This window comes from Miscanthus floridulus, chromosome 6 (assembly GCF_019320115.1).
Source record: "Miscanthus floridulus cultivar M001 chromosome 6, ASM1932011v1, whole genome shotgun sequence".
Lineage (NCBI taxonomy): Eukaryota > Viridiplantae > Streptophyta > Magnoliopsida > Poales > Poaceae > Miscanthus > Miscanthus floridulus.
This window is the reverse complement of record NC_089585.1, coordinates 109493550-109565638: the sequence shown is the minus strand read 5'-3', so window position 1 is coordinate 109565638 and position 72089 is coordinate 109493550. Positions and strand designations below refer to the sequence as shown.

Sequence of the window (72089 nt, the reverse complement as noted above, 5' to 3'; positions counted from 1 at the left end):
CAGAGCCACCAATGGTAGCTTGAAAGAGCACACCAACAGAGTTAGTGGAGAGGCAGAACTTGGAGCGACCAAAAGCGGCAACAAGGAAGAATGCCGAGGGGTTAAAACTAGGCCGAGTAACCAGCAAACCCAGCTTGACCTTAATGTCGTCCTAGACCTTCAATCTAGGTGAGAACAAAAGGCCAGGGAACTCCATGGGAGGAGGGGAGGACAAAGACACACCTTGGAAGAGGATGGGGGTGGAGGCGCATGCAGGGAGCACTCCACGAGGCTGGTGGGAAGAAGCAGCTTGTCAACTCAGAACACCGGAGCAGACTGGCGAAGGGCACTGAGCAGGTGCTCAGGTCGACAACTCTAACTAATTATAATAGACAAGAAGAGCATTTACTAGCAAAAAAACTGAAAGTAGACAATAGAAAATTCAAGTAAGTCCAAGCTAGGTGCTAGAAGATGTTGTGTGATTTAGAAAAAAAAAATTAGACTATTTTTTTTATATTTTTCAGAGCTAAACCAAATTTTCTAAGATTTAGGTTTTAGGATTTTAAAATGTATAACTTTTCAAACAAGAATATTGGATTTTTTTGGAAAATGTCTATATAAATTTCTTGATCTCTCAGGGTTGATGTGCCACATATGACTACTGATGCAGCATCATGTAGGCTAAAAACACCGTAAAAGTAACTAGGGATGTGATTTATCATGTATTAGACCCTTCAAGATGTAGGTAGGATGCCTAATTTTGTACTTTGAAAGGAAAAATCAAACAACATTCATAGTTAAGAGTGGTAAAATGGAAGAAAATAAGACACATGGATTGTTAAAGGAGGTACACAAGATGTTGAAATAAGGAAAAAGTCCACATTACCTCCCTCAACTTTTGCGAAAGTCTACTTTTCCTCCTAGAACTCTAAAACTGGGTAAACCACTATTGATGGTCGTTAACATCAATCATAAACCATCAATATATCCTGCATATGTACTTATTTTCATCACCAAACATAGGAATAGGGGTTTAAACTAATGAATTTCATGAACTTTGGTGAATATATGAATGAAGGAGGATTTATCTAGAAAATAGCCCCAGGGACCACCGTGATACTCTCCAAACAAGCAAACCAACATTAGAAAGAGATTCGGCTCACGAAACCTATGGAAAACAACTCAAGACGGAGTCTAGAAGCTTCCACCGGAGGGAGGGTGGGGCCCACCTATCATAGAGACAGACCGTCCGGCCCCACCTATAGGCTGGCCGGTCTATGGGTCCCACCGATCAGCGTCTCCTTTCTACATCAGATTTCCACCGCCTTTGAGAGTCCATCTCCACCGTTGATCAATGTCGGCTCATTCAACGATGATCGAGGGAGTTGACGCGGATCGATGATGTGGCAATTCCTTGTTCCCTACTCCACCTCGATTCCTTGCCCCCTACTCCACCTTGGCCTATATATAGCAGCCCCTACTCTCCTCCCTGGAGACATCTTGAAAACTCTGGACATGTCGAAAGCAACCACGAGGGAGAGGCTACCCCAATGAATGACTTCGATAACGAGGTCGAGAGGGATGCAAGGGCCCCACCTCACCTGTGTGTAGAGTAGCTAAAGGCCCAGCACTAAGAGCTCAAGGAAGCACGACTCTAGCTCGAGCAGGAACACACGGAGCTCGAGCGAGAGATCGATCACCATGGAGACCGTGGGCGTGCACGCACCGTGGCTCGTGATGTGAACCGAAGGATCATCGAGGATGATGAAGCCCTCCCACAATTCGCTCAGGCAAGCCAGAACATCGCCGCTGCAGCGGCCTTGCTCTGAGGGCTTCCAAGGCCCACGACGCCCGAGGATCATCGGGTCCATCACGAGATTCGCACACTACTCGAGCATGCGGTGGCGCAACAGGCCGAGAGCTCGCTGTCCTGACGACGCAAGCTCGACGCCAGCCAACGCATGCCCTCAAAGCAACCCAACATGGACATATCAGTCCACCAAGCGTAGCAAGATGGCACGCCGCGCATCGCGATCCTAGTGCATGAGCGTCTCAGCCTTCACCATGACACGCGCGACACCCTCGACGCCCGCAGACATACCCACGGTGATGCGAGGGAGGGGGCAAGCCGTAGCTACCACCCATATCATGGCAGATGCTATGATAGCAGCGAGGACCGAAGCCCGAGCCCTGACTTGCTAGGGCCTCAGGCTTTTGGCCAACACATCCTCAACGCCGTCTTTCCACCACGGTACTGACCGCTGATTAACATCCCAAAATACTCTAGGGAAATGAACCCCAGACCATGGCTCGAGGATTATCGGCTTGTTTGCCAAGCCGATGGAGCTGATAATGATGATTTCATTATCCACAACCTTCCATTATTCCTAACCGATTCGGCACGAACGTGGTTGGAACACCTTCCGCCCAACTGAATCCAAAGTTGGGCGGACTGAAAGAGATCTTCATGGGAAACTTTTAGGGCACATATGCATGTCCTAGGAACCCGTGGGATCTCAAAAACTGCTGATGGAAGGCCAGGGAAACTTTTTGTGGGTACATCTAGCGCTTCTCCTGGTAGTGCAATGAGCTGCCCAACGTCGCCGACGCCGACGTCATAGGAGCCTTCCTGTCTAGGACCACCTGTGAGTCCCTAGTTTATAAGTTGGGACATAAGGACCCACGAACCACCAACGACCTCCTCGACATCACCACCAGCCACACGTCAGGTGAGGAGGTGGTTAGGGTGATTTTTGACCACCTCAAAGGCAAGGCAAAGTGGTACGAGGATGCCAGCGAATGCGCCTTGAACTGTCCCAGCAAGAAGAAGAACAAGCAGCGGTGCGAGGGCTCCCTCATGGCCATTGCCGACCGCAAGGGGGGTCGGAAGCACGTCGAGGGCACCCCAGACCACTTCGAGAAGCTACTAGAAAGATCATGTCTGAACCATGTTTTCCCCATCAAGCACCTATACAAGGACTACATCCTCATGAAGTGGTTCTTGACCGAAGGTTCCAATAAGGGGGAGCATAGGGGGGACCCCAAACCAGCCACAGATGATGCCGAGGGGAAGGATGGCAGGTTTCCGATGCTAGATGTCTACCTCATGATCTTCAAAGGGTTAGTGGCCTATGACTCCAAGCGCCGCCAGAAGCTTGCGTGTCGCGAAGTCTATACGACCGAGCTGGCCGCACCTACCTTCCTCCGATGGTTGGAGTACGCCATAACCTTTGATCAGACTGACAACCCGGAAAGTGTCCCACAGCTAGGAAGATATCTGCTTGTGGTTTACCCAATAATCGGCATGAAGCGGCTCACCAAGGTGCTGATGGATGGAGGCACCAGCCTCAACATCATGTACGCTGAAACACTCAATGCCATGGGCATCAGCCGAGCGCACATCTGATTGACCGTGGCACCTTTCCATGATGTCATGCTAGGAAAGTAGGCCATGCCACTTGGATAGATCAACCTACCCATCACCTTCGGGGATCTGACCAATTACAGGATGGAGACCCTTACATTCGAGGTGGTCGGGTTCCACGGAACCTACCACACCATCCTAGGATGTCCATGCTACGCAAAGTTCACAGCCATCCCTAACTACACCTATCTAAAGCTGAAGATGCTAGGTCCATGTGGGGTCATCACCATCGGCACCTCCTTCTAGTGCGCCTACGAGTGTGGGGTCGAGTACTGTGAACACGCCGCGGCAATTGTCACCTCCAAAGAGCTTGCAGCCATTAGGGAGGAGGTCATCGAAGAAGCACCTGACCCCAAGCAGTCAATTGGGTCTTTTGAGCCTATAGAGGGCACCAAGGAGGTCCTTATAGACCCCAGCGGCTCCAAGGGCAAAGTGGTGCGCATTGGCACCACGCTTTCCTCCAAATAGGAAAGCGCGCTCATCGACTTCCTCCACGCAAATAGAGACATCTTTGCATGGAGACCCTTAGATATGCTAGGCATTCTAAGAGAAGTAGCTAAGCATACCTTGAAGATCAGGCCAGGCTCCAAGCTGGTGAAGCAGGGCCTGCGTCGCTTTGATGAGGAGAAACATAGGGTCATCGGTGAGGAGATTGCGAAGCTTTTGGCAGCCAGGTTCATCAAGGAAGTATACCACCCCAAGTGGTTAGCCAATCCCATTCTTGTACAAAAAAAGAGTGGGAAGTGGAGAATCTATGTTAACTACATGGGTCTCAACAAAGCGTGTTTGAAGGATCTGTTTCCTTTGCCATGCATAGACCAAATAGTCGACTCGACCTCAGGGTGTGAAACCCTTTGCTTCCTTGATGCGTACTCTGGGTACCATCAAATCATGATGAAAGAGTCCGACCAGCTCGCGACATCTTTCATCACCCCATTCGGGTCATTCTGCTATGTCACAATGCCGTTTAGTCTGAAAAATGTGGGGGCTATGTACCAACGCTGCATGCTCAAGTGTTTTGGGGATCTCATCGGGCGGACCGTTGAGGCCTATGTGGATGACATCATGGTCAAATCCAAATGAGCTGACTAGGTCATAGCCAACCTAGAGCAGACCTTCATGAAACTCTGAGCAAACGACATCAAGCTCAACCCTGATAAGTGTGTTTTTGGGGTCCCAAGGGGTATGCTGCTGGGTTTTATCATCTCCGAGCGTGGCATCGAAGCCAACTCGAAGAAGATCTTAGCCATCACGAGGATGGGTCCGATTCAGAACATAAAGGGGGTACAGCGAGTTATGAGGTGCCTCGCTGTGCTTAGCCACTTTATCTCACGCCTCGGTGAAAGAAGTCTCCCCGTCTATCGGCTTCTGAAGAAGGCCGACCATTTTAAATGGATGTCCGAGGCCCAAGAGGCACTTGATAAGGTCAAGCAGCTCCTGACAAAGGCCCCAATCCTAGTCCACCCGTACAACAGAGAACCGCTTCTACTCTACATTGTGGCCACCACGTAAATGGTCAGCACCGCCCTAGTGGTAGAGCGAGAAGAAGAGGGACACGCCCTTAAAGTGCAGCATCCCATGTACTTCATTAGTGAGGTCTTGTCTGATTCCAAGACCCACTACTCCCAAATCTAGAAGCTCCTGTATGCCATGCTCATTGCCAAGAGGAAGTTGCATCACTACTTTGAGTCACATCCAGTGATAGGCGTGACGTCCTTCCCTCTTGGTGAGGTCATCCAAAACAGGGATGCCATGGGAAGAATCGCCAAGTGGGCACTCGAGCTAATGGGTCAAGGCATTTCATATGCCCCCTGGACGGCCATCAAGTCCCAAGTGCTGGCTAATTTCATTGCAGAATGGATCGAGATCCAAATGTCGCCAGCAGCCGTCGACCAAGAGTACTGGACGATGTACATCGATGGATCGCTGATGAAGAAAGGTGCCAGCACGGGGCTAGTCTTCATTTCGCCCCTTGAGGTATGCATAAGGTACATGGTTTGCATCCATTTCCCCTCCTCCAACAATGTGTCTGAATATGAGGCACTCATCAACGACCTATGCATCACCATCGAGTTGGATATCCAATGGCTTGACGTTTAGGGTGACTCCTAGCTGGTCATCGAGGAATCAAGCTGCCACAATGCCAAGATGGCTACGTATTGCCGAGAAGTCCACCAGCTAGAGGACAAGTTTGATGGTCTCGAGCTCAATCACATTCCAAGGCATCTCAATGAGGAGTCCAACGCGCTGACAAAAATGGCATCCGACCAAGTGCCGGTGCCAACAGGCGTCTTCGCTAGTGATTAGTACAAGCCCTCGATCTATATGAGGAGCCAGAATAAGCTGGTGATGGGCCACCTACCCTAGGCTTGGAGGCTAACCTGTCGTCGGCTCCATCTGACCCCAAAGTCATGGAGCTTGATAAGGATCCAACGATAGACCCTGACCCTCTGGCCTACTGGAGGATGCCTTACATCGACTACCTCCTTGTGAGGTGTTGCCGATGGAAAAAATAGAGGCTCAGAGGCTCGTGTGTTGTGCCAAGTCCTTTGTCCTTATTGAGCGTGAGCTCTATAGGTGAAGCCACGATGTGATCCTACAGCGCTGCATCCCCATCGAACAAGGGAAGCGGTTGTTGAGCGATATCCATGATGGGGTATGTGGTCATCATGCCGTGCCTAGAACCCTAGTCAGAAATTCGTTCTGACAAGGCTTCTACTGGCCGACTGCAGTAGCCGACGCTAGATAGATTGTGCGCACATATGAAGGGTGTCAATACTATGCTCGACAGACCCATCTGCCGGCCCAAGCACTCCAAATGATCCCCATCAAGTGGCCATTCATGGTCTAGGGCCTTGATCTAGTTGGACCTCTCAAGAGAGCGCTCGAGGGCTATACGCACTTGCTTGTCACCATAGACAAGTTTACAAAGTGGATAGAGGCTCGACCGATCTCCGTGATCAAGTCTGAGCAAGCCATGCTGTTCTTCCTTGACATCATCCATCGCTTTGGAGTCCCGAACTCCATTGTCATGGACAACGGCATGCAGTTCACTAGAAAGAAGTTCCTTCGATTCTACAATGAATACCACATCCGTGTCGATTGGGCCACCGTGGCGCACCCCCGTATGAACGGGCAGGTCGAGCACACGAACGACATGGTCCTTCAAGGCCTCAAGCCTAGGATCTTCAACCAATTGAACAAGTTTGGCGAACGATGGGTCGTGGACCTTTCTGCGGTGCTCTAGAGTCTTAGGATGACCCCTAGTCGGGCCACTGGCTACACGCCATTCTTCATGGTCTATGGTTTAAAGGCTATCCTCCCGACCGACCTCAGCTATGGAGCGCCAAGGGTCAGGGCATATGATGAATAGGGAGCCAAGGCATCCCTTGAGGATGCCATGGATAGCTAGATGAAGCGCACGATGTTGCCCTCCTCCGCTCAGCCAAGTACCAGCAAGCATTAAGACGGTACCATAGCCGTCGAGTACGGGGTCAAGCATTTAACATCGAGGACCTGGTGCTCCACCACGTCTAGAGCAACAAGAACCCCCACAAGCTCTCTCCACCATGGGAGGGACCATACGTCATTGCAGAGGTGCTCCGACCAGGCACCTACAAGCTCAGGACCATCGACGGCGAAGTCTTCATCAACGCTTGGAACATCGAACAACTATGTCACTTTTACCCTTAATTTACGCATGCTTTCTCTTATTAGTTTCGCTATTAACTCTTTGATCTTTAGTGACACCCGATCCCAGCAACAGCAAGGGGTCGGGCCTCACTCGAGGGTTGATAAGAGCATATCTATTCGATAGACATTCTCTATGCCCGACTCTTTCTCATGCTAAGACCTAGAAGCGAGGGTCACGGAAACAAATGCTCAGTAAAACTGGTTAGACTGCAAGAAACCTATGCTCCAGTGGCTATAGTGTTTTTCGCTCACCAGCATGATCAGAGTTTTTTCCCGCACCCGAGCTCCTTAAGCCTTGACTATGGAAAGAGTCAGAACACATTTAATAGTATATCCACTTGACGAACATTTCTCTGTGCCCGACCCTCTCTCACGTTAAGACCTAGAAGTGAGGGTTGCAGAAACGAATGCTGAGTAAAACTAGTCAGACTGCAAGGAGCCTACGCCCTAGCGGCTATGACATTTTTGCTCACCAGCGTGATCAGAGTTTGTTCACCCACACCCTGAGCTTTATAGCTTTAACAATAGAAAGGCTCAGAATGCATTACCCTTTTATACAAAAGGGAGAGAAGGGCTAAAAATCTATTTGGCCATAACCAAATTTAAGAGCTTGTTCACTTGTTATGAGTTCGCCACCTGGCTTATCTGCCTAACTAAATTCTTGGGGGGATGATCTCATCCTCTATCTCCACAAGAAAGTCCTGTGCCAGCGGGTCACCCAAGTCGATCGAATGGCTCGGGCCGCTACCAAGAGACGGGTAAGGAGCAATAGGATACCCCATGTGGGTTATGATGACTCCATCACGAATGACGGACCCCGAGTCCACTCAGACATATTCGGTAAGAGCTCCCCAAACCCGTCACTCGAGCCGTCAAGGTAAGTCCTATGCTAGCGGGTCGCCCAAGTCAATCGGATGGCTCAAGCCACTACCAAGAAATAGGCCACCCTTAATTTATGCATGTTTTCTCTTATTAGTTTTGCTATCGACTCCATAATCTTTAAGTGACACCCTAAAAGCTCTAGTTTAGTTTTGGTGAATTGATGAAACCCTAAGTGTTAACCTAGTTTATCAAGTGATCATGAGATAGGTAGCACATTCCAAGTGGTGAAGCAAATAAAGATCATAACATGATGATGGTGATGCCATGATGATGATCAAGTGCTTAGACTTGAAAAGAAGAAAGAGAAAAACAAAAGGCTCAAGGCAAAGGTATAAATGGTAGGAGCCATTTTGTTTTGGTGATCGAGACACTTAGTGAGTGTGATCACATTTAGGATCGATAGCCGTACTATTAAGAGGGGTGAAACTCGTATTGAAATGCGGTTATCAAAGTGCCACTAGATGATCTAACTCATTGCATATGCATTTAGGATCTAGTGGAGTGCTAACACCCTTGAAAATGTTTGTGAAAATATGCTAACATGCATGTGCAGAAGGTGATACACTTGGTGGTTGGTACATTTGAGCAAGGGTTAGGAACTTCACCAGCAGAGTGTCTACCCATAGAGTGCGGACAGTCCAATGGTGCCATCGGCGCTCTATACAGAAAAGACGGAGGTCACTGGAAGTGACCGGATGCTGGCCTCGGTTGGACCGGCACGTCCAGTCAGTAGAAGCTGCAAATACACTGGCGTCGGTCTCTGACTGGACGTTGGGTCACTTAGTGACTAGACACTAGAGGGTTGCGTCTGGTCCTATAGATGTGGCAGCGCATAGGGGAGATGCTGAGTGACCGGACGCTGGGTGAGTCCGATCAAGCATGACCGGACGCATCCGGTCGTGATTTCTCGCTTCTGGATGCTTACTGGAAACGACCGGACGCTGTGGTCCAACGTCCGGTCACTTCACAGCAGCGCGTCCGGTCATCACTTGACCGTTGGGATCGAGCACTCAATATTTGAAGAAAAGGGACACGTGGTGTGCATTGCGCGATCGGACACTGAGGTCCAGTGTCTGGTCAGCCCGTGTTCAGTGCAGTGAGGAGCCCAATGGCTCTATTTGTAGAGGCTTTCTATTTAAGCCCCATGGCCAGCTCTAGCTCACACTCTTAGCCATTTGCATTGACATAGCAACCTTGTGAGCTTAGCCAAAGCCCTCCCACTCATCTCCATCATTGATTCATCATCTTTGTGAGATTGGGAGAGATTCCAAGTGCATTGCTTGAGTGTTTGCATCTAGAGGCACTTGGTGTTCGTGTTTTGCTACGGGTTTTGCTTGTTACTCTTGATGGTTGCCACCACCTAGATGGCTTAGAGCAGCAAGGATCATCGAGCGGAGGTTGGTGATTGTCTCCGGCTCTGATCGTGGTGATTATGAGGGGTTCTTGACCTTTCCCCGGCAGAGAGCAAAAAGGTACTCTAGTGGATTGCTCGTGGCTTCTGTGATCCTCATCTTGTGTTGGTTGTGCGGCACCCTATTGAGGGTTTGGCGTGTGATGCCAATTAGCGCGTGAACCTCTAAGTGAGTGAATCGCCACAACGAGGACTAGCTTGCCGGCAAGCAAGTGAACCTCGGTAAAAAATCATTGTGTCATCATTTGATTTCGAGGTGATTGGTCTTTATTGTTATTCATTCTTATGATTGATTGGCTCCTTCCTCGACATGGCGGTATAACCTTCTTGCTCACTCTCTTTACATTACCACAAACTAGTTGTCAAGCTCTTTAGTGTAGTTAGTTGTGAGAGCTTGTTAGTTTGGTTAGTGTGGCTCTTTAGTTAGCTTTTGAGAGCACACTATCTTAGTGTAGTGTCATAGTTATTGTGTGAATAGAAACTATATAAACTAGAATTATGGTAAGTGGCTTGCTTTTTAGTAGGCTAGCGCAACACTTGCTTCGCCTCATAATTGTCTAACCGGTTTGTTAAGTGTTGTTGTAAAAAAATTTAATAGGCTATTCACCCCCCTCTAGCCATTAGGACCTTTCATGCCCGACCCCAGCAACGACAAGGGGTGGGTCTCACTCGGGGGCTAGTAAGAGTATGTCTAATCGGTATACATTCTCTGAGCTCGATCCTTTCTCATGTTAAAAACCTAGAGGCAAAGTTTGTGGAAACAAATATTGAGTAAAGCTGGTCGGACCACAAGAAACCTACACCCAAGCGGCTATGGCATTTTTGCCCGCACCTCGAGCTTTAGCCTTCGCTTTCCTAGAAAGGGTTTGGAGGGGCCCACCGATGGAATCTCCATCAAGGAGAGGCCAGCAAGTCACCAAATTTGATCGGATAGCTTGGGCTGCTACCGAGAGATGGGTATGGAGCAGCAGGATGCCCCATGCAGGTTAGGCCGACTCCACTCAAACATATCCGATAAGAGCTCCCCGAACCCGTCACTCGAGCCATCGAGGTAACTTTACCAACCCCCACTTTACTTTTTCAGTGCATGAGCATTCATTCATCCATTCTCATACATCCAAACATTGCATATGTAATTATTGCATCACAATGCTTTGCGTCACGTCATGAAGTGGTAGTCATCTCATTCGATATGAGTGATGACCAGCCAAGGTTCGAAGGCCGGCCCACGAAGGGCTTGAGGCCACCTCGCGTCAAGCAGAGCAAGGGGAGAAAACACAAATGAGCCCCAACGGCCTTTGACCGACTATAACTCCCCTGGTGTTACAAGCTTGATTAGCACTGTGATTTAGGTCTAAGTAAAACTTTTGAAATGAGTTTCTTAGGTTTTAATTTAAAACATACTTGAGGCGATGAGCGAATCCTGTGTGACCCAGTTTTGTGGACTTAAGTAAACTCTTAAGTTAAATTACTCAGTGTATAAAGATATTTAGGAATGTCGAACGATGATTCTAGCAAATAGTTTGTTCTATTAGATTAAGCATGAAAAGCAATGTTTATAAATAAAATAAAATCCATTAATAAATAGAATGGGTATATTTTGATAAGCATGAACTGACGAGAGAGAGCGTAGCGGTTTCATTTATTTTTCTGACGTGCAGCGTACTCGACTGGCATTGCAACTATGCACCGTCTCATCCCTACCACTGTTGTCCTATGGCCTTCGCCTTGTGCGAGCGTCCTTGCTGCTGCTTCACGGCCACTGTCTTTTGCCTTTAAGAAAGATGGTTGGCCGGGTGCTCACCTCATTCCGTCGACCTACTGCTACCATGTACTGCCTTACTCGCTCCTCTGCCGACATGTCCGTGCCAACCGACACGCCCTGCCGACCACGTTGGGCCAGGCCGTCCTGTCGTCGTCTTTGAGAAGTAACCGAGCCCGCACATGTCTCCTTGCTTGTTCATCTTGAGCTAGTCTGTCTCTGCTTGTCCTTGTTGCCTGCCTTGCTTGACTTGCTGTCGAGCCTTGCATTGCTTCCCTCCCTCTATTTTTCTACGGTCTTAGGTCTTGTCCTTGCCTACCTTGTTTGTTGCAGTCTCAGTCTTGTCCATGCCAAAAGACATATCATGCCGACCACGCTGGGTCACGTTAGGCCGAGTGAGTCCTGCCTCCCCCTCCCTTTTTCTTCTCGGTTGCCATGGCGAGCCGTCCTAGCTCGCCTCTCTTTGCTGTCCCCTCCCACTCCCAGTCCTAGCTCCTAGGCCAGAGCATTCAGTTCAGTAGCTGCTACGAGCTACCGCACCGAATACCCACACGATACGATATGATTCCAGTCGTAGAGGTAGAGCAAGCATAAAGCGGCCACACCGTGCAGCAGTACATTATCCGACCGGCCAGGCCAGCTACACCATTGCTCTGGGAGTAGTGGAGCACTCGTCCCTCTGCTTCTGTTCTGGGCAAAGGACCAAGACGACATGGCATGGAAGAGCTACGGTGCCGCTCTGCTCTGGCGCCGGTGACATTGTCCTCAGCTTCTCAAGCACCCCGCATCGCATCTCTAGGTCCATGTCTGACGCCTTTGCCTTCCGGGTCCTATGCACCACCAAAGGGCCTTGCGCTGACTACCTCATAACCTGCTAGTTGGATGGTGAGCCGGCGTCGCCTTGTGGTGGATCTGGCAGGAGCAACGGGACGACGGTGGCGGCAAGCTACGCGGGGCTCAAGGATGGGAACCACAGCTTCATGTCGAGCGCGAGAACCACATCACCTTTGAATTCATTGTCCATGTCAGTGGGCCAATGTTCATGAGCGTGGCGTGCACCTTGTCGGCGCTCATCTCCTTCTTTGAGCCATGCCTCGGCCGTGGTGGATTTGTCTACAACGCCACCTACTGCAATCTCATCATGTATGGCTCTGGTAGCGTGGACCCATCGACGCTCTAGGTGCTCAGCCCTGCCCTACGCTACTTCACCACCCCGGACCGCTATCGCTCGAGCCTATGGCTGAGACGGTCGTAGCTACCTTGTCAACCATGCTGAGCCGCTCAGCTCTGCAGCCGCCCACTCGCTCTTCTCCTTCCTCCTCTGTTCGTGCATAGAGAGAAGAGTGCCCCATTGATCTCCTTCCTCAAGCTGCAATAGACCAACGTAGATAGTCCCCATACATCCCCTACCTCCCTTCTACCTCCCCATGCCCTTGGATTTGGAAGTCATGGCCATAATCGCCATTAGGCAAAGGTCCAGCAGCTGTCCATGGTGGACGAGCTGAGGAGCACAAACGCTCGTTGCTCTCTGTGTCTCTCTTGAAGAGTCCTAGCTGTATACCCGCTCTGCTCTTTGTTTAGTCCACAGCAACAGCTTGTCCTATGCCATGTGCTAGTAGCAAAGCCGAGAACCAACTCAGCTCCTATACACATAAAGTCAAGAGTCATGAGCCATTAATCCACTCCACCCATTTCTTTATTCCTTTTCCCTTTCTAATAAACCAGCGACAGCACGTGGCCACTAATCACATTTCATTTTCTCTCCTCGTGATTAATTAGCGGCCACCCTGCATAATTAATATCTCCACTATGCCAACTCCGATTCCATCACTTCTTCCTAAATTCATCTAAAATCGAACCCTACCTATCCATAAAGTTTCATAATTTTTGGGATGCATTTGAATTTATGTGAATATTTATTTGTGTCTGTTTGCCGAGTACAACGAGTTCAACGCTGATGGAGGGACGTCGATGGATCATGGAGTCATCGAGAGTTGCTAGAGAAATGGTACTTTTGGAAGCGTGATTGGATTTCTAAGAATTTTGGCTGTCGTTGATTATTTACATCTATGCATTTGCATCAATACATATCATAATAGGAACGATAGTGGATCGATGGTATCAACTGGAGTAGCTAAAAAGATGGTGCCAGGGATCATATCACGAAGATAGAATGCTAACTTTTGGTTATACCTTACCCAGGCAAGCCCCGGTGCATAACCCCTACTTTTCTGTAGTTTAAATTATATTTGTGCATTAAGTTTTAAGGAGTTGAATGAAACCCACTTGCATATATATCTTTATCCTATGAGTCTTACTAGTACTATAGGATCGTGTAGATTGCTATGCTACAAGACTCCGGTAGAAGTCGAGTGATTGCCTGTCACTCATGAGAGATTAGAAATACATTACTGTATTATCATCACTTGAAAAAAATATAAATGGTGGAAAGGAAAATGGTGATTGGGCAGAGGGATATGGTTTGGGTATTTGTGGGTGTAAGAGGTTGTGTCGCCGTGGACGCAGGGCACGACTTTGTTACACTGCTTTCCTTGTCTGTGTCGATTAAGGACTGGCCATTGCATAAGACTCTAGGCAAATCATAGACTTATTATCCAGAGCACATACTTGGGTATGGGCGCTTGAAAGACTTGTTGCTCTCTTGTCATGGGTTCTGGCTCTTTCCGGACTGACTGTCAGGGTTTCTTTTTGGTGGAGGAGGTCCTTGCACCGCACTAAGTCCGGGACTCAGGGGCGGGGGCTTGGAGTCCTAGTTTGGATGGGGACCTAGGACCCTAGGATAGGAGGGTGATGGGTTGGTCCTGCTTGTGTCTTGGGTACAAGCGGGACATGTGTTTTCGGGGTACCCAGCTGGGGGCATTGATTCGCAAATCGCTGGGAAATCCAGTACGGCTTGTCTATGGCCTAGCACCGTAGTAAGAACTAAAAGATGAAATGGAAAAAGGAAATCTGATTGCTTACCACCTGCTTGAAAGTAGCACAGGTGCTTACATAGAATGGTTAGTTAATGAACCAATGTGGCTATTAATAAAAATCGAATATAAGGACACACACTTAGTAATGCTTCCTGCAAATGTAATAAACCCACAAGCCAGATAGCCTTGCATATCCTTGGAGTCTTTTCTTTCCTCCTATCGAGTAAGTCTTGCTGAGTACAATTGAGTACTCAGGGTTTTATTTCCCCTGTTGTAGGTGACAAGTGGATGCTAGAGCTGACCCTTGTGTGTGGATACCTCCTGGTGGGCTCAGCGAGGATTCCTTTACGCTGTGATTGTAGTTGTTATTTATAAACTCTCACCAAATGCTTTTATAAATGAAAGTTTCATAATCTATTGTCATAGTTTATATATCACTACTTCATCATGTCATGATTAGATATTCATTTCCGCTATAATTCTGATCACATGTTTATATTCCACTGTTCAGTTAAATTGTTCAAAACTCTGATAATATGATTTCATTCCGCTGTTATATTAATAAATATTATACTCTGATGTTGTATTAAAAGTGATGTAAGAAATGGTTAAGAATGATGTAAGCTTTATTCTCTCATTTGTGATCCTGATGGCAAAAATGTGAATTTTTAGGTTCTCCCCGAGGGTGTGCCCTATGAAACCGAGTAATTTGGTGTTCTCACTGGAGTGCTTGGTGTCTAATGGAAGACGAGCACTTCCAGGCGACATTAGATTAGGCGGTTCTACCACACCGACCCACTTAGAAGTGGACAGTGTCATCTCGACTTCTCATTCGATCCTAACCTTGAGCCAAGCCCATAGAATCTCCTTCGAGGGGAGGCCAGCGGGCCACCTGAGTCGGTCTCTAAAATGACTAGGGCATCTACTGGGATGTGGGTTAAGGAGTAGTAGAATGCCACATGAGGGCTATGCTGACCCCATCACGAACAATGGACCCATATTCCACTCGGACAAGCCCATTAGCGAGCTCACCGAGCGTGACACTCAAGCCATCGAGTCGTTAGCTCAACCCCTCCAGTTGTGGAAACCATGGACGGGGTGACGCATAAAACTCAGCCAACCCCTACCAAGCCCAACGGGGCTTGGGGGCTCAAGCCGCCCGACCCTGACTCGGGAATTCAACTGACTGAGGTTCAAAGTCCGGCCCATGAAGGGCTCGAGGCTGCCTCGTGTCGAATAGAGCTAGGGGAGAAAACGTAGATGAGCCCTAGTGGCCTTTGCCTGACTCACTTAGAAGAAAATAGGGTCATCTCGACCTTCTCGTTCGATCCTAACCTTGAGCCAAGACCACAGAATCTCCATCAAGGGGAGGCTAGTGGGCCACCTGAGTTGGTCTCCGAAGTGACTCAGGCATCTTTCGAGAGGCGGGTTAAGGAGCAGTGGAATGCCACCTGAGGGCTATGCCGACACCGTTACGAACGATGGAACCAAATTCCACTTAGACATGCCCATTAGCGAGCTCACCGAGTGCGACACTCGAGCCATCGAGGCAAGTGACGTTAGCCCAACCCCTCCGGTTGTAGAAACCACAGATGGGGTGACGATCACAAAGATGAGCCAACCCTCGACCGGACCCCCGCTACACGCAGGGGCTCGAGGAAAGTTGGACTTGCAAGGAGACCAAATGCGCAGTCGTAGAACAATGGCTCGGATCCTAGGGAGGGGGTACGTACAAAAATTAAGAATAATGTTTCTAAAACAAGAGATGCTTTCTCCTACTAGTTTTTGCTATCATCTCCTCGATCTTTAGTGAAACCAGACCCTAGCAACGGCAAGGGGTTGAGTCTCACTCAAGGGCTGATAAGGGTATATACATACCCTTTCTAAAATAGTCATCGTGCCTGACCCCTTTCTCACGTTAAAAAACTAGAGGCAAGGCTTGCGGAAATGAACGCCAAGTAAAACTGGTCGGACTGTGAGAAACCTACACCCTAGCGGTTACGGCATTCTTGCTTACCAGCATGACCAGAGTTTCCTGCCCATACCTCGAACTCTATGGTCTTAACAATAGGAAGGGTCAGAACGCATTAACCCCTTTTTACACATAAAAAGGAAGAAAGAACAATTTTGTTCAAACGAAACAAAATAACAAGCTTGTTTAAACAAAAGGGTCAGAACTTATCCACTTATTACAAAAATGACCGCCCAGCCTATTTAACAAACTAGCCCCTTAGGGGGAGAACTATGTGATGAGGACATGACACCCATGCATATGACCATGTTTGGTGCATGGTATGGAGGGGTAGGAGGCCATCAATGGTGTCCAAGTCAAGAAGGAGGCCCGAGGCTAATTCGGTTCGAGTCTCCGAGGTGGAGGCCCAAAGCAACTCAAGTTTGAGTCTGCCTCGGCTTCCACGACCAGTCTGCCTTAAACTGGTCACCTAGGATGCATCCGGACTCCGTTTTTGATGATCCACATATGGTTGGAAAGATAATTGGATAAGGAAGCCAACCCAATTGGTTTCACGTCAAAAGTCCATCGGAATCAACAAGAATCATCGAAACAAGTTAGCATCCAGAATCTATCAGGGTGCTGCGACACCGTCTTTTGGTCCGTTGGACCGTGTATCGTGTTTGGGCCCATTAGGGGGCGTGTCCAGGGGGGTGACACCCAAGACTCTATAAATACCAGCTGTCGCTCTCCTTAGGGTTTGGGTTTTATTTAGTTCTTGATTTCCTCGTGAAACATATATCGTTTTGCTGCAACTGTGCCGCCAAGGCTGCTTGCTGTGAACCAGGGCCCCAGTTCTTGATCTTGTTCGCCTATGGCGATTAGTCCTTTCGAATAAAGACTTGAACTCCTTCTTGTTATCTTGAGCCTCATATTTATTTGCAATTTCAGATTGTGTTCATCCCGTTCTTGCTTGTGTTCTCGATTCGCTTGCAGGAAAGCCTTCTCGGCGAGGTCAATCGCGTTTGTGTGGTTGATAACCAATGGAGCAGTGGTGTAATGGTTGCGGGGGTCTGAATCAATCTTGGTTCGAAGCCTAGATCGTGAACGTCGAGTCTCCACCAATCGATGCTATCATACCTTTTGAAAGATCGGGCCTAGTCTACATCAAGTGGTATCAGAGACCTTGTTGCCTGTTAGGTATAACTTTGTTTCTCCCTTTAGATTGTTACTGTTTTTGCATTACCTATAGTCCACAAAAAGCCAAAAAAATATACATCATCACATATTCCCTATCCTATAGCCTTATTGTGCCATGCAAGTTAGTCTCTGATTTGCGTTGTTGATTTTGTGTCCTAGGTCAAGTTCTTGTTGCTGGTTTTAGATCGTTTTTAGTCCAATTTGTGTTTTCCCCTTTGTTTTTCATCATAATCCATGAACACCTTCAAGTATTGCTGTGATTGCTTTGTATTCATCAAACCCTAGTCCATACCATCTTATTTGTTACACTTGTCTTCACTGTTTTCATCAAATCCATGCTGCCGTGACCAATTTTGCGCATATTATTCCCGTTTTGTCCTCTAATTCGGAGTTTGTTCTTAAAACTGGTCTAGTTTTCGCATACGAACTCGGATTTCGACGTTCCATATATCAAAATCGATCAGAATTTTTTTTTGGATCCGTCCATCCCTCGCTTTGTCGGGGTCGGAGATTTTTATTTTGGTCAAAAAGTGGTCACAAGATCCTTTTTTCGTGGTCACAAGGTTTTTGTCGATTTTGAGCACATCTTCTAAAAATTTCATAGGCCACATCTTTCACTTGTTTAAGCTCATATTTTCTGTGGTTACTTCTTTTGTGCTCCTAAGTGAAGAAAAAATATCAAAAAAATAAAAAGAAAAAGTCAAAGAATCCCAAAAAACAACGATAGCCCAAAAATAGAGAAAAAAGAGAGGGGCAAAGGTGGAACAATATCTAGAGGAGCACATAGAGAGTGCCATTTGAGCTGTGTTTGCGTGTGCTGATTTCTACCTTGTTCCTAATCATATTCTTGTTGTTCACGTCACTTGATACATCTGGTACTTGGAACGTGAGTAGGCCAGCAACTAAGACAAGTACTTGGGATACTTATTCAACTTTGCTATTCAGTTATGAATTTTGCTATTCCTTGCTACTGTATTGTGCCTGTCCAAGCTCCACTTTCTTCTAACCAAGTACAGGTTCGCCTTGCAACTGTTACACTCTAGCTACAATGGTATCATAGTCACCGACCGATTGCACCGCCTGTTGTTTTGGTAAGAACACTTATAAGACCATGGTAAGACGCTTAAGAGTTGAGTGCCTTGTTTTTCCTTGTCCACAACCTAAGTAGTTGATAGGGATAATACTCTTGTATTGTCTTTTGCTGTCTTCTAACAATGACAGGTCATTCGTATCCACCGACTTATGATGTTATAGGTGCTGATGAGTACATGGAGTGGGAAATTGCCATAGATAACATATTTGCTACTCGCTTTATGTGTCCAAGGAGGAAGGTAAAAAATGCAGCTAGTGTTTTGCGACATTCTGCCTTATCTTGGTGGGAGTCTTTAGATTCTTCTAATAAACCTCAAACTTGGAATGATATGAAACTTCTTATGCGAGAAACCTTTGTTAATCCACCTCCTGTTTTGACTTCATATGATGAGGTGCACCATTTAGAGGAAGAGTCTGTTGTTATTCCTCTTGCTATGACTAACCTTCTGCAGGATAATGTACATAAGCGAGAGGATGACATGGAAGAAAATGAGGAGCTCATAACCTTATATGCAAATTTAGAACCATCACTTCACAATACACCTATTACTACTGCTGATGACATAGGTAATGCCCATGGTGCTACACTCATGGAAGGTGAGAATAGTTTTAATGTACTAAATTCTTCCACAAACCATGCTATCATAGAGCAATTGTTAGTGGAACCCTCTCTTGATTTATCTCTGTCCCATGATAATTTGCTTGAAGTTCCTTGTGATAAAGATAAATTGGTTGATGATGCTTTAGTTTTACATGTTTTGGAACCACTCACTTGTGCTAAAAATAAACATGTTATTCATATTGCTACTAAAACTGATGAGTTCAAACTGTTGTCTTCTTTACATACTTTGGATTACATTGAATTTGATGTTTTGTGTAACCTACATTGTTTGGAGGAGAGCCTATTTAAATATGTTGATTTGCCTTGGTTTTCTAAACATACATATCATGTTATTGGCAAATATAACAACAAGGGATAATATATGATACATCGAGTATACATTCGTAGTAACATGAATTCTCCTTTTGTTGTACAAGATTATGATTGTTTAGAGGACAGCCATAATAATACAAACATTTTCTCATGTTCCTCAAAGAAACAAGTTCACTTCCAAGAAGGGGAGCATTGTTGGTTGCTACCTATGTCTGCTAGATCATCTATTCCTGCATTGTCTTTGGTTAGTTCTAATCTTTTGCAGGATAGTGTTGACATACATCGTGTGCATTTGGATCATGGAGTCTACATGCTTGCTGAAATTTTTATGCGAGATGACATGCTACAAACTTGGAAACATGGTCACGTTCCTTCTCACAATTATTTCAGTTCCCTTTGTTTTCGCAACCCCGTTCTCCTTTATGTTGTGCAAGATCAGTTTCAAGCACAATCGACGCCGAGGATGGCTTTTCGTCAAGAAGGGGAGGATGATAAGGACATGACACCCATGCATATGACCATGTTTGGTGCATGGTATGGAGGGGTATGAGGCTAGCAAGGGTGTCCAAGTCAAGAAGGAGGCCCAAGTCTAATTCGGTTCGAGTCCCCAAGGTGGAGGCCCAAAGCAACTCAAGTTCGAGTCTGCCTCGGCTTCCAGGACCAGTTTACCTTAAACTGGTCACCCAGGACGCATCTGGACTTCGTTTTTGACGATCAACATATGGTTGGAAAGATAATTGGATAAGGAAGCCAACCCAATTGGTTTCACATCAAAAGCCCTTCAGAATCAATAGGAATCATCGAAATAAGTTAGCATCTAGAATCTATCAGGGTGCTGCGACACCGTCTTTTGGTCCGTTGGACCGTGTATCATGTTTGGGCCCATTAGGGGCGTGTCTAGGGGGGTGATACCCAAGACTCTATAAATAACAGTCGTCGCTCTCCTTAGGGTTTGGGTTTTGTTTAGTTCTTGATTTGCTCATGAAACAGATATCGTTTTGCTGCAAATGTGCCGCTAAGACTGCTTGCTGTGAACCAGGGCCCCAGTTCTTGATCTTGTTCGCCTATGGCGATTAGTCCTTTTGAATAAAGACTTGAACTCCTTCTCATTATCTTGAGTCATATTTATTTGCAATTTTAGATTGCGTTCATCCCATTCTTGCTTGTGTTCTCGATTCGCTTGCAGGAAAGCCTTCTCGGTGAGGTCAATCGCGTTCGCGTGGTTGATAACCAACAGAGCAGTGGTGTAACAGTTGTGGGGGTCCAAATCATTTTTGGTTCGAAGCCTAGATTGTGAACATCGAGTCTCCACCAATCGATGCTATCATACCTTTCAGAAGATCGGGCCTAGTCTACATCACTATGCCTTCTATCCTGTCCTCCAGGTCCTGCGAAAGGGGAGCCACCATCGTTTCCATCTCCTCCAGCTCATGGACTTCATAATCGGGTGCATAGCCATGGCTCATCACCTTAGATCCATGATGTCCCCATAATGAGAATGAGCAATCGTGAAGGACTGATTGACCCTGGTGCGAAGGACATTCCTCTCGAGCTGGTGCACTCGAGCCGTGATCTCAACGGCACGAGCCGCGAGCGAGCTGGTCCCCTCTGATTGCACCACCTCAAAGTTGTCATAGACCACTCCAAGGGCAGTGCTCAGGGTATCGAGCTCATCACTCTCCATCTGAAGATTTCTCCTCACCTTGGCGAGATCCACATCTAGCCTGACAGAAATGCTCTTGGCCTCCAGCTTTCGGGTCGTCTCCCTTTAGAGCTCGGCCTAGAGGGAGCCACTGTTCTACTGCATGTCATCATGCTCTTGGTAGGCCTAGTCACACTCTCAGAAAGCTTGGTCGTGCTCCTCATGAGCTATGACGCGTTCCAAGTGGAGCCTCTCTGCGGTTTGGATCAGCTCATCCTACTCCTTGCGCAGTCGAGCAACCACCGCGGCATCCAGGCATGCCTTTTTCTCAAGGGTCATGAGCTTCTCCTCAGCCTCCAGCCTCAGATCCCTTTCTTTCTCAACCTCGCCTAGAAGGTCAAGGATCCACTGGCGGGTTTCGGCGTCCTTCTAGAGCAACTCATCCTAACCCTTGTGGCTTCTTTGTCATCCTTCCGTGACCTCACCGACAAGGCCTCGAACGCCTTCTCGGCCTCGTCAGCATCCCAATAGGCCTCAGCCACCCACGACCAAAGATTGGCCGCCTCCTCAATGAGGGGAGTCAGCTAGACCACCCTCTACTAGGTGGCAACAAGCTGAGCTCTCACCTCCCTGTGTAGCCACACCTCCTTGATGAGGTGGTCCAACGCTTCCTTCTGTTGATGAAGGAACCGAGATTTCCCTCAGTTGTGACCTATAAGGCACTGCTGGGAGACAATGGTCAGGATACAAAAAGTATGTAGAGGAAGAAAAGGGTAAGAAGCAGGACCAAACAATACCCGGTCGGAGGGAACAACAGTGTTGCGCAATGCGCCCATGGTGTGGTCTAGGGCCTTAAGCATGGACGTGATCCCTATGTCGAGGCTCTCCCCCTCCATGCTCTCTGTGGCATCGTCAAGGGTAAAAAGCATTAACGCCGGATCATGAGGATCCGCTCACTAGGGCAAGGGCTCGGCCTGCGTGGGTGAGCCACTGCCCACCGACATTAGGGTCAGGGATGACTCCCCACCAGCCCCAAGCGTCGCCGACCCCTCTTTCTGTGATGTGCCCGCCAGGACGCCCCCTCTAGCGATGGAAGGGGTCAGCGGTTCGGACACGAACCTCTCCCCTAGCACCACGCCAGGCGCCGTCGCTTGGGCTGCCGATGGCATGGGTCACGCCGATGGCCCAGGCAACGCTATGGTTGTGCTTAGATGTGACCCATTTGTCATGGTCACCGCTGCCTCCACCTATGTCGGCAAGGTCATGACCGCTATGTCGTGCCCACCACGATCGGTGCCACGAGCATGGTCGGCAGCCCTGTTCGCCTACCGTCATCAGTGGTATTACGGCCATCGCCAGCTACTCCACGACCTCCGAAGGCACCCCTTGAAGGCCCACGTCCACCCGTCCCACCGAGGGCATAGACGGCACCATGGGCGGTGCCTAACCGGCCAATGACACGGTTACACTAGTGCCGCTCCCGCCTAAAATAGGCACGACACTAGCCGACGGCCGCCACCCTGATTGGAGGGCAATGCTCTTCATCAGCGCCAGCACCAAAGGATTCTGCTGCCTACCGACGCTGCAAGGGATAAAAAACATAAGTCATGCTAAAATCTGACTAAAATAGGGAAAAAAATAGAGGAACTGATAACTCACCTCAGCGTTGTTGGGCGACAGATGCGTTTGGGGGATGAACCCCCCGACCTTTGCTCCACCTCATCAGAATGAGGCAATTTTGAGCCCACCCCCTGCTTATGGGCAGAGAGGCTCACCCCTGGCAGCTCCTAGGGCACATTGGCGGAACACCCTGCTCCCCTTGGCTCTTAGGGCGCGACGGCGGAGCCGTCCGCCTCCACTGGCACCTTGGGCATGACGGTAGAGCCACCCGCCTCTGTTGGCTCCTAGAGTAGGACGACAGTACATCCCACCTCCATTGGTTCCTAGGGGCCATCGTCGGAATGGCCTACCTTCGCTGGCTACCCAGACATACCCTTGCCTCCATGGAATGGGAAGGGTCCCAACGGTTGCAAGGATGAACCGATGCCTGTCAGCGCATCCTCATTCTCTAGGTTGTCCCACTCGATATCATCGGCTACCATTTCTTCTTCCTCCATCACCTCATCATTGTCACCATCGTCATCATCATCATCGTTGTTAGTGTCCTCCCCTCATTCCTATGCCTATAGCTTCCGCTGCTTCTTTCTCTTGTCCTCCTTCGCCTTCCTCAGCCGCTCACCCTCGGCACGATTCGTTGCCCTCATGGCCGAAACCCTCGGCAGCGGCACCGGGTGATCCATGAGGATGAGGTCCCTCGGCTAGTACCGTCCCTCTCAAAATTAGTCTCACGGGGTTGGGAAGTCCATTGAAGAGAAGGCAAGAGAAAGGAAAACTTATGAAGACAACGTAGCCTGACTCCAGCCACATTGGAGGATGCCCCAGCACCGGGTAGATGGAGTCGAGGGTGGCACCCATGTCATCCCGCAAAGGCTCCATCGCCTCCTTGATGCATTGCGCGATCTTGGAGTTGGAGAGCGTTCCCTCGATGAGCGTCGTTCCATCGAATGACGCCTTGGGCACCGTCGCGTATAGCGGGAGCGCGCACGTCATCTACGGCGCCATGCTCCTCACATGGTAAGCCCCAATGATGCTCGACCCTTTTAAGCCGTTCTCCTTGAGGATGTGGGTGGCGGCAATGTGGTCTCAGATCTTCTTTTTGACCTTCTCTAGGATGCCCCACTTCCTCCACTGCTCTGGGGCCTCTTCGATCGGGCGCCCAATGAACTCTGGCAGAGGGGCGGCGGCATTATTCTTGAGGTAGAACCACTATGAGTGCCACCGCTTGTTGGACGTCGAGAGTTGCATGGATGGGTACTCACTAAAGATGTCAACGGGGCCTCGTTCCCCGATTCCCTGTAGGGAATTCACCCATTAGGGGACGGGGATGATACAAATCTTCTCCCATGGGGAACTAAATGGGGAAAAATCATCCCCATTGGGTATGACAGGGGCGGGGATGGTATACTTGCCCCCATCCCCATTCCCCATGGGGACCCAAAATGTTTAAGGCCCATCTGAGAAGGCCCAATTCCTGTGTACATATATAAGGCAATTTGTAACCCTAACCTTATCCTTTCCATTCGTTCCCAAATTCCCAATTCCCTCCCCCGTCCCCCCTAGCCACCGCTATCACCTCCCACTCCTGCACTCGCCCCTGCTTTCCTTCGTCATAGCCGTTGGTGTAGCCCTCCCTAGCCCATGCCTGCGCATGCCGCGGTGGCGATGGATATGGAGATGGAGGACGCGACGGTGCTGGCACTGGAGGTGGGGGATGCGTGGTTCTGCGCGGCTGACGCGGCTACACTGGCCATGGCCAAGGTGCTAAGCATGTTCGGCAGCGACTTCACCGTCATGGATGCAGCCACGGGCTCCCTCATGCTGCGCATCAATGGCGTGCTCTTTAGCCTGCGCTAGCGCTGCATCATCGTCGACGCCGACTTCTGCCCTGTCCTCACCGGTAGGTATGGGGATGGGGCAGTAACCCCCAATGGGGAATTCCCCGTTGACATTTCGAGTACTCGCCGACCCAATTTTTTCAAAGTTGGATGCCGATGCACCCCATAGGCATGTGTAGCTCCTGCCTGCCACCCTTCTCCCTCTTCTTCTAGAGGTTGACGGTGAAGAAATGCCTCTGCAAGTCAAAGTGGGGGCTGATCCCTAGGAATCCTTCGCATAGCACGATGAACACCACCATGTGCTAGATCCTGTTGGGATTGAGATGTCGTAGCTCAATCTTGTAGAAGTGCAGCAACCCCCGAAGGAATTTGTGAGCAGGGGTCATGAGCCCACGCTCGTGGAAGTGGGCAAACAACACCACATAGTCATCGGGCAGCGATGGTGAATCTTCGTCATCGAGCAGCAACCACTCCTCGACCAAGGTCCACGCGTGGAGAAGACCGTGATGGATGAGGCCCTCCATGCGCTGGAGGGTGATGTCAGAATAGCACCACGGATCCATTAGAGGTGGAGGCAGATGGATGTGAGCTCAACGGTAGCGGAGATGCGGAGGTAGGAAACCTAAGCATTGGCGGCGGTGGTGTGCTTGCGGAGGTAAGGATGTAGGCATGCGTATGAAATATGGAGGGCTAACCCTTTAGTTTTATAGGGGCGATGGGTGCGAGGAAACCAACCGCTTGCCTAGATCTCTATGCCTACCATGACCTATCACCATGTCTCGTCATGGGGCGTATGCACGCAACCTATGGCCGCCCCCTAGGAAAATGCACTGGACGTTTCGCCTCCCCGAAAGGGCCATGACCCATCATAGGTAAGAGGGATACGGAGCTAAAAACGCTCCTATAGCCCATCTAGGCCTAGGAGTTCGAAGATTGGCCCACCATCGGGTTCGACAACCGCTCTGGGCACCTTTAGAGTGAGGGATGGGAAGGGATGGGCCCGCTAGCGGCCAGTACCTGGGCACACAAGCACCATGGGCATCCTAGCCCATGTTGGAGTCTCGCTTGGATATGATCCATAGTTTTTCCTTGAAGAAAGACAGAGAGCCCTTAGGACCAGTCAAACGGACCCAAGAACTATATGGATTGATCACTGAGAATCTAGAGTCGGTCATCAGTGGACCCAAGCTAGACCCCCACGAACAAGATGCCAGGGCCCCACTCGGACTAGCCCATTAACGGCTCACTAAGCACCATGATTCATCCATAGAGGAAAATCATGGCACAACTCAGCCCCTCCATTTTTATCGAAAAAAACGCTTGAGGGAAGACAATCACAAAGAAGAGTCAACCCCTGACCGGACCCCTGCTACGGGTGGGGGCTTGAGGAAAATTGGACTCACAAGGAGACCGAACGCGTGATCGCAGAACGACATAGCCCGTAGGGGTCGGAATCAGGAAAGACCTTTTCTGACCCACCAAATCTCATGGCTATACCTCCGAGGGGTCCAATCATGACGAAAGGGAATCGTCGTCCCTTTGACACATTGTGGGCGACAAAAGAAGGCCAAGGCCCTCAGAGTCCTCCCATTCGGAAAAGCCTCCAAAGGAGTATTCTACTCCTCCGTAGGCTCGAGGGCTACTATCGGGGACCAATACTAGGGTACCAAAAGAGGAGGAGCTAATGGTCATCAACATTGATTCATCCGAGCAGTCAAGAGCGCGACTTTAGCTCCAACCGACCCCTAGGTGCGCAGGCTCCGCCTCCCCTGACCTTTGGGGCGGGCTTCGTCTCACCCAACCCTGAGGCCGTGGACTCTGCCTCGCATGACCCTGAGGCCGCGGGCTCCACCTCGCCCGACCCTTGGGTTTGTGCTCTGTCTTGCCTGACCCCTTAGGTGTGGGCTCCATCTTGCCCGACGAGGACCCATACCACCGCCAATCACTCTAGGTCCAAGCGTATGGGCCTAGGTCAAAACTCTGACACTAAGGAAGAGACCGGCACGCCCTGATGTAACTCGTGGTCATGACGGGCCATACCTGAGGATTCACATCAAGAACATCATCGGGCATGCCGGTGCTATTCTGCCTAACCCTCGTACGAATGCTAACAGACGCGTCAGTTGCTAGTTTGTCTTGGTCATCCCTACATTTATGATGAGCTCAACTTGCTAAATCACTAACAAGTAAAAATTTAAATAATCATGCTCCTTTGTGTCACCATATATAATCTTGTTTCTACTTGAATGAATCTCTTTAGTCTTTTAAGCTTCCTTGTTCTGTTACAAGTATGCTTTAGAATATTATTCAGACATGATTATTGAATCAAAACATACTTATATAGAATTTGGTTGTATATATGGACTAACCCTTGTAGGAAAATATTCAAATTTTGTTAGGAATGTTTGGAGATCATTCGTAGAAACAAATCAAGGTTAGAGGTATTCTTCAGAACAATCTCACACATCTTTGCCTTAACCTTGTTGAAAATTTGATGTAGTGGTGCACAAAAAGGCACATTATTTAAAACATGGGATAAAGATTTTATGCTAACTGAAATGCTAAAGCCAACTCTGTTATAGCATAGAGAATGACCTTCAGCTCTATGACAATACTATCCTTGCTTTGAATTATTTGTATATTCCTTCGGGTATGTGTTGTCTACTAATCCTTTGCAGAGAAGAAATAATAAAAGGAGCAGAAGGTCCAAACAAAGTGTTGAGATCCACAAAAGAAAGGACAAAAGGATGGCATGACAAGAGGATGAGAAAGAAGGAGTACAACATATGAGACGAGATGCTCACGAACAACTCAAGATGTGAAGTTAGTCAAGCAAGGAAGGCTTCAAGCAGAAAGAAAAGATCACCACAGTCATCTACCTTCATCACATAGTGCCATCGTGCTCCAATGATGAAGGTAACATCCTAAGGTAAATGGTCATTATTTAAAAGGCTTCCCCTTGATCTTGGTATTCACATAAATAAACAAACATGTTTGAGTTACAACTTTGCTTGATTCAACCTGATTAACTCAATATATCTTGTTCCTTAAGCTTGTTCATAGCACCACTTTCTTGATCTCATAGTCTTAACCAAATGAGTTAAAATTTTGCTTATCTTATCTTTGAAAGATGATAGTCATAATCATGTAAAGTTTGATACATTATATAAAGATGGATAATCCTTCCATAGGTTAAGCAACTCCACTCGTTTTGACAAATGTATTCAAATGCCACATTCATAATTATCCTTCTGATCTTATCACCCATGTTGTAAGAATGAACTATGCACATAACATCAACCTTATCATGATTCAATATACTTAAGGCTAGAGAAGAATAAATAAAGTTTTGATTTTGTTGGTGTTTTCCCACCAACAGAGTCCATGCACTTGATCTCTAACTTGTCTTTATGAGCATAACACACTTCGAGCAAAGTGTGGGGGAATCAATCTCCCAAATTCTACAAGTGAAAGTTTTGAACTGATAATAATGATGCACATAAGATGTCGCTGGTTTCTACTACTCATGGTTGACTTCAAAACGTTGAAGGAGGAGGAATAAGTCAAGAAAGGATGAACATGTCAAACCTAAATCAAACTCAAAACCAAGATGGGTTTGGTAAAATAAGGTGGCACCACCAGTGGAAGCGCCACTACTGGAGGCGCCACCACAAGAATCCTCATCTTCAAGAGCGAACCGAGGTACTTGATCAATGAACTTCCACAACTACCAAGGGCAAGATTATGAAGCAACCTCAAGTGGGCATCAAGGAGGACGCATGTCTTTCTCTGGCCGAGGGTATCATGACTCTTAGGAGGCATACCACCACTTCAACAACAGACTCGCAACCATTGAAGAGACAAATATTGCCATACAAGGTACGTTACATAATAATGCACAATGATAGGTAAGCATGGGACATGAGATGGCCAGCCTATAGCAACAGCAAAAATCAAAATTGGGAGGCTCTGTTCCAGCACCTCCACATCCGGCCACCTCGTTGAGCAACCACGACAACAACCGGCTTGGGGGAGAAAGCATCCCCGTGTATCTAGATAAGTATTTCTTTTTCTTTTATTATTCTTAGTTTGCTTTATATATATTAGAAAAAATATGAATAACTAAAAATGAAGTAAAAAGTTATCTTTATAGAAATATATATAGTTATAATATGTGATTAAAAAATGAAAACAAAATAAAGATAATGTGTTTAGTTTGCTTTAATTTGTTGTTAAGAGCTGAATAAAATAAAAAGGACTCTGAAGATAATCTCTTAAAATAGAAATGATGAATAGTTGCTCTGTTGTAATTCCTTTCAAGTACCTAATTTTCATCCTTAAGTTCTCCCGAGTGTTGGATAAGATTGATTTGATATAAGGATTTACTCTGAACTTGAAACTTGTGGGTAGCACATGCTTGATCTAAGTCTAGATAATTGGCGGATATGATATGAGAAGGTCTGAGCCGCTGTTTATCTTGTTCCAAGTGATACTAAAGTTCTAAAGATTTATCTTTTGAAAAACATAAAAATGCTATGATGAGTTCCGGTATGACAAAACTTGAATTTCTACCAGAGCCATACATGTTATTTAGACAAGGAAAACATCCACATATATATATTGCTTGCTTTTGCATTGAGTTTTGTCAAGCTTTATTGACCCTTATGAGAGATTTGTCATGCTCTTAAAATCAAGATCATATACACACCACCCAATATGCATTACTCCTACACTGGGGGTAGACACAAAAACATGTCTTCCATCTAGATCCATCCAAAAATGTTTTACTCCCACACTAGAAGTAAACACAAAAATATACTTGATAGGTTTTCCATCCACCAAATAAATACTCCAAGTTCTTGTTGCTATCTCTTAAAAGTTCTGTTACCGAAAAGAGGCATGGGCTATGCAAAAGTTATTCAAAAAGAAGAAGAAAAGAAAAAAAGGAGAGTTGAAAAAATGGACAATTATCCGAGATATCTAAAACAATGGGTACTCAGATGCCCGCCTGAAAAAAAAGAGATGAATAAGATAGCCCATGTTCTCTAGCAAATGTTTTCAAGTTTCAAAAGAGAGATAAGTTTTCAAGGAGCAAAGTAGAATTAGGTTAGCCACCATATATATCCACACACATGCATATCTTGATTTGATTGTATGACTCAACTCTCTTTGGATCCGTTGTTTGATTTTACAATATATGAATTGCAAGTGTGCTCTAGCTTTCTTTCTACCTATGAACTCCACATAAGCTTTAGTGATAGGAAGAGATAAGGCACAACATCATTTTATGCCTTGGTGAGGATCCACAAATACCTTGAGAGACTTGAGAGTGTCATACAATGAAATCTCTGAGCTTTATTTAAAAACTTATAAAAACTCTAGAACAATGGTGGAACAAAAAACTTGAAACATAGTGCTTGACTTGATCGTTCTGTCTTTCAAACACTCAAGACCCAAGTGAAGGGTAAGAAGCCCCATGGTTGAAGGTAATATGGGTAAGTTTGAAAGTCAGATCAGTTTATTCTAATCCGGAGGAGAATTTTTTATTGAACACATGTATACTTTTGAGGCGTGAACACATTGTAGCAACTCCTGATCCATTGCTGAGTTTAGCTTTGCTCAGGGACGAGCAAAGGTTAAGTATGGGGGAACTTGTTGACGGTCGTTAATGTAATGCCCCAGGTCCGGCACACAGCCCAGGCCCACTCTATCGAGGGGTGGGCCCCACCTACGTAGCAACCCGCTTGCGCTTTCGTCCTCGCTTCACACAAAACGGTTAACCAAAGGTTACTATGCGTCCTTGGCCTAGCTATTTAAGTCGGTCTGACCGTCCCTCAATTTCCAGTACGGTACTAAACCTTGGGTGAACAGTGCTCCACGATGTCACACTAGCCGTGTGTACAGCATCTCGAGCTACAGTATTTACGTCTATAGTACCCCCGTCCCCTGTGGCTACAGTCCCCCCATGGCCCATCACTATTTAATTCGGCCCAACTCGGCCCATTTAGGCGGGGATGTTACAATCACCCCCTTAGGATTCGACGTCCCTGTCGAATACTAGACTGGCTTACACTATCCGGGACACCGACCAGGATACCCTCTCTTGGCCATGTCTGTGCGTCCAGTGTCGACGTATGTGCCATGTCGTGTCCTCGCTGGGCCCACGCGCATGCCCGCGCATCTAAACCGCCACATGCCCATGAAACTACGAGAGTCAGCTCTGATACAAAATGTAACGCTCTAGGCTCGGCACACGGTCCAGGCCCACTCTACCGAGGGGTGGGCCCCACCTATGTAGCAACCCACACTATAACACAACATACCTTTGCCGACACTTTTTACAGTGGACAAAGGGTACCTTTCTCGACAGATAACCTCTCGCGAAAGGTTTTACCGATAGTTTAGAAACAGTCGCGCTATAAGCCGTGGACAAAACTTTCGCCGACAGTTAAAGGAATCGCCGACACTTTTTGTGTTGCCAAATGGGGAACCTACGCCGACAGTTGAAACCTTTGCCGACAGTTAACCCTTTGCCGACAGTTAAGACCTACGCTGATAGTTTAAACCTTTCCCGACAGTTTGTGTGTTGGCGAAACCATTTTTAAGTTATTTTGTGAATCATGCCCTGTCCAACGACTAAACTATCGACAAAATTGTACTGCAGATATAGATATAAATACAATTTGAATAATTTGACAAATCCACTGTTATTCATATAGAAGGAAAATCCCAATTCTTAGGAGCTAGATAGAGTTGATTCATTTTTGGAAAACAGTGTTCTCATCAGGTCTGCAAAACATGACATAGACGTTCTGAACTTGAGACGACTAACAAAAAAAGCTAGAGTAATATTTAATAGGCCACACATTTCCGCAGAGGACCATCCATGAGAATGCTCTAAGCTGCAGCGCCCTTGCCCTTCTTGCGCTAAAGCGTCTTCATGTAGAACTCAAGCTCTTTACCCTCAAGGATGTACCTGTTATACAAAAAAAGAAAAGTGTATTGTAAGGAGCTGCCTGCAAAATAAAAATAATTTTTGTATCATAAAAAATCATGGATTTAACAATAAATTGCACGATGGTGCGAAATAGCACACTGCATAAAGGTTATATATTATAATTACCAAAGTAGCTAAACAGAGCAACATGAAGGATTAGATTTTCCAAAGCAATTCCACTATTTTTCTAGAATTACCCACTTGACAATCAACGGTTAAAATGACACACTTTGTACAATGGTGGAATTGCCATACTCATTTTGGGATTACTTATGATTTTCCTGGCACTACTATATGACATTTTGCTGTACTATAGTCAGAAATTTAGACGACCACTAAGCCAGGCTTCAATCTAAATGAGAAATTAGGAAGATAGAAAAAGAACATTCCAGGCTCCTAGTACATGTACCTTCATTGGCTTCTTGGAGGCACCTACAAATTCACATGATAGCTGTGGCCACAGCTTAGCTTCCCAGTTTCCTCGTTTGCTTCAAACTCTTCCTGAAAATTGAAATGGAATCGATGGCTACACATCAGGTGCCGAGTAGAGGTGCAGGAAGTGAGGAGGGAAAAGAGAAAGAGAAGGGGCATACTTGACAGATGCTACATCTCCTATCCATTTCTGTACAAAAATGGTTGGGGTTGAAGGCGGAGTACTTGACCATCCTAAGGCTTTGAATGATCGCGTCTTCACGAAGCCCTGTACTTACATGTCCAATCCGGTCCTCAAGATCGAGCAATTCCTATCAAGTGAAATAGTGAGCGATGATGAAGGCATAAAATCTTCTGTTTTATTTTACATGGTATGCAGTGAGAAGATATGTCATATGTCATGTTGTCAACATCGAGGCGCCAATCCTGATACTGATCATAAATACCCATTCTTCCCAATAATATCCTTGTTCGGAACATCATCTGCAAGTCACAAATAAGAAGTTCGAAAAATTAAAGAAGAAAACACAGCACCTAAAAAAACACTGACTAAAGACATCAACAGGTTTAGTAGGGGCTCCTGAGCCCCTCCTGTTCCCTCAAAAAAAAGACATCATCAGGGATCTCCCCTAAAAATACTGCAGGATCTACAATGCACATGGATGACGGGGTGGAAGCACACCAATAGCCAGGTGTCGATCTCCTCGGTGTGTGCGTTCTACGGACTAAAATACCATGTGTATAGAACAAGTACATAGGGCTACAGACTAAAATACCATGGAAACAGTACTGTTAACTCCTTTACCTGAACACCTAAGTACTTCAACCAATAATTGCAGCACTATAATGTAATAACAAAGAGCACCTTTCACTGACAAAAATGCTAGTTCACATTCTATATTACCTTCTTATACAGCTAATTAACACCTACTGCTACTATAGAACGAACCTACTTGAACACAACACCTAATTTTAATCATTGGTAATGTGTGTAATCCATTGCCACTGGCTCATTCCAGAAAGCTCGGTAAACAGCAAAACAAGCAACATTTCAGCAACATGGCAGTTAACCGAAAGATTGGCATTAAAAATTGAAGCATAAAGGGAGGCAATACCTATTTCAATAATTTGGTGAGAAAAAGTTCATTTGCACTAAAGACAGTGAAGCAATATCCTAGTTAGATCCTCGAAGATCAATATTTACCTACTTGGCTATTTTAGACCAGTCAAGCAACAGATGCAAACATCAATATGGAAAAGCCTAATTATCAAGGCAAATGGCAAGGGTGTAATGCCAGGATATTATCCTGTCTTGACCATGAACCATCCATAAAAAAATTGGAATGCCTAGATTAACTGCTAGCCTGCTAGACTGATGTGCTACCTTAACAACTCACTAATGTTCTAGGTTCTACATTAACAAAAAAATTGAAAATTGAAAATTTATCTTATAGAGTTAATTACATAAAGCAGAAGATTGGAATTGCGTACTGGAAATATTGGTAACCAAGGTGTACGGTGTTTTTCTCCATTTCAGTAACAGCATGTCATTGCAAATAGAAGTAGTTTGTGACAAAGAACACTCGTCTTTTAGGTTACATTCCCGCCTGTTATATACATACATATATGAAAACACGACCATATGGTGCGAGATGACGAATCATATGGTTCATACATCCTTGTAACTGCACCACAGCATTGATGCGAGATTAGAGTTCTAGTTCCAATATCACCAAACAGTAATCTAGAATCTGTAACCAATTTCTAGGTGGTTTGGAAGCCCTAAAAATTCAGCTCGCAGGGCAGATATAATGAATTTCCATTAAGTTTCCTACCAACTAGAATGATCTTGGAACGTTTTAGCACGGTTGTGTACTCGATACATGAACATCACAACTCAAAATATATGAACCTATTGACCTATGAAAAGAAAGGCATGTTTTATTACCATAGTGTCAAATAAGCCTCAGACAATTTCTCCCCTGGAATCACGTTTACTGAGAACAGAAGGGAAAAAAATCAGATCAGGGATAGCCTCACCGTTGCTTGGCGTGGAAGACCCTCTTCTTGGTCCCGCGTTCGCTATGGCTGCCTCGCCACCGCCGGCGCCGCCCCCTGACCTGGGGGTGACAGATCCGGCCACCAGAACACCGGATCCGCCAGCCCAGGCCCTGGAGCAGCCCAGGCCGGCCCCGTCGGCGCCGCCATGCGAGGAGGAAAGGGGACGACGGAGGGGAAGAAGTGGAAGAGAAGCCCGCCGCCGTCACCACCACCCTGTGCCTGCCCAGGCCTCTGGCTGGCGCCGTCGCAGTCATGGCCAGGCGGCCTCGTCGAACCCCACGTGGCTCGGGCGAGGCGACGCCCGCCGGCCCGCGTCATCCCATGCCGCCACTCCACCAGACGAGAGGAGGGTCCCGCCGCCGCCATCCTGGGTGGCCTGCTCCGCCGGCGGCGCAGCGGGAGAGGGGAGGGAAGGGGAGGGGGCGCGGCGGCTAGGGTTGGTGGCGCGCCATTGGCTGCGGCGCGGGTTGACGGGCATGGGGGCGGCGGACGATTGGGGGTAATGAGCCTGGGGACTTTTTTGTGTGTGTGTGTATAGGCCGTGTAGGTCCGTGCCTGTGCGGGGAACGACGTTCACCTGGGTAGTCTTTCGCCGACACTTGTAGCGTGGTTACGTTTAGGCAACACCGACACTTAAATAGTCTAGAAATTTTCGCCGACAGTTTTTCAGCCAGCAGAAAAACGCCGACACATAACGTGTGGCCCTATGACTTTATTGCCGACACATAATTTGATGTTAAAAAGTTACACATTTGCCAACACATAATATGTAGTTGAAACCCACCTTTTGCCAACACATAACTGCAGGTAAATGTGTGTAATGGTGTAGTGCCATTTGCGCTTTCATCATCACTTCACGCAAAACGGTTAATCAAAGGTTGCTACGCGTCCTTGGCCTGGTTATCTAAGTCGGTCTAGCTGTCCCTCAGTTTCTAGTACGGTACTAAACCTCGGGCGAACAGTGCTTCGCGATGCTACAGCAGACCACATGTACGGTATCTGAGCTACAGTACCAATTGTGTCCCAGCCTAACTTGACGCTACGATGCTCATGTCTACAGTACCCCCACGCAGCTGTGCACTATTCAATTCGGCCCAACTAGGCCCATTTAGGCGGGGATGTTACGGTTAACATCAATCGTAAAACCGTCAATATACCCTACATATGTACTTAATTTCATCACCAAACATTAAATCTAAAACTAAGTTATGCATGATCAATGGGTATGAAATTTTTTACTACAGTTCAAGCGTACCATAATTAGCGCACAATAAAAATTTGACCATAATTGGACCATAGAACTGCAGCTATGAATTAATTACAGAAAAACATAATCTAAAGCTACAACAAAAAAATTATACTAAATTATACCATATTATATGTTCACTGTGTTGATCTACTCATGTGGAGTCCAACAAAATTGGATTTTCTATTTTCTGATTTTTCTGTAATTTACTATGATTTTTTTAAATGTTCAGCCGAAATAAATAAAAAAGGAAAAAGACATAACACCTTCTGGCTTGTGACTTGTTACTATGCAAAGACACGGGTATAACCGTATAAGAAAAGAGATACGAGAGCCCGTCGCCGTGCATTTTTTTTCTGCCCGTCGACTGCCAACGGGAGCCAGAAATGATCCGAATCCCCTACCACGCACACGAGGCAAATCTTTTACCGCACGCCACCTTCCATCATTATTCGTTCACATCGTTTGCCCTACGGGCCGGACGGATCAGCTCGAAGCACGTCTTCGTTGCGAGCCAGCCAACGACCCACGCCGGTTCGTTGATCGTGTCCACGACATCGCCGCATTGAATGCCACAACGCTATCGCCAGCCGCTCGATCTGATCGGTTGGCATGTCGCGCGGAAGCTTTCCATGCGCGCCGCCTGGAACAGGAAGGCGCTGCGCGCGCGCGCGCATTTACGCTCCTCGCACCATCAAACCGTGAACGCCTCCCCGCACATCAATGGGCAAATCGAAGCTGCAGGAGACGTAGAAAGTGGCCACCTGCATGCCATGTGAAATGTACGCATCGCTAACGCTTCCACCGGTGCCGGTGGCAGAACCAGCGATTTGGAGCCAGGGGACCGGATAATAAATATGGTCGTATTTTTTATATAATAAAATATACATAATTATACGTTTGAACAACTTTTTAAAAAAATTTACATTATTTGTAACCAAAGTCATAATATTTTAATAAAAATAAATAAAAATTAGTATTTTTTTGCTATAAATTCAAATATTTATATAGGTATTAAATAAATCTACCGTGCTTTGTGTGTGTGTGGGGGGGGGGGGGGGGGGGGGGGGGGGGGGGGGGGGGGGTGTCCGGTCGACGAAAAGGTCAATTGATCTCTACCAAGACGGTGCAATAAATCTCGTAAAACAAAAGCGCGAGTCAAATCCGCGTACCAAGGGTGTGCAGGGCCCGGCGGTGACAAGATGTTTCCGATGCTTGCATGTGGAGTGTCTCCTCCGGGGCTGGTTCGGACGCCGCGTACCTGCTGCCTTTTCCCGTGATCCCATCTCCGTTTCCAGGACCCAGGAGCACGCGCCCGGGCGGTGAACCTCGCTCTGATGAGTAATTCAATACCTGTACAGTGCATATACATATCCCGGTTCAATCATTTTGGCATGCATCATTTGCTACAGGTAGAACCAGAGTCGTCATATGTGCAAGTGTTGCTGTACATGTACTGATTTATTTTCAACTCCCATGGTGCAGCAGTACTATAACGCTATCATATATATTTCGTGCATATAAATAGGCTTGTCCACAAGGCACCTTGCATTCAGGATTCTGCCCAGAAGGTATTTAACCGCACGCATCCATTGGAGCAACGTCGATCCTGCTCTTACTCATTGGACATTCTGTTCACCATTGTCGTCATCTACTGCCGCAGGAGAGTACTCGCAAGGCAGTAACAGTACGGATGACCCGTGTACAAAAGGCCGCCCATTCAGCAATCACATGCTTCTTCTTGGACTCGTGGTATATTTGGCGGTACCACCTCTGCATTCACTGGAACTGGAGGAGTACACTACGATCGACGTTCTGACCTCCAGATTGTAAACCAACCCCAGTCGACGGTCGTCGCAGACCGGCAGCTCTTGCTCGATCTTCTGCACCATTCTGTCACACGGGCCTCGCCGTCGCCGCGTCCGCGTGGTAGTCATCAATCAGCAAAACCCCAACCGGCCAACCCCAACCGTGACTGCTCCAACCATATATGCATCACCATGCACGCGCACATGCAGAGGTCGCCAAAATGGACGACGCGCTGAGCATGGTAACTCTTCGCTCCTTCACGCACTCCGTCCTGCAGAGGGGCCTACCACATGCTGATCTAGCCAGCTAGGTGCTTCTAGCAAGTACTGTAGCAACCAGCCTGCCCTATCTACTAGCATCTATAAGTAAGGCTCGATCGAATGTGTCGGCCGGCCGGTAATCACCGACGATCCGTCGCGTCCCGAGCAATCTAGCTAGCTTGCTAGCTAGCCAGCACCAGCACTCCAGCGGCGCAGGAAAAAGCTAGCCACATATAGGAATGGGGCGTGCGACAATGCGGTGGCTGCAGCCGGCGCTGCTCCTCGTCGTGGCCGCGCGGCTGGCCACCGTCGCCGTCGTGGTGGTGCGGGGCGAGCCCCAGGTGCCGTGCTACTTCGTGTTCGGGGACTCGCTCGTGGACAACGGGAACAACAACGACATCGCGTCGCTGGCGCGGGCCAACTACCCGCCCTACGGCATCGACTTCGCCGGCGGCCCCACCGGGCGCTTCAGCAACGGCCTCACCACCGTCGACGCTATATGTAAGCTCTCACTGTGTATTCTGTCCCCCTTTCTTGTTTGCTTCGTAAGTTCGTTCGTATGTATCGAGGTGCATGGTTTTAGTTTTGTTGCGTAACGCTGGTTTTAGCACGCTTTGAAAATGAAGTAATACGTCCATTCAGATGATATCGTTGTCAATTGTCATGCCAATATTAATTAGTTCCATGATGGCGACACATCCCTTCGTGTGTTGTTTTTCAGCTCGGCTTCTGGGCTTCGACGATTACATCCCCGCGTATGCCGGCGCGAGCGGCGATCAGCTCCTCACCGGCGTCAACTTCGCCTCCGCCGCAGCCGGGATCCGTGACGAGACCGGCCAGCAACTGGTACGTACTCCCTATATAAGCATGTGTTTCCATTCCATCGTAGTACGTAATCCCTACTAGCTCTTGAAAGATGAGTAAGAAGCCTGCTGACGCACACGTACGGACCATGGCCGCGCGCGCGCAGGGGCAACGGATCAGCTTCGGCGGGCAGCTGCAGAACTACCAGGCGGCGGTGCAGCAGCTGGTGAGCATCCTGGGCGACGAGGACTCGGCGGCCAACCACCTGAGCCAGTGCATCTTCACGGTGGGGATGGGCAGCAATGACTACCTCAACAACTACTTCATGCCGGCGGTCTACCCCACCAGCCAGCAGTACACGGCCGGCGCAGTACGCCGACGTGCTCATCGGCCAGTACTCGCAGCAGCTCCAGACGATGTACAGCTACGGGGCCAGGAAGGTGGCGCTGATGGGCGTGGGGCAGGTCGGATGCAGCCCCAACGAGCTGGCGCAGCACAGCGCCGACGGCGCCAGCTGTGTGCCGGAGATCAACGGCGCCATCGACATCTTCAACCGCAAGCTCGTCGCGCTCGTCGACCAGTTCAACGCGCTGCCGGGGGCGCACTTCACCTACATCAACGTGTACGGGATCTTCGAGGACATCCTGAGAGACCCAGGGTCGCATGGTCTGACGGTGACGAACCAAGGGTGCTGCGGCGTCGGGCGGAACTAACGGGCAGGTGACGTGCCTGCCGTTCCAGACGCCGTGCGCCAACAGGAACGAGTACCTCTTCTGGGACGCCTTCCACCCCACGGAGGCGGCCAACGTCCTCGTCGGTCGGAGGGCGTACAGCGCGGCGCAGCCGTCCGACGTCCACCCCGTGGATCTGAGCACGCTCGCTCAGCTCTAGTTGTGTTGTATGGATGTCCATGTCGATCACGTGAAGAGGAGCAAAGCTTAAAAGCGCCTTCCTCTTTATTATTATTTTCCTCTTCTGGCCTTCTCGTGATTGTATTGAGTACCACTCGCAATGGGATGTATGGTCTCTATCCATCTTCTGAACTATTATAAACATGATATATACAAGGTTTCTTCCCGTTTTACTAATGTAGCTGACGTCACACTTCTCCGATCACTGTTCACAAAAATGTGAAGCAGATTTTAAGAAAAAGAGCAGGAATTTCGGTTGAAGAACATCTGCGTTGAACGACTGTTCGTTCGACGGTCCGTTCACCAAGGCACGGTCGACCGCTGGGTCCCTGGTTCCCTTCTCGCACGCACTGTGCACCGGTCTCTCTAGTGTCCATTCTCCACCCGCTCAACATGTTCATCCGGTGTGCAAGGTACAGATCACATGATTAGAGTCGTGAAAAGTAGACATTGTTACTGCACAAGGATTCATCTCCAGAACTGGACACAATCTGGGCGATTTAGCATAGCTCCAGCTTGATCCAACTTGCAGTTTAGTTCAAACAATATAAAAAATACAAATCATCTTGAATTCGCTTAATTTTATCTCCATCTCCACATCCTAGTTTTCTTGAGTTAGAAATACCTAAGCTCTACCAAACGGGGCCGATTATAATCATCAATCTAACACGAAATAATAGCACTCGGTACTCCCGTCGTCCTACCTGCAACTCTAGCTCATGGATGAATCTAGCAACCGATTTGATCTTAACAAAACGTTGACAAGCTAATCGGGGAGGAGTCTCGCAATTAATTATACTGCCCCAACCCAGGGGAGTCCCAAGGCAATAAGGGCCTATTTGGAACGTAGGAATTTCACAAGAATCACACAGAAATTTCACAGGAATCAGTTCAATTTCACAGGAAAAACGCAGGAATGGAAAAAAAATCCAGCATTCCAAACAGGCCCTAAACTGACTGCAACAATCTGTACACGAGGTTGGGGCCAGTGAGGCATGCCTGATATACAACAAAACTATGATAAGCTGAGAATCAGCCAGTTGCAAAACCATCCTTTTTCATAATTTAAGAAAACGAAAATATGATATACATTTGAGTATATATTTTCTAGCAATCACCAATGATCTTGCGATTGAAATCAATAGCTTGGGCTGGTGGTTAATAATAGCATCATGATGAGCGTGATGAACGGGTGGTGCTGCCCTCATTGCGATCTTTCTTCCACATTCCTTCAATGCTCAGGAAACACTTGAGAGGTCTCACCTGTTCAGATACAGCACAATGAACATACAAATATTATCTCCTGCCATAGTCCATTACAGAATACTCAAAGTATAACGAAAAAAGCATTAATGGCTACCTTCGAACGGTTTCTGTGGGCTATCTCATTTTGGATAGCAGACAACCGGTTGATGATTACTCTAAATTCAGGCCTGTCTGCAGGATTTTCACTCCAGCACTGCTCAATCAACCTGCATCAATGTCAAGTGGACAGGCAAAAAGGTCACGACGAAATTTACAAAGGGAAAAGCACCAACAATAATGGTACATGGAGGAAATAGATGTTAAATTTCACACATACAAGTAGTTAAATTGAGCATGACTAGCAGAAACTTGTTTGCTAAAAGTTTGAAATGCATAGCAAGACACACAAGTGCTCTAATTGAATTAGTAATTGCCACTATATAAGCAAAGCGGAACAAATGACTGCTTACTCTCTTAACCCATGAGCATAATGCTTTGGAGGAGCTCGAAAAGGCGGCCTTTCTTTAGAATTGTGTACCTTCCCAATTTCATCATTTTTCTTATCATAATAAGGAAGGCATCCTTCAATCATCTGCAATAGTTGGGATTTGGGAACATATCAAGCACAGAAATGGTCATGAGTGATTTTGCAGGGAGTAATTGGTGCTGAAATGAAACAAAGTAATTGGTGCTGAAATGAGTGTCGTTCTTATGTTTATAAAAGAAACAAGTGTCAATTGAATAAAGATACCAGCAGCAAACTGCGTAACACTGCTCAATACCATATCATATGTTGACAGAAATATTTAGAGAACACAAAAATGCACCATACAACCTACTGTGGGGAGACAGAGATGCACAAAGTTATAATATATCACAACTTACCTCCTGAAGTATCAAAGCGAATGAGAAGACATCCACTTTAGTATCATACTCTTCATTTCGCAGGACTTCTGGAGCCACATATCTGCCTGAGACATTTTAAAAATTAGCAGTTGAAACGTAAGGCAAAATAAGCTAAGAAGGGCAAAGACTAATATCGCACAGATTTAGCATGACAAACAATAAAGTCCACTTACAAGCATTGCCTGGAGAAGTCACCGCTTTATCTTCTCTAACTTTTCTTCTCCATTTTAGCATCTTACACAAATCAAAATCTGCCACCTTCAGATGTCCAGTGTCATCCCTCAATATGTTACTGTTATCTTACACAATGGGCATAGAAAGTCTTTTAACAAACCAGGTATTTAAAGCACTGCATGGGGGTGTACAGAAGAAGATGCAAGCAAGTTTTGTTAGTCGTTGAATTCTCACTCTTGCAAGTAGCAGAATTCTTACTCTCATCGAGAGAGGACGACACTAGGAGTTGGGACAATTTTCTGATTTATTTCTCAATGCCATGCCAACCCAAAGGATTGGGGATACATATTTATAGGCTGCTAGCCAGCTAAGCATATGCCAAGATGCTAGTCTAAGATGCTGTCCTAGATGCTAAGATGCTGTCCTCTAGATGCTAGTCTAAGATGCTGTCCTAGATGTTGTCCTCTAGTCTAAGATACTATCCTATGCTGTCATTAAAACACAAAGACCACAACAGCCCCACAAAGACCATAGCAGCCAGACTTATCCATCATCCAATGCTGTCCTAGATGTTGTCCTCTAGTCTAAGATGCTGTCCTTAAAACACAAAGATCACAACAGCCCCACAAAGACCATAGCAGCCAGATTCTCCCCCTAAGTATTGTGCGTCGTCTTGTGGGAAAGTTGAACCATCCCGGTCCTAGAGCAGAGCTCAAGGAACTTGATCCTCCCAAGGGGCTTGGTGAGCAGGTCCCCAAGCTGGTCCTTGGTGTTGATGTAGCTCGCCTTGATGCTCCCTTCCTTAAGACAGCCTCGAATGAAGTGGTACCTCACCCGGATGTGCTTGTTGCGTTCATGGAAGATGGGGTTCTTTGCCAGGGCCAGAGCGGACTTGCTGTCCACCCTGAGCTCCACCGCTCTAGTGTCTCTGCCGAGGAGATCACCAAGCAGTCGAGCGAGCCAGAGCGCCTGAGTCGAAGCGGTGGAGGCCGCTATGTACTCGGCCTCGCAGCTGGACAGGGCCACCACCTGCTGCTTGACCGACTGCCAGCTAACAAGGCACTTGCCGAGGAAGAAGAGGATCCCGCTCGTGCTCTTGCTGGTGTCGATGTCGCCGGCGTGGTCGCTGTACCCGACGAAGTGTGCCGCCCCAGGGCACCTAGGGTAGTAGAGGCCGTGGTCGAGAGTCCCCGCAACGTAGCGGATGATCCTCTTCACAGCCTGCTGGTGCTCCGTTGTCGGTCGCTGCATGAACCGACTAACGTAGCCGACGGAGAATGCCAGGTCCGGCCGTGTGTGGGCGAGGTAGCGAAGGCTCCCCACAAGACGCCGGTACTGCGTAGCGTCCACCTCGTCCGTCGTGCTGTCGCGGCTCAGCTTCAGCCTCTCCTCCATCGGAGTGAGAGCTGGGTTGCAGTCGGTGAGCCCAGCTAGCTCAACGATGTGCTTGGCGTAGGCGGTCTGTCGAAGCGTGATCCCAGAGTCATCCTGGTGCACCTCGATTCCCAGGTAGAAGGAGAGAGGCCCCAGGTCACTCATTTGGAAGGTGGCCTTCATCTCTTCCTTGAATGCCGCCACCTCCGCATCCTTGGTGCCGGTGATCACCAAGTCGTCGACGTAGACACCCACCAGCAGAGCATTACCTCCACTGCCCCGTCGGTAGATGGCCGCCTCGTGCGGGCTTTGCTCGAAGCCCATCCCCTTTAGCGTGGAATCCAGCTTGGCATTCCATGCCCTCGGTGCCTGCCGCAAGCCATAGAGGGCCTTGCGCAGGCGGAGCACCTTGCCCTCCTTGCCGGGGATCGCAAATCCCGGCGACTGGTGCACGTAGACCTCCTCCTTCAAGTCGCCGTTAAGGAACGCCGACTTGACGTCCATGTGATGAACACGCCAAGCCCTCCTGGGCAGCTAGCGCAAGGAGGAGTCGCACGGACTCCATCCGTGCCACGGGAGCAAAGGCGTCGTCGAAGTCGACCCCCTCCTGCTGCACGAAACCTCGTGCCACCAAGCGAGCCTTGTGCTTGACGATGGCACCGGCTTCATCCCTCTTCAGCTTGTACACCCACTTAAGGGTGATCGCGCGATGACCACGAGGAAGGTCAGCAAGCTCCCAGGTGCGGTTCTTCTCAACCGCATCCATCTCCAACTGCATCGCGGCGCGCCATGCCGCGTGTCTCTCGGCCTCTGCAAACGACCGAGGCTCGCCGTCGTCACACGCAAGGTGCAACTGCGCCTCCAGGTCGTGAGGCACCGGTCCCGGCACCAGCTGGTCGCCGAGAAGGTTCTCCATCGTACGGTACCGCAACGGCTCGCCGTCGTGGTACGCGTCAACGCGCTCCTCGTCGTGAGAGAGCGGAGTAGTGAGCTGAACCGGGCCGTGCTCGACACAAGCTGGTGGTGGAGTAGACGTGCCCGGAGTGGTGCCTGTCGGTGCTGGAGTGCGTGGCATTGCCGGCTGTGGTGGAGCCGGCGAAGAACTCATCACAGCCTTGGTCCTGGCTGGAGAGCGTGGTGTTGTCGGAGTAGCAGGCGCCGGGGTCGGTGGAGGCTCGGGGACGGGGGTAGACGCGCTCGCCGAAGAAGAGCCGCCTACTCCCCCAGCTCCCTCGAAGTGGACGTACTCGACAGAGAAGTCATCGTACGTCGGAGCCGAGTCGTCGTCCACCGCCTTGTCCCACGCCCATCCTCGCCCTTCGTCGAACACAACATCGCGCGCCGTGCGCACACGCTGTGTCTTTGGGTCGAGGATGCGGTAGGCCTTCGAGCCCTCCGCGTAGCCGATGAACACTCCCGGAGTGCTCCTGTCGTCGAGCTTGCTGATGTGGCCAAGCTCCTTGGCGAACGCAAGGCAGCCGAAGACCCGCAAGTGGGAGACCGCCGGCTTGCGCCCATGCCAAGCCTCGTACGGCGTCCTGCTGTCGAGCGCCTTGGTAGGCGAGCGGTTGAGGATGTAGACAGCCGTCACCACCGCCTCTCCCCAGAAGACAGCCGGCATCCCCCTCTGCTTGAGGAGGGCCCGAGCCATCCCCACAACCGTCTGGTTGCGCCGCTCGACGACGCCGTTCTGCTGCGGGCTGTACGGCGCAGAGTAGTGGCGCTGAATGCCCTCGTCAGCGCAGTACGACACGAATTCAGCCGCCGTGAATTCGCCGCCGTTGTCGGTGCGCAGCACGCGCAGCTTGCGGATGCACTCCGCCTCCGCAGCAGCCTGCGCACGCCTGATGGCGTCCGCAGCCTCTCCCTTGCCGCCGAGGACCATCACCCACATGTAGCGGGAGAGGTCGTCGACAAGCAGCAGGAAGTAGCGTCGTCCTCCCGGTGTGGCCGGTGTCACCGGGCCACACAAGTCCCCGTGCACAAGCTCGAGCCTCTCCTTGGCTCGAAAGCTAGCCCGCTGTGAATAGGGGAGTCGCCTCTGCTTCGTCAACACGCAGACGTCGCAGAGCTGCTCCACATGGTCGAGGCACGGCAGGCCTCGCACCATCTCCGTGGCACTGAGCCGCTTCAGGGCCTCAAAGTGAAGGTGCCCGAAACACTCGTGCCACTGCCACGCCTCGTCGTCCCGACGAGCAGCGAGACAGAAGGGTTGTGCCACCTGCACGTTAAGGATGTAGAGTCGATTTGCGATTCTAGATACCTTGGCAAGAAGGCGACGACGACGATCCCAAATCCTCATGACTCCGTCCTCAACCACCACGTGCGAACCGTTCTCATCCAGCTGTCCCAAGCTGATGATGGAGTTCCTCAACGCGGGGATGTAGTAGACTCCGGTGAGCAGCCTGTGCTCACCAGACACGGTGGTGAAGATGACGGAGCCGACGCCCTTGATCTCCACGCCGGAGGCATCCCCAAACTTGACGGAGCCTCGGACGCTAGAGTCAAGCTCGGTGAAGAACTCCCGTCGACCGATCATGTGATGGGTGGCGCCGGTGTCGAGGCACCACCCGTCAGTCTTGTCGTTGCCAGGAGCTGTCGCCGAGGAGGGCGTGTGCGTTTGGCTCGTCGAGGTGGAGAGCCGCTGCGGCCGGTGCCGCTAGAGGTAGCTCAATGCTTGCATGTGCCATGAACAGAGCCGGCTCCTCCTCCGCCTGTGCGACGTGGGCCTAGCCGCGTCGTGGCTATCGGCAGTCCTTGGCCCAATGGCCGAGCTGGCCGCAGTTGCGGCAGGCGTCGTCTCGTGCCGGCTTGTGCCTGCCGGCGGCGCCGCCCTGGGCGCCTCCGCGGGCATCACCCTCGGCACGTCCTCGTGCCCCGGTCTGGGCATCTCTGCGCGCCTTGCGTGGCTTGCCACGCTTGCGGCCGCCTGTCGCGGAAGAAGGCTCCCCCTTCTTCCGATCACCTTGGCTGGCAAGCCACTGCTCCCGAGTGAGAAGGAGCTTCCCGCCAGTGGTGATGGGCCCTGAAAGAGACTGTGGCTCATCGCTGTCGACGACCTTGAGGCGACCTATCGCCTCCTCGATCGACATCGTGGAGAGATCCAGCAGGGACTCGATCGAGCGAGCCATCTGCTTGTACTTCTCGGGGACGCAGCGAAAGAGCTTTTCGACAGCTCTTTCCTCGCCGTAGGTGTCATCGCCGAACTGCACCATCTTCTGCAACAGTGTTGAGATGGAGAGCAAAGTCATCAACGTCCTCACCTGGCTTGAAGGCCAGGTTCTCCCACTCCTTGCGAAGTGCCTGCAGTGTGGACTTGCGGGCGCGGTCGCTGCCGATGCGTGCCGCAGCGATGGCGTCCCAAGCCTCCTTAGCAGTCCGCTTGTTGGTAAGCGAGAACTGCATCTCAGGCGGGACTGCAGCGATGAGGGCATCCAGCGCCCGTCGATCTAGGTCGTAGTCGACGTCGCCGTATCGGACTGCCTCCCACATGTGCCGCACCTGGAGCTTTACCCTCATCACCACAGCCCACTCGACGTAGTTGGTCTTGGTGAGGGTAGGCCACCCACCGCCGGGACCGACATCCCTGACAACAGCCTGGAGCCCGTGGTAACCACGGTACCGATCCGGGGAGAGAGCCACGCTGCCTGTGAAGGCCGCGCTCTCCATCGACCCGTCGGTACCGATCCGGGGAGAGAGCCACGCTGCCTGTGAAGGCCGCGCTCTCCATCGACCCGTCCGCCACCGTTGCCGTGTGCGCCTCCTCCAGGAGCGCCGCCGCCGTACGCGCCTCCTCCAGGAGCGCCGTCAACGCGTCCGCGCCTGTCTGGGCTGCCGCCGTGCTCGTGGGCGTGCGCGGCTGCCCCAGGAGCGCCACCGCTGTGCGCGCCTCCTCCAGGAGCACCGCCAGCGCGTCCGCGCCTGTCTGGGCTGCCGCCACGCTCGTGGGCGTGCACGACTGCCCACTGCGCCGCCCACGCTCGCGCTGCCTCCCTCACTAGCAACTCGAGGTCCGCGTCGGCGGTGTCGTCAGCGGAAATGGAGCTGCCGATGCAGCCGCGCAGAGCCTCGACCTCCGCTGCCACCGCACGTGCTGCATTCGCCGCCGCCGCCGCTTCCGCCTCCGCTCTGGCTGCTGCCAGCTCCGCCGCTGCCAGCCTCGACGCCCTTGCCGCCGCCGCTCGCTCGCGTTCCTCTGCCGCGGCAAGTTCGGCCTCCTGCCGACGCCGCGTGCTCAAGGCGACCGAGCGCTGAGACTGCCCTGCGGACATGACGCGCTACCGGGGGCTGCTGCGTGGGGAGAGGGCTGCTTCAGACGAGCTGCTGCTCGTCCACGCGGGGGAGGAGTGAGCAGGAGCGGCCGGAGCTACTGCTCACAGTTGGGGCTGTTGTGTGGCTGGGAGAGGAGATGAGCAGGAGATGCTCAGGCTACAGGATAATACGGCTCTGATACCAGTTGTTAGTCGCTGAATTCTCACTCTTGGAAGTAGCAGAATTCTTACTCTCATCGAGAGAGGATGACACTAGGAGTTGGGACAATTTTCTGATTTATTTCTCAATGCCATGCCAACCCAAGGGGTTGGGGATACATATTTATAGGCTGCTAGCCAGCCAAGCATATGCCAAGATGCTAGTCGAAGATGCTAGTCTAAAATGCTGTTCTAGATGCTAAGATGCTGTCCTCTAGATGCTAGTCTAAGATGTTGTCCTAGATGTTGTCCTCTAGTCTAAGATGGTATCCTTAAAACACAAAGACCACAACAGCCCCACAAAGACCATAGCAGCCAGACTTATCCATCATCCAATGATGTCCTAGATGTTGTCCTCTAGTCTAAGATGATGTCCTATGCTGTCCTTAAAACACAAAGACCACAACAGCCCCACAAAGACCATAGCAGCCAGACTTATCCATCAAGTTTCATTGAAAAATATATAACCACAAAGTACTCACGAAGGCTCAAGGTCACGATGGATGATAGCTTGAGGTTTATGCTCATGCAGGTAATTCATTCCTCTGTTACAATTCACAAAGGAACACAAGTTAGATTTAGTTACTTCATAACAACAAAACATAGCCAACAGAGTTTATCTCAGAGCATCCAGGTTATGTCTGGTAAACCTTGCAATATCAAGAGCTAACTTCACTGCATATGATGGTGGCGCAGCTCCTTTCTTATTCAAGTGAGTGCGCAAGTCACCCTGAAAATAAACATTTTGGTAATTCTCAACAACCCATGACATAACATGAAGTTGCATTTTGATACACATGAACTTCAAGTTACACAAATTATGACACCGAGTTAATAAATCTAGATGTTGTGCAGTGTTGAAATCATATTGCTGGTAGTTAAAAAGAAGTCATCATGCTACTTGAACACAATATTTTGTAATTTCGTTGCTTTTTGGTAATGATGAAATTTGGATATCCTGTTGTGGAATAAAAAGTTACGACAAAGTCAACATGAAACATATATGCTATCTTAATATAAAAAACATCACAAAGTTGCATGAGGTAGATAGTGAAATTTGCACTGATTTATTGTCCGTCAAACATTGCCAAAACAAAAGAAGATGCTATTACAAAGTAAAATCTGATTTCACATTGTAAATAGGCCAAACATAAGCTGCAGCGCATTAAGAAACTTATTAAGGTAAATAATTATCAGATATTAGCAAAAAAACATTTTAATACTTTACACATGTAGACAACTAGAATAATATGAAGTCGTGGATCTGCACCTAAAAGATTTGCTAAAAACATAGCCTCATATATTGCCCTCACTAATCGAATAACATTTAGAAAACAATGCAGATTATAAACAGCATGTTTCCCTTAAGACAAACCTTGCGCATAAATTCCATAACAATCATCATTGGATTGCTTTGTGTCACAGCACCCAAAAATTGCACAACATTTGGATGGCGTATAAGTTGCAGCACATCAAGCTCGTCTCTGAACGCCTGCCTGTAATACATCCAAACTATCAGGATAATATAGCTTTCGAAGAAAGGTAAAATTTAGTAAAATTAGGCCAAGATAGACCATAGACAAATGGAATAATTCAATGCAAACTACCCACACTTTGCTCTCGTCCACAATTAGATCATCGTCCAGCTTCTTAACAGCAACAGGAATGCCCCTCCATGTTGCTTTTCTAAATGTGCCCTGCAGAGCAGATTGAATCAATAGCTATCTAATAAATTTATTGCCAACGACATCTAATGGTGGAAGTATAGCTTTGAAACTTTAGGTAAAGAAAGTACACTCTAAAATCAATAACTCAATAGCATATGGTCGGTTAACCAATTGCAAGCTTATTAGTGCTAGAGACAACCAATTTGAAAAGGCTCATGCAAAGAAAGGGAGATATATATACAGACCTTGGATAAATCATTGCCATTACTGAAATCAAGCTCAGCCGGGTCAATCTCATATTCAGGAACTTCACGAACATTGTTCACATGCATCGGAGCAATCTTCAAGAAAGAAGTGAATATTCAGAACACCTGAACAAAACAAAACATCAGGCAGAGGCGACACTTGTACATTGTAGTACCTTATGCTTGGAGCCATGCTTCTCAAAGATCTTGATCACATCATGATTCTGATAATGCATTGCATCTGCCAAAGGCTGCCAGATAGTAGCAACGCTCAACTAATGCAGCAAGTCACAACAAGACATATATGCGCAAATGATGTTATCTTGAATCTATGTTCCATGTGCTAGGCTGCTAGCATAGCCTATAAAATTTTGTCATTGTCTGTTTGCCCGGTACTAAATCCTCTTAACTAACTTAGTGTACCAATCGTGAAATCTGATGCTGCTTTCCCATAAAAATTCCAATTTATTTTCAGATTTCTCTCTAAGAAAAAGGATTTTAAGGTCCTCATCAAACGCAAAGCAAAAGGAGTTTTGTAAAGAAACACAAGCAGGACGCACCGTACTGCCCCACTGGTCCTCGACGGCGGCCTCCGCGCCGCTCTGGAGGAGCAGCTCGACGACCTCGTCGTGTCCCTCGCAGGCGGCGATGTGCAGCGCCGTGCGGCCGTCGGAGTCGCGGAAATTGGGGTCGGCGCCGCCGTCGAGGAGCTCGCGGATCCCCTCCACGCTGCCCTCGTGGGCCAGGTACATGAGCTGGAAGCTCATGACGCCGTTCGCCTGGGCCGACGAACCCTCCGCCGAGCTCGCACCACCGCCCTCGCCGCCGCCGCGCTCGGGCGCCAGCGACGACTGCTTTCCCAGCTTGAACCACGGCGTCGCCGGCCCTGACGCCGGCGCGTGAGGCTTCGGCTCCATGGAGGCGGGCGGACGGGCAGCGCTAGGGTTCTGGGGTCGGAGATCGGATCAGAGGCTTTCGGGCGAAGGATTCAGGAGAAGCGGCGAAGGGGAAGACCGGGAGGGGGTGGCCAGCGCGTGTGAGGGATGGACGAATCGAGGAGGGGTTTGGGAGTGGAACCTGGAATAACAGTCGGACATGACGGCGTGGGCCGTGGTTCAAGATGGCAACGGCCCGATACCTGATATCCGACGGCTATTTGATCCACTAGGGAACGGATATAGGATTATATTTTAATCCGTAGATATTTAAATGGGTAAGAATTCATCCCTGACGGGTATAGCGGGTACGGGAACGTTCCCTATTTATCCGTCCCCGTTATCCGTTGGAAAACCTGACTATTTAAGCTGTTATACGAGTATTAGACCTAAAGAAGCTCAACATAGGTATTTTGGTCCACATCTGAACAATCATATATATAGTTTGTGTGTTCTACGAACCATAGTTCAATTTTACCCTACTATCTCCACCAGCAGCACAAGCACGCCTGGCTCACGAGCGCTCGTGCCCCTCGCTTCTTCAGTTCGGTCTCTCTGCCACATTTGCTCGTCCTCCTCGCAACCTCGCTCCTTCTCCTCGGCATCTCCGAGACTCCGACACTTATACCTGAGTGAAGAAGAAACGTCTTCGATTGCAAAGCTACGACCCTAAGTGTCATTGTTTATCGGGTATGCAGTACCCATCGGGTATATGTTACCCGACCGATGCCCGATAGGTATAGAGATGCGCAAGAATCTATACCCGAGACAGTTAACGGGGATAAAGACAGAATGAATTCTCCGTAGCGAAGAAGAGAACGCTCCGACGATACTCGATGGATGCAACCCCGTTGCCATCCTTGCCGTGGGGTGTGGGGCGGTGGGTCAATGGCGTGGTGGGTGGTTTGGCTGCTGAGCTGGCAGCAGGCAGCAGGCAGCCAACTAACTTGCGGTACCGGTGTGAACCCAGATGGAAACAACGGCCACGGATATCGCGCGCGGCCGCGGACGAGGAGTCCTTTGACAGCTGAGACCCGCCGCAACCGGAGTTCCGACCGACGTGGGCTCTGTCACACGCCGGATATTACACTGCCTCTGTGCCTGTTCTACGGGAGCTGATTACTTAGGGCAGTCCCGATAGTTCATTCATGATAGTTTTTTATTCTAATTAATTATTTTGTCACCTAAGTAAACTACTGAGGTGGCAGTAGATTTATTATTGAGAGAGAAAGAAAATCAGAGAAACCGTTTCCTAAGGATCGTTCGTTTAACCATCGTTGCAACAGGATTCATTCAGTGATCAAATATAGTACAAAATAGCACAACATTTCTGGTTGAAATAATTTCAGGAGTCCATGACAACCGAACAGGCCCTGAGGAGGAAACGATGTCGTCGCACGTGCCGATGCACGAAGAAACAGTCTCAACCTGTTCGCTTAGTTATAAACAATAGTAAATTTTTAACTAAAATAATATTTTTTCTTTCACACTAAAATCAGCCAGCGGTAATAATCCACGATCGTATAATGAGGTTTTAGCGCAGCAGAACATGCTGCTTAGTCGGCGTTGGGGAGAAACCGGTCGTTTCCTTCCGTCTCCGCTCGGATCTCCTGCTCCAAGTTGCACCCTCGGAGCTCCGGCCTGACTGCCACAGCCATGGACAAGGCGCGGATCTCGCGCGAGGCCGCCAAGCGCCGCCGCCTTGACTGCTGCGCAGGCGCCGCCGTGGAGCTCCGGCCGCAGCGCGATGCCGCCGCGCCGCCCTCCCGATGGTGCCGCACGACGCCATGGAGCTCGCCGGCTCGCCGGTCCGCGCATGCTCACGCCATGGACGAGGCTCGCCGGTCCGAGCATGCTCACGCCATGGACGAGGCGCGGAGCTCACGCCGGCTCGCTGCCGCACGCGCATCTCGCGGCGAGGCCGCCCAGCGCTGTCGCCTTGACTGCACAGACGCCGCCGTGGAGCTCCAGCCCCGGCCTGATGCTGCTGCGCGCGCCCTCCCGATGGTGCTGCACGACGCCATGGACGCCGCGTCGACCGTGGACACGCAGGACTGCAGGAGGAAGGCCGTGCGCCTTGGATGATGAGCAGCCAATTTCTTTCCAGGTGATGGAGCTGCTAGCTAGTTGTCCCCATGTGGCAGAGATGGAGCTCGTCCGCTGCTTGGACGCCGGCAGCAGAGGAGATTCCTTCAAGGTGATGGAGCCGCTAGCTAGTTTTCCCCGCGTGGCAGAGATGGAGCGTCCGCTGATTGGACGCCGACAGCAGAGGACGAGAGAGAAACGAAAGAAAGAGTGAGGGGATGTTGGTCTACCCCTACTAAATTGCAGTCGGTATCCCATCGGATATTTGAATATATGTAAAGAGGATTAAATATAGACTAATTATAAAATTAATTATATAGTTTACGACTAATTACGAGATTTGAGCTTAATTAGTTCATAATTTGACAATATTTTGCTACAGTAAACATGTGATGATGACGGATTAATTAGGCTTAAAAATTCGTTTCGTGAAGTACTGACGGATTATGTAATTTATTTTTTATTAGTATTTGAATACCCTATGCAACATCTTTCCGACATACCTCCTGGATTTTAGTAGCAGGATCCAATACCCCTAAGCCAAATGCACAGAGGATCCGAAGATGAGAGAGAGAAACACAGTGAATGATTGGGCAAATTTTTACGTAGACTCCGGTATAAAATCATGCAACGAAAATGATAGTTTCTCAGATACGAAATTCCTTTCATCGGGCCTGCCCGCCCTTGTGACTGGACTAATCGCCCCCTGTAGGTGGGTATACTCATATAAGACCTCTATCTAGATATTTTTTAGAGATGTAGAACCGTGGGTAGACTGATGCAGTAAGAAATATTTGTCATCCAAGTATATTTCGCGTTATTCGAAAAAAAAATCGCGTCCAGTTCACTCACAGAAAATTTTAGGTATTATCAGCCTGTTCGGTTGGCTGGTTCGTATCGTTGCTGGTTCGTGAAGAAGTACTTGCTGGCTGGTTTATGTGAGAGAAAAATACTAGTTCCGACTGAAATTTACGATCGTTTACGACAAGCCACAACCAAACGAATAGGCTGTATAACGCTACTATATTAGTGACAATATTCTGTACTCACAACTCAAGGATAATGTGATTACTACATGATAGGTGATCGACCAGCAGCCTTTTGTTTTTTTTCCCAAACCAAACTTCAGCAGTTGGAGGGCCCCTTGCAAATTAAAGGTCACTCTCACGCTGGCAGACATGTTGGCCTAGCCAAGGCAAAGTTGAGTACTTCCCTAAAAAAAAGGCAAAGTTGAGTACTCGTACGTGCTAATAGAAAAGGGACATGTTGGAGATGTCTACAAGCGGTTCGCGAATCGTGACCAAAAGCACCGCAACTGCAGCATGTTGTCCCACTGTCTCTAACAATAACACAAAAAATATAAGACTTAGGTAGCACTATAATCAAAGGATTTAATACTCATTTGACATTCTCTTTAATAATAGGATTCAAAAGAAAATCATTTCTATAAATAAATTTTCAGAAGAGATGATACTCATATTTGAGTTGTGCCTCTTAGACAACCTAAAATGAGTCTCCCGTATAAATACTCTTTTGAAGACTGATTTTAGATATCTGGCTATCTATTTTAAATTTATGTGTTTATACAGGTGACGCACCGGAGACCGTATAAGTGGTCTGTTCGCCGGTTGGTTTCTAGGCTGGTTTGAGCTGACTGGTGCTGGTTTGTTGTGAGAGGAAAACACTGTTGGCTGGCTGGTTTGGGCTGGCTAAAACCAACAAGCGAACATGGTGAAGATATAGAGCTTTTTTTAGTTGTAGTTGTTGTTGGTGGACGTGGGGATGTTTGGTTCTTTAGTCGCTCCTAAAATTTATGTCACATCGAATATTTAGATATTAATAAGGAGTATTAAATATAGATTAATTAAAAAATCAATTACATAGATGGAGACTAATTTGCGAGACGATTTTTTAAGTCTAATTAATCTGTCATTAGCACATGTTTACTGTATCACCATGTTGTCAAATCATGAACTAATTAGACTTAAAAGATTTATCTCGTAAATTAGTCATAAGTTGTGTAATTAGTTTTATAATTAGTCTATATTTAATATTTCATGCATATTTTTTTAAGGAGGCACAGCACAAACCAAACAGGACGGTACTTGGACGTTGAGATGGGAAAGATACGGACTGCGATACGTCGGTTTCGTCACTGCTACACGTGCGGACGGCGGGCGCCGCAGCCGGAGCTGACGTGTGTTGTGGGTATCTAGAATAGAAGCCCAGACCTCGTTTAGATTACAAATTTTTTAATCTGGACACTGTAGCACGTTTCGTTTATATTTGACAAACTTTATTCGATCATGGACTAACTAGGCTCAAAAGATTCGTCTCGTGCTCCATACATGCGTCCAAAAATTGATGTGATAGAAAGAGAGTGAAAAAACTTGGAATTTTGAGGTCTGAACAAGGCCCTAGATCGTCAATGTTTTGAACGGAAAGCGACAAGATCTTGAGTTCGGCTGTGGTCGGCGGCAGAAATATAAAATGACGCGGACGCTTCTAGACTGCTCGTCCAAATCTAGTCAAGCGAAGCATTTTCGAGCTGCAATTTCCTTCTCATCGCTACAACATGTTGTGTAGTATTGACTGACTTCTCTCGGGACATATACTAGAAATTATAGATGGGCAATGGGTCGGTTCGGCTCAGCACCACACAGGCTCGTGCCAGGCACGGCACGGCAGGGCCTGACGTGCCACCGGGCAGTGTCTTCATTGGCTTTGTGCCTGGCTGACGGCCCATTCGTGTCGTGCCAGCCCAAAAGAAACGACTAGGCTAGCAGGTCGGGCCAGCCTAGGGCCCACTGTCGAGAAAGAGAGTACAGAGGGAAAGGGAGGCCAGGAGGGCGCCGCCGCCGTCGCTTGAGGCCGACGCGCTCGACGCCACAAGGCCGGTGTCTGCAGTGCGGCCGCGTGGGGGCACTACTAACAATATCCACTTATATGATGAAAATGTTAATGACGAATTTGAAACCGCCATAGAAGAGTGTTTTTTTATGATGAATATTTCTCTTTCATCATAGATAAGTGGTGACGATCCTGCAAGCCTCTCTTTGTATGACGAAATCAAGCATCGTCACAAAAACGTCATAGAAGAGCGTAGGGTTTCGTAACAGATCACTCACGCGACTCATCTGTGACGATCTCCTTTAAAACTGTGATGAATAGGGCTTCGTCATTGAACTAATTACACATCTATGATGAACAATATTTGATCTGTAACTACAGTGCTTCGTCATAGATCTCCACACGGTACCTTTTCCATCCAACGTGTAACTGTGGGACCTATAGTTTACTTATCCATGATGCTTGCAATTCGTCATAAAAAGTCTCTACTCGATCCTTTCTCCATGCGACGTGTGCCTGTGGGACCCGATGGCTTACGTGTCAGGTGTACCTGTGGGGCCTTTCTCCATCTCTATTCGACCTGTGGGACCCAATGGCTTGCGTGTCACTTGTGCTTATGGACCCTTCTCCATTCGCCTTGTGGGAGCTGATGACACCTTTCTCCATCTCCATCCGACCTGTGGGACCCGATGGCACCTTTCTCCATCTTCATCCGACCTGTGGGACCCGACGGTTTGCGTGTCACGTGTACCTATGGGACCATCCAACATTTAGGACCCGACGGCTTACGTGTCACGAGTACTTGTAGGACCTTTCTCCATCTCCATCTGACCTGTAGGACCCGACGGCTTGCGTGTCATTTGTTGCCACCGAGGTTTAGTAAATTCAAACTCAAAAAAATCCATGAGACTAGGGAGTCGAACCCAGGACCTAGAGCAAGGAATAGACCGTCTTCACCATTACGCTAGACGCCTAGTTGTGTTGACATATCTTTGGAGTAGTATATGTTCTTTGTGTGGATAGGTTGACTTATATATTGGATGTATCCCTATACCCTGCAAGTAGAAACAAATCTATGTCCGTTGGACTTACGATGGCGGTGACGGCAGCAACGTAGGATCCCTAGTGTGCTATGGTGGCTCAAGCGTCCTTTTGGAGGCTAGGCGATGGGTCTTCCCAGTGGAGCGTGGTGACATTGGCGTCCATGTCCATCGTGTGCCGCGCTAGAGGCGAACAGATCTGATCCGCATGTCTCCTTTCTCGCCTTTTCCATTTCGCTTCACTGTTTTGGTCCTTGATTGAACATCAGGTATATAAGAAACATTGTAGCGTTTTAGATTTGGTTAGGCCAATGATGATGAAAAGAACTAGGAGGTGGCACTGGTTGGTTTTCTGCCGGCGCATGTCACTTGCAGATCTATCTAGGCAAACAAATAGGCCCTTTGCTTCTGCCTTAAACTATTTTTTTCTGTCCAGTGCTTGCTTGATTCTATATTTCTGTTTTGTATGCTCTAGTGCCACCAGTGAGTCCTTATAGTATCTTGAACTTGTAACATATCTGAGGCCACATTTCTATGCCAATGATGTCTATATGGTTGTTGGATGTATTAGGATGCAACTCATATGTTTGCTTTCTGTGTCTTCTCCTTATTGACAACCAAGTTATCCATTTGGTTCCAAACAAGATGAAGACATCGAAAGCAAATCAATGCTTTATGTCCATCATTCACATGACTGAGGCCACTAATTAATGTCTAAGTTGCACATGCTGCTACTGATGCCAATGATGATCACTATCACTTCTTCATTGACATTCTACTTGTGAAAACTGAGGCAGCCTATTCGAGTTGTGCAGATTTGAGATGAGTCATCCCTACTATGTTGTGTTCGATGACCATGAGCCAGGAGTTTACTACAATTGGCCTGACTGCCATAGACAAGTTCATAGGTTTTGTGGTGCTTGTTATAAAAACTACAACTCTTATGAAGAAGGAATTGCTGCCTTCAAGTCAAGAACCAACTCAAATCCAGCCTTAGCTCATGATGATGACTTCTATCTTTAAAACCCAACAGCTGCTCCACCCTCTTCATCCTTCAAAACTGTTGTAATTGTAGTCCTCTTAATCTTTGTCTGTCTCCTATGGAAGAAGATCTGAGCTCATGTACTGATTGTAAGTGTGATGGTTAGACTTGATTTAGCTAAAATTATAATGGTTACAGCTCCATTAACTGCTACTCTAGTTTGAGTTATATATATCTATGTGGTGCTACTCTAAATTTAGATGAGGTCATACCATGAAAATTATTAATGGTTGTTAAAGTTGCACTTTGGTATGAGTTATGGACTTCACTGATGGATCTTTATTGGATTATTTTCCTCCTTAGTGATCTCATTACTGAGCAAGCTCATCTTCCTTATGTTGGGAGTACGGGTGGAGTACATGTTGTTACTCTTTCCTTATGTTATTACTCTTTCTTATTATGTATCTTCCCTTGCATTTTATGTTAGACGCGTTCAAATATACAGAGGTTTTGATTTGTGAAGTCTGATTTGCATGTCTGTGTTTACTTTTGTTGAACTTTGTATTAAGTGGGTTAAACTCTGTTGAGCATGGTGTAGATCAGGTCCTTTAGTCAATTGGTAGCCGGTTTCTAGCCCCTATTAGTTGGTTTTGCCTATAAGTTTCTTTCTGGTTCTCTTTCTGATCTGTAGTATGGTAAACATGCATAACGAAATTTCATCTGATCAAGTCTCGTGTCGATGTAATGCCTAACGGAGGAGCTCTGTACTATATAGTGTCTGACGAGATCAAATGTGCCGCATTTGGACTTTCTTGCAAGCGCAGTAAAATATGAGAATGAAGCGAATGCGTAGGAAAGCTGGATACAAGAAGTGAATAGAGAAAAAGAGCTTTTGACCACCATGACATGCTTAAGACTTGAATGCCTGGTGCGGTTGTGATAGGTCTTTTCTTTACTTATTTCACTCCAATCCAAGCAGTCACGATAGTTGAGGGGTAGACTGATTGCTAAGACACTCTACTATCCTACGAGATCAAATATGCAGTGACCAGACTTTCTTGCGTTCGCAGTAAAAGTCAACATCTTTGGCTCCTCCGTTTTGCATTAGATCGAGGCGAGACATGTTCAGATGTACTCCTTGCTGCATGGTTCTTTCAAGTTCAACAAATTTTATCGAAGACATGAGTTGGCTTTAACAAAGATCAATGGCACTCATGAATGTTTAGCAAATTAAGTTTTAGGAGCTCTGGAGAGAGAAGATAGTAGGTGTATAACCTTCCCTCTAGCCCCTTGTTTTTGCTGCTATAGTTTGGGGGTCGTCGACCATCCCACGACCGAGATGTTTGCGTGGGTGGGCGGTAAGGCTTCGCCCCGTCACGTCAATGTGATGGGCCGAAAGGCGATGTCCCCTGCTGTAACAAGCTGCCGACGCCACCCACACGCACACGCCTGCGTGGGAATGCAGGAGCACGTCGTCTGGGTAGTCAAGATTTTAGACAGCCGGACCTTGTGTGATCCTGTGAAGTATAAAAATTCTAAATAAAAATAATCTTTAATGCATGTTTCTTGCAAGTTCAATAAATCTTATCAAATACATGAAAATAAGATGAGTTAGGTTCAACACAGATCAAAGCCACTCATGACTACTACTACAACTGATACAAATTGACCAAGTGCACTCCGTAGGCAATAGTTTTACTCACATCTCTGTACTGTATAGTGTCCAACGAGATGAAATATGCCACATCAGACTTTCTTATGAGCGTAGTAAAATATTAGAGTGAAGCGAATACGGCAGGAAAGCTGGACATAAGAAGTGAATTCGAGAAAAAAAATCTTCTAACATGCTTGAGACTTGAATGCCTGGTGCGGTTGTGATAGGTCTTTTCTATAGTTATTTGATTCCAATCCAAGCAGTCACAGTAGTCGAGGGGCATACTGAAGAGTGAAGAGTGAGATGTGTCTGGCTCGGTCAGATTTGGTTATCGTCTCGATCAGATTTGGTCTATCGATGGTAAAGTCACCGTGAGTTAATTCCCAACTACTTGCATCACCATTACTTGCACTTCTCCATCTCCGGGTGGCCTATTTAACCTAGGGTCTGGATGCACCTATTGGGCTCAATCCACACACTCTTGAATCCACACACTCATAAGGCAATCATCTTTCTTCATCGCCTAGAGGTGCTTTGTCTTCCTCCTTGCACCTCTCATGGCCTGGAGCCCATGAGAGGTTCAAGATGGAGATAAAGCACCTCATAGAGATGCTAGTGTTTGGATAAGGTCTTCAAGATTGGGTGCTTTAGATTCCATAATCTTGTTACATTTGAGCATCGAGATGCAGATCTGCATCCCTCGATCCTCAGAGGTAGGAAGATTATGGAATATAAAGCACCTCACTAAGATGCTGGTGCAAGTTTTATGAGGTGCTTCTTCTCCATCCTTTTTGCGAGGTGCTACCATTGAATAGGAGCTTGACCTTGATGATGTAGATCTTCTTGCAGATCTTGTGTTAACAGAAGATCTGTAATGATCTAGGTTCTCTCCTGTTCTAGGGCTCCATACTCGATTGGGGGTGCTTCAACTTTGCTAGGTGCTCGTTCTTTCAAGATTGGGTGCTTAGAGCATCTCCAAGAGTTTCTAATAATTACCCAATTAGTTGTGTTATTAGTCCATACCTGTTTGTATGGTAGACGTAGCGTCGTGCCAGAGTTCATTATCAGACCTTACTACCTTCCCTATGTTCCCTTGTTCTTAGAAAATTAGTAGAGGAGTAAACAAAGTCCATTTGATGTGTGTCACATTGCATGGTGCACTAAAGTCCGGACCATGTTGTTTCTCAGCGACCGAACAATCCTACGTGACCTAGATTTAAAAACAGGGTCCAAACTTGAAATTGTAAATGACACAGTAACAAGCATCACAGGAAAATGAGGAAAAATGAGACTTGCTCATATGAACTCTGCAGAAAGAAATTTGCAGCAAAAAGCAACCAATAGGGGCTTGACCATGCTCAATAGAGTTTAACCCACCTAATACAAAGTGCCACAAAAGTTCACACATACATGCAAATAAGAGTTCACATATTTGCAAGGGCGTCCCACAGATCAAACCTAGTCATGTCTACTAGTACTACTAATACGTCCCACAGATCAAGGGTCGAGGGGGCGTGCCGAAGCTGCTCCACGTTCAGCTTCACTAAGATGCCGTTGGTGGCTGGCCAGAGGCTCTCGATGAGATCATCGATCTCATTGTCGTCCTATCCCAACAGAAAACCCTGCTCCACCACCTAGACGTTTACCGCAGTCGCCAAACTGAAGCTGGGCAGCGACCAGCGCTGTGGCAGCCACTTGACGAATGGCTTCGTACACCATAGCCGCTTTGTCTTCTTACGCTTGGGCGGCTTCCTGTAGGGTCACGATAAGTGCGGCGTGCGTGGCCACCAAGTCACCGCGCAACATGTCGGCGTGCAGCCTGGATGCACACAACACTGCTTGGACCTCGTGGTAATGCTTCAATAACCTTACGATATTTTGCGTCGCCTGAAGATTCGCCCACTTTAGAACTAGAGGGTTGTGCGGGTACAGATGGGCTTAGTGTCGGCGAACGGTGATGGGACGACTCTCCAACACCACCAGTGGGAAGCCCCACGATGGAGGGCAGGCGCCGCCATAGAGGAATCGATGCACAATGCAAGACAAGTTCAAGCCCAGATGATAAGGGGGAGAGCGATCAGATTTAGAAGGCAAACGATTAACCAATCTCACTAGCATCGCATGGCACAGAATCGCCGGTGGCTACCCCCATCGGTGATCTAGCCCTAGTTTGTCACCAGCGCACGATGCTAGGCAATCTTCTTTTTGACGGCGTACATCCCATGTGGGCGACGGTTGGCCCAAGCGAGGACATGCTCCTTGATAATAGACTGTGTCCAACCACAGGGGCGCACTCTCTGGGCAAAGGGGGCTGACCAACAAGCCATAGCGGCTAGCACGTATCATTAGCTTCTAGCTCTCAGGTATGGGAGTTGCGATCCCGTGCCAATGATCGTCCTCCGAGTCCATCGTAATGTAGGCCGAAGAGCGCTCGGACATGTCCTCGGCAGACGCTGAGCAGGAGCGTGAGGATACATGAGACTCGCTCGTGACGTGGGCTAACAAGAATAGAGGAGTCCATGCAGCCTTCGATGACGGCGAAGTGGAGCGCACCAGGAGTGGCGGTGGTGAGGGAGAGCAATGGCAGTCTAGGAGATGGTGGGTGGGAGCTCGACGGGAACACCGGTCTCCCATGACTAGATGTTGACGTCGCCTCTGCCGACACCGAAGTAGGGAGCACCATCAGCCCCACCTCCTCCGAAGTGGGGAGAGCCAGTACACTAGAGGAAGCAGGGACCAGAGCCAGGTGACCCTTCCTTGAGTAGCGCTTCATGGGTACGACCTTGTTGCAAGCGACGGGGAGGTAGAGTTTGGGACTTTGAGAGGTGAGGTGAGGGTTTTTTGCGCAATGCAAGGTGGAATCAAACAATGGGAGCGAGACCAAGCATTATGTATACATAGGGCAGACCTTCTGTATGTTGTGAAGTATATAGGCTTTATGTATACATAGGGCGGCACATCATGGATCAAGATTTTTGATTAAGCTCATGGTGAGGTTTGGTATAAAATATCGTTCTATTTGCATGATTCAGTGAGATCTTTTGTGATGTTTTGGATTGTACTCGTGTGATTGCATTCACACGAATTAGATAAGTTTATGTTCAAATTGGTGTGATCTTTTATGTCATAGATGTTGTTACTATTTCCTATAAAGTTAGTCAAACTTAAAATTGTAAACAACACAGTAATAAGCATCACACGAAAAAGAGAAAAAACTATGGAGGATACTGTCCGACGTGTTCACATGTACTGAGGCCTGATTTTCTTATGCGTGCAGGGGTGCATGCTCGTACAAAAAAAATATGATCAGCACCAGCAGACTTTGAACAACGGGATACACATATAGTTGATGTTGTTGCCAAATTAAAATAAAGTCACCAACCATAGATATACATGCATAGATGTTTAACATAACTTAACATGCACTAATTCAGAATTAATCTACCACATTGATGTGAATAACTTATCGCACTCTCATGAGATCCTACACTCCTTGCTGTAGAACCTAGACCACAACTCCCATACTTCAAATCCGACAGGCTCGCCACAGCCGCCGCCTGTGCACTGATGATTCCTGTCCTAGCGACGAATGGGGCGAATACCGGGCACTACATCATATGGCACCATGTCCTACAACCGCCAGTACATGTCTCAGTGGAACTACGGAAAGGTCTGGTTCTTCCACAGCAGTGCAGCTAGCCCCGCTTCGTCAGAACCTTCGAGCTCCCTCAACAGGTGCCAGGCAATGTCATCATTGCCACTGCTGGTATTGGACCTATAGAGCACGAGGGCATAGACATACATACCAAGTTTATAGCCTGCCTTAGCGGAGTGCTGAAGCCATTCCATCGGTGGCGTCAACGACCTACGGGCTTCCACAAAGATGTGATGCAAGCCGACTAGGAAGCAGGCCTCTAGGTTGCCCATGCTGGCCAGCCTAGTGATGAGCAGGACGTGACAGTCATCGTTGTAGTAGTGGCACTCCCAGAAACCTTGATGCTGCAACACCCAGCATAGTGGTATGCGCCGGCCAACTTCAGCGGTGTCGCACACCCTGCGCATGAATGAGCAGGTTGCCCATAGGCTGGCAAGGTCGTCCATGGGGGCATATGACTGTTCAACAACATAGTTAGCGATGTCCGCAGCTAACTCCATCGGGAGTCGATCCATCGTGACATAGCTGAGGAAGAAGCAGAGTCGGAGCATGCGCACGATAAACGACGATAGATGTGGTGGCAGAGCAAAGTATGAATGTGTGACTATGATGAGGCGGAGAGCACTGGGGAAATAGGGCCAACAGTTTATGTAGGCTGAGACTCTGTGTTCTTGAAGGATCATGTATACCGTGTAAACGTGTCTTGGGGAAGTGAATCATCTAATGCGATGGTTCTTTCTCAAGGAACCAAACGATGCCTTGCTCGAGTTCCAAGCGTCCGTGTAAACGTGTCTCAGGAAAGTGAATCATAGAAAATCTTATTCCCTTGTTCTCTCCTATTTTGGTGCTCCATACTCTATTGGGGGTGCTTGAAGTTTGCGAGGTGCTCGTTTAGGGGCTCCATGTTCCCTTGTTCTTAGAAAATTAGTAGAGGAGTAAACAAAGTTCCATTCGATGTATGTCACATTGCATGGTGCACTAAAGTCTGGCCCGTTTTGTTTCTCAGCGGCCGGACAATCCTACACGCCGACCCAGATTTAAAAATAGGGCCCAAACTTTAAATTGTAAATGACACAGTAACAAGCATCATAGGAAAATGAGGAAAAATGAGATTTGCTCGTATGAACTCGTCGCTGCATGGTTCTTGCAAGTTCAACAATTTTTATCTAATACATGCAAATAATAGGAAAGTAGTGCAATTCCACTACTCAATGTCATCCAACTACTACCAATACATACTAGTTCTAACTACAGTTGATTAACATGACTTCATACTTGAGAAAAGGAGCTTTTGACCACCATGACACGCTTGAGACTTGAATTCCTAGTGCGGTTCTCTTTCTGATCTGTAGTATGGTAAACATGCATAACGGAATTCATCTGATCAAGTCTCGCATCGATGTATTGACTAACGGAGGAGCCACATAGCTATTCAAATTATACAGCACATCCAATCTGACCATTGTAAATTTGACCGGGCCGAACACATCTCACGTTCTACTAGAATATTCCTAACACATCTAGTATTGGAAACTATTCTATCAACGCCTGGAATCTGGGATGGCATTTACTGGAAGCCGTCTAAGGTCCTCTATATTCAAAGTGATTCACTTCAAATTCCATCTTATAACTGTCCCCCCATTCATCCCGTAGCTATTTAACACCGGGTTCCCTTTAAATCTTCCTTGCTCCAACTCCAAACCAATTCAAATCATAGCTACAAACTAAGCAACTAGACCCATAGAGTAACCATCGCCATGAGCTTCGCTAGAGATCCTGCTGCCCAGTTTTCCACTTTCAAAGACCACGTCAAGTGTAGAACGACGTCGAATAACATCTTCACCATCAAGGATCCATCTGACGGGAGCATCCTTGAAGCATCATTCTCTATGACCCTAGAATGCACGGTGACCAAGACCCTCAAAGCCAGCGGTCACTGGCAGCTGGTGTACCTCCTGTATGAAGGAGGCAGCGCCACTAGGATCTTGAAGGCAAATCAAGCCGTGGGCATCCCTAGCGACCAGGAAGGTGTCCGTGAGGTTCTCCGTGGCTTGATGAGGACATTCACACGGCTGCAGCAACTCAATCTCATTGATGAGCAGTGGGAGGACATCCTTCCTGAGCCTAAGGTTCCTGAATTCGTGGCCCTGGCACACGAGGCCTGTTAGGATTGCTAGATCGCCCACGCCATGCTTGAGCTTTAGGTCGATGAACAGTTGAAGTTCATCACGTCTGAGGCGCTCTTGATGCTCTGCGTGAAGGCAGAGGTGGTGCCAGCGGAGTGTTAGGACTGCAGTATCTGCCTGGAGGATGAAACATCTAATCCTATGGCCAGCCATGCTGTGGAAATGCCCAACTATGGCCACGTATTCCACCACAAGTGCATCATCAAGTGGTTCGACTAGAGATCCACCTGCCCATTGTGCCGATGAGATTTGTCTTTGTGTCTTCACCCGGCAGTGCAGAGATTCCTCTCACACTTCACCAAAGAGGATTATTGATTAAGCTCATTGTTTATGTTGTATAAAATACTTATTACGCATCATACTCCTCTATATATATTTGGTCCAAATTCAGAATCTTTGATTAAATCTCTGCTCCGTCGCTTTCTCCGCTCCGTCGCTCTAACTGTCGTGATCTTGTCCACAACTCTGCTTGTTTTATTTCCTACCTTCCTAGAGCTTTCCCATTCCCTCTGTAGATCTAAATCATGAGCAACATGCGGTTGCCTTCTCGTACATGTGCTCAACACATAAACAACATGACTTCGTGCCCTCAGGCTAGACACCCAAGACAACAAAAAACAAACAAAAACCAACTGAGGAAATTTCATCCACTAGAACATCTTCACTGTACAAGGCGTTCAAAAAAATAGCAGGCAGACTTTCTTGCTTGTTTAGTAACATTTCAACACCAATGGCTCTTTTTTCTGCATTAGATTAAGGCTAGACTTGCTCCTCGGTTCAAGGTTCTAACAAGTTTAACAAAGTTTGACACAGACATGCAAATAACACAACATACTATATTAGCAAGGGTTTGTACTACATGAGCTCAACACATACACTACATGACTTCATGCTATCCCACAGATCAAATCCAGTCATGGCTACTACTACTACTAGTACTACTAATACAAGACAACAAATAGTACCCAGAGCACACAAAATCTTAATGTCGTCGAATTGGTTTGGTCTTGTTGAGATAGTTGAGGTCATAAGGACTTCCGATCAAGTTGAGACGGTAAACCATCTTCAAAATGACATAGTCTCCATTGACGTCGACACTGTAGTCAGAGAGCCAACAAGCATCTGCAATAGTGCTACAAAGGACAAAGATTTCTCTAGAATTATGGTCTTTAACAACTCTGGTAATACATTGTTGCCCAACAACCGCATGAAAATAGCTTCAACGATTAGGCATCGCGTAGCTCGATCATGTACACGATGCCCCCAAGTCACAAGCAACATGTTATGTTCTCCTGGATCCACACCTTTCTGTGAATGCGGTGGGAAAGCTGGACACAAGAAGGAATCCAGAAAAGGAGCTTTTGACCACCATGACATGCTTGAGAGTTGAATGCTTGCTGTGGTTATGATGGGTCTTTTCTGTACTTTTTTTACTCCAATCCAAGCAGTCACAATAGTCAAGGGGTAGACTAATTGCACATTCAAAACTGACGACCCTTTATACTGTGTCCTATGAGATCAAATATACAACGGCTGGATTTTCTTGCATCCGCAGTAAAATTTAATAGCTATGTCTCATCCGTTATGTATTAGATCTAAGGCGATACTTGTTGAGATGAACTCCTCACTGCATGGTTATTGCAAGTTCAACAAATTTTAGCAAAGACTACTAATACGTGTTTGGTTCTTGCAAGATCAAAGCCACTCATGACTACTAGTACTACTAATACATGTTTGGTTCAACAAACCGAGGCACAAAGCAACCCTTACGTGGTTGCGATGAGTAAATTGAATGCATGAGGAAAGCCTCTGCAGTTATTTCACTCCAAGAATTCATAGTAGTCGAGGGGCAAACTAAAGAGTGAAGACAAGTTGCTCTTGCTTCTATAAGCAATTTCTCTTGCTTGGTTTTGCATAGCAGTAGCTAGCTAGAGATGGCTACATGGTTTCATAGGTCCTGATTGTCTGCACTCGCTTGGCTGTGGCTAAAGATGCCGCTTAAATCCAACAACCTTACTAGTACTTCATGCATGCAGCCACAACCAGTGCAGCTATTCTTTGTAGCACAGCCGATCTGGCAAAAGTTCTAGTCACAGCTCAGTTGTAGAGTAAAATGTCTGGGCTAGTCAAATTTATACAATTCGGACTATGAGGCGTGCATACGATTTACAAGAAATAGGTAAACATCATTTCGTCAATACTGTACTTGTCTATATATATTTGGTCAATAGAGTTTAACCCACCTAATACAAAGGTTAACAAAAGTCCATTTACATGGATATTATTACAAGAAGATAAACTAAAGAACATCACAATTGTCTTCAGTGAACATTGAAAACAAAAATCAGAACATCAGTGTTATGAGATACTTAAACATCACACCTATTTCAGAAATAGAGAATAAGGGCATATCTCTAATGCCATAGATACTAAATGTTAACATCATTTGACCATGTTGCTACTGCTCAGTTGAAAGGAACTACATGAACTCCACCAATCTCTAGATCATTCAAACGGATTGTAAGATAACGGATACGATGAGAAAATACTTCTGCACTACGGAACTCATAGCAGTATGAAAGTAAAGTCTAGATATCTGCATTTGAATGAACCACAACAAACACATAGGGTCCTAGATGATCCTCAAAAAGACGATAGTTTCAATGGCCAAGAACTTGATGAACAACTACAAATGCAATGTACTACCTACTATAAAAGTTAGAATGCACTGTAAGCACTACAACCCTTGTTTGTAGGCCATTGCAAATATGAAGCTCACAGAAGACATAGCGATACACAGACATGTACCAAGAATGATCATAGTTATCCATGATCTATGTAAAAAACAAAACAATATGTAGAAAAAAATGAAGAACAAAGATGCCCAGTAGTAGGGTGGAGGGCAAAAGCTTTGGGATGGAACTGAAGCAGGAGCTCTGGAGAGCCTTCCTCTCGCCCCTTGTCTCTACTATTATATAGTTCGCAGGTCGTGGACCACCCCACAGCCCACGTGTGCGTGGCTGTGTGCCCATGACCCCACATATACGACGCAAGAGTTGACACGATTTGTTTTTTGTTGTTTCATCAAAAATATGATCCAACCTATCAAGATTTCTTTAGTATCGGATTGTCTTAGGCCTTGTTTGGATAGATTGCGACTAGTTGGCCATGGCTAAAAAATAGCCAACTAAGAATCAACCAATTAGTTGTGTTATTAGTCCATACATGTTTGTATCCTGAACTAATTGTTAGGTTCTATAGATTAGAACTAGTTGTTAGCCCTTGGCAGTCGGGTTCTATGGACTACTTGGATGGCCCCTGTATTTTGTAGTGATCCGGATCGTCTATATTTTCTAGGGTCGAAAAGTTTTAGGGTCTAGAAATTTTTAACATCTATACACCCATGTCCTCAGATTAGAAAAGGCAAACACCGTTAGTATAACTGACCTAATACAAAGTTCAACAAAAGTTAACATAGACATGCATGCAAATAAGACTTCACATATGGTCATCCCGCAGACCAAACCTAGTCATGACTTGTACTACTGATACGACCTATAGATCAAGGGTCAAGGCAGGCATGTAGGATGTTGTCATCCATGTTCACCTTTGCTAAGATGGCGTTGGCTATCGGCTCGAGGCTCACAAACAATGGGGACGCACTCGAGCGATGGAAAGTACAGCACCGACTATGACTCTAGCCAAGAGGAGGATGATTCGGAGTACTGGCAAGTTGGCGAATCGCAAGAGTACTAGCCAGGAGGAGGATGCTTTAATTTTTCTTCTCTTCTCTGGAAACTCAAAGCACCTTAGAATCCATGACTACTTTTTCTAGGGTGGGAAATCCATAGGGATATCATTTGAATGACCCATTTAGTTTTTTGGAGGGTTTTCTATCACTGGGCGTGCCTTCCCCTTGCTTCCTAATTATAGGTATTAGTTCAAACAGCCGCAGATGTAGTGACACAAAAAAATCGCCAGTTGCAGCGCAATAAGCTTTAGCGAACAGGTTTATTTTTTCTTTTCTGTTGGTAAATTTTGGGTGTCAAATTCATGGATCTTTTAATTGTTTATTTTCATCCTCTTTTAGTTTTATATTTATTTATATTATGATAAAACCAAAAAGGCAACAACTAAGGCCGCCTAAAATTCTGGTCTCTGCTGAGCAGATGGGGCGGTCTGTCCACCTAAAAATTTGATTTCGCACTGCACCGAGTAGTCCTCGCCAACACGCACTGAAAATTAGATGTCTCTCTTTTGCCCTTTGCGTGGAAAATAGGTTTACCACACCATCAATTTCAGACAAGAGCATTTGTGGTAATGTGATGGCCACATAAAAGTGCAAAGAGTCACCGTCTCCGCCTCCATCTCCATTCTACAGCCGCACCGTCTCTCCTCTAGCTCCAAATCCTAGTCTCATGGCCTCCCTTTCTACTCTCCAGCCACCCCCTCTGCCACCCCGCTCCGGACCCTAGGCACCATCAGAACAGTAGCTCAACTCCCTCTCCACTCTCTAGCCGCACCCTCTCTCATACATTTCTGAACCCTAGTCGGAGCCGAATCCCCATCAATTCATCGACAGTAAGTCCATCAGCTGATGGCAGAAGGACCGCCTCGATGATGGTATAAGCTAAATCTGGATCCCCAACCTAGCTCGGCACCTGTCATGACCGACCAGATATGATCCCTAGCTAGAGTCAAATTTGGTACCCCTTCGTCAACGCCGACCGCACCTGCTCCACGACCGTGATGATAGGACGACGGTGCCGAGGACAAAGCAAAGCCAAAGAACATGGAGGAAGAGGTACCCAAATTCCTTTTATGATGTGTGCTCTACTATAGTGGCTGAACCAAGGATATGTAGATAGCGATGAAGTTACATATTTCCTATAGTTGAGTGTAGCTAACATGTGCTTTATTGGATTAATGACTTTCGTATATGCTGTAGTTAATAGTTAGGCACTTATTTGCATACTCTTGCTATACTATGTTGACATTCTGTATAAGCTTTAGTTAATAAATGCCTTTGTAATCTAGATGAATAGCCACTAACTACTTATGAACGAGCATGGGATGCAGAAATCACAAGGAATCATAGAAAGATGGAAGAACTTAGAATACGACATGTGGGCCCAAAACCTATGTCTACAAAGGCAAAAAAGTCAAACACAAAGGGTAGACACGGTGAAGATTTGGAATATATCCCTGAATCAGGGGAGGTAGTTGAGTGATTTGATAATACAGATGAAACAAATTCATATTTAGAAGATGAGCCAGTGCCCCTATCAATTGATGATGTGCTTGTTCTATCTTGTATTTAGTTTGAAGGGGGAGAGGGGTAGGTAGCCATGCAATGCTTTACTATTTGGATATCAATGGAATTTGTACATGCTTGCTGCTTAAGTTTGTATCTCCAATTTTAGTGTCTAGGTCGAAGAAGCCATAGAAGAGGCTCTACCAGCAGGACAAAAGACAGCGCTGCCATAAGTCTTGGGCGAAGGCTCTCCAAGCGAGTAAGGTCAACACCACCAGAAGAGGCTGCTCTTGGATTTTATACTCGGAGGTCTTCCACTAGTAAAAGGGTGGAGGTAGCAGCAGTAGGTGAACATAATTCTCCATCACGACCGGACCAAAGGATCAATTCCAAGTTCATCAATTGACTAGAGACATTGGTTGGGATGGCATCCTACCTAGCCCTGAGAGAGACTCCTCATGGCCAGATGATGATAGCCTTGTTGGAGAGGTTCCCTCTTAGCAAACTCCCGTCTCCCCTCATCCGCAGAACGATGAAAGTTGCTTAGGTTGGTATTACCTTACATATGTCTATCAATCAATTTGCACTAGCTATTTGATATCCATGTAACTTTTCTAACAATCTAAATGTATGAAAATTGTGTAGTACCATTGCCGAGAAGAGCGAGGAAGCCGAGGCCTCGAACTTGTGGAATTATGCTTGACAAAATGAGCAAATCACTAGGAGGAGTGACGATGCGCATCTCTGTTGCCGAGGGAAACAAAAGGCCACATGATCTAGTGGAAGCTGCCAAGTTTACCTTAGAGGCAGGTGTAGTAGTCAGGAGTGAAGTACCAATTTTGACACATTGGAAACAATACAAAGGGAAGAGGCCCAACACCGTCTATTGCAAAAGATTTGTGGAGAGGCTAAATGTATGTATGGGTATCCCCTCTTGACATTCAACTCTGCTTTAAACAACTTTAACGGATTTACTTTTCATTCACACTACTGTGTGTAGGGAAGGCTGCACGTTAACAATACTCACTCACCAACAAAAGAAGCTTGCCGGAATGTAATGCAGTCTGCGGTACGGTAGGAATGCTACATGTTGAAGAGAAAACACTTCAATGGCGCCCCTGCTAATCAGATCCGTATGACCTCTCCTGTCTCGTCCATGAACGATGCATAGTGGTGTGAACTTATCAAGTTTTGGTCTAGTGCTAAGAGCAAGGTGTGTGAACCCATCGATTTCCTATCTAGTCTTGCTATGGTCTACTTATGTTGCAGTCTAACACAAATGAAGTTATAGGAAACATATGAGAAAAACAAGCAAAACCATGCAAAAGTGAAGTACCACCAGGCTACAGGATCTCGCTCCTATGTTTTCTAGATGCATAAATTAACCAAATCTCATGGGCAATGTGAACAGAAGGAGAACAAGAGGGAGGCAGCAGAACGTGATCAAGGACTTGAAGAAGAAAATGGTCCACCTGATGAAGATGTTAATGCTATGGAAGTATTCAGAGACTTCCATACCAGTAGGAAAAAGGGTCTAAGCGATGCTACAAGAGCAGCAATTGTAAGTACCTTCTTTTGCTTCCCTTGAAATCTCCTAAAGTCATTGCCATAAAAGGAGGAAACGTAGCAAGAGCCTAGTGTTATGGAAATCTACTAAAATCTACTGAATCTTATGTAATCTCTATCAGCAGTAGGCTGAGGAAGACCTATGCATTACTTATTATGAATCAATCTATTGGGTTTTCAATTGAAGTCCTCTTGCACTATCTGTAACCTAATGTTTTACTGATTGAATTTCACCAGAAGCCAGAAACTATGCAAGCAGACCCTGTTGCTGATGGGCAGCAACCAATTACAAGTGCTGATGTTGTTTGCAAGGTCCTCTGTGTCTACCAGGGCAAGGCCCCCTCCTAGGGAAATGGCAACAACCTTTTTTTAAGAATGCTGGTATCTAGATAAGCTCCACCAGAATAGAGACATCGACGGAGAGAATGCTTCGGGAACAACTTGCTGCTGATCAGGAAAGTTTCGCTGCCCTCGTTGATCAAGTGAATGAACTGAAGAGGAAAACAGAAATGACTGAAAAGGGAGCTTGAGGAATACAAGAAACTACAATAGAAGGAGTACAACAATCTCTGTGAGCTATGCACGCGCATTAGCTCTTCTGGTAATTCTCAGTCTTCAACTCCAGCGACTTGATGCAGTGAACATTTGTGGTTTGATATGTGGACTCATGTGCCGATTTGATGTGTGAGCTTGTATGCCGGGTTGATGTGGTGATACTGTGTTAGTGGTTCGCTGCTGACGTGTGAAATATTAATTGTTGTTACTTGATTGGTAGGCTAAATAGTTATGTAGTCAATCTGTGCAGTAGCGACGATCTTGAATTACTTCTATGACTGAATTGATTGTACTCCACGCTGGTAGAACTAGGATATGCCATGTGATCAAATAAAAATACGACATGTGGACGAACCAGTGCATGAC

The 72089-nt window shown here is 47.5% G+C and overlaps 1 protein-coding gene and 1 pseudogene across 1 annotated transcript; one reads left to right on the top strand and one right to left on the bottom strand.

Moving 5' to 3' along the window:
* Window positions 1–37174: 37174 nt before the first annotated feature.
* LOC136456560 (GDSL esterase/lipase At5g45670-like) lies at window positions 37175–39047 on the top strand (annotated as a pseudogene).
* Window positions 39048–39756: 709 nt separating this feature from the next.
* On the bottom strand, window positions 39757–50043 carry LOC136456559 (serine/threonine-protein kinase 12-like). The gene is made up of 12 exons (XM_066456464.1): window positions 49522–50043; window positions 49138–49212; window positions 48962–49057; window positions 48661–48746; window positions 48425–48545; window positions 47700–47779; window positions 47532–47594; window positions 41206–41324; window positions 41012–41097; window positions 40597–40718; window positions 40242–40353; window positions 39757–40144 (listed from the first exon to the last, which is right to left on the bottom strand). The coding sequence occupies exons 1-12, from the start codon at window positions 49876–49878 to the stop codon at window positions 40052–40054; spliced, it is 1410 nt and encodes a 469-aa protein (XP_066312561.1). The 5' UTR covers window positions 49879–50043; the 3' UTR covers window positions 39757–40051.
* Window positions 50044–72089: the final 22046 nt, after the last annotated feature.

Coding starts and splice junctions, on each gene's coding strand:
- LOC136456559 (XM_066456464.1), bottom strand. CDS start 49,878: ATGGAGCCGAAGCCTCACGCGCCGGCGTCAGGGCCGGCGACGCCGTGG. Junction 47,595..47,699: donor TTAGCTCTTGATATTGCAAG/GTTTACCAGACA, acceptor GAATTGTAACAG/AGGAATGAATTACCTGCATG. Junction 41,325..47,531: donor CATCGTGACCTTGAGCCTTC/GTGAGTACTTTG, acceptor GTAAGATAACAG/TAACATATTGAGGGATGACA.